We start from the raw sequence: 72,089 nt of genomic DNA, 5'->3' as shown, positions 1-72,089 counted from the left end.
ACCTAGCTACACTTAACCATAAGCATAGAGCAGTCAGGGAGGTCGGTCGGGTTTGGTGCCTCTCTCGATCTTCTGCGGGTGGTGTGTGGGTATCCGGTGGGCAGCCGTCCGCACCCCCGTGCCCAGCCGTCCGCGTGCGCAACTTCCACTGCATTTTGGAGCGCTGGCGGGTCCTCAGTGGTCCACAGCCACCATTTTGTATGGTGGCCCGTGCCTCCGCTTCACCTCGTTTCTGGTCTTTCCGACCTCCGATTTTGTTCGGGCTTTCGCCCGTGCGTCCCCTGGACCCTCCGGGTGCCGTTCCTTCGATTTGTTCATGGTCTCCTGCCGTTTTTCAGCCGTTTATAAGGATTGTGTAGTGGATCACCCGGGAGCTCTCGTTGACTCGCTCACGCTTGCATGACCACCAAGCCACACCCCTCCCCCAGTCAGACTTACTCCTCTTTCGAATGCCTTGTCTGTAGGCTCTCTCTCTCCCAGTCACTCTCTTACTGTTGCTACTCTCTACCGGCCCCCTGGTCAAATCATCTTCTTCCTCTCTGAATGGGCTGACCTTTCCACCTCCCTCCTGGCCTCACCCACTCAACTCCTCCTCCTTGGGGTCCTCAATATTCATCTTGATTCTCCCTGTTCCTCATCTGCGGTCTTTCACGACCTTTGCGACTCACTCTCCATCTCTATCCTCCCCTCCGATCCGACTCTCTCTGCTGGTCACACACTTGATGTCTTGATCTCCTGTGGCCTCCTCCTCTCTACTCCCCTCACCACTACTCTCTCCTGGAGTGATCACTGCCTTCTCTTCTCTCATCTTTCCATCTCATCCCCTCAAGCCAAGCCTACCCCAAGATTGCCACCCACCTTCTCGGACATCCAGCCCATGAAGCGTGTGTCAGTCGAGGCTTTCGCTGCCACCTTCTCCACCCATCCTCTACCCCTGGCTGATTCACAACCTGACACAGCCTTTTCTCTTCTCCACTCCTCTATTTCTGCTACTCTTGATGCTTTTGCCCACGTCATGAGGATCTGTTTGAAGTCCAAAGCCTACTGCAATTCTTGGTTTGACTCTAACCTAGCTACACTTAACCATAAGCATAGAGCACCTGAGAGGAAATGGAGGGCTTCTTGCTCATCGTCTGACAAACTAGCCTGCCGCCTGCTCCAAAGGCAATACCGACTTTCTGTCCGCACCAAGAAGAGAGTTCATATTCAAGCAGTGTCTCTGCGGTATCTAACAACTCGGCCGGACTCTGTAAGGAGCTGTCAGTCTAGAAAAATGGATACCTCTCATGATTGACGGCAAACGTATTTTGGTGGCCGAAGGCCAACCTTCTCATGTACAAAACGATAGAAATACAGGTTTCTGAGTTTACCAATGAACGGCCATTTTGATGTAACAATGATCGCCATTTTGTTTTCTGACAATTGCTCATTGCTTTCTGTTCAAATAGCTTTGCAGCACATTTTCTGCTTACACTGCTCGACTGTTAACATTGTTGTCTGAACCGACTGTTAACATTGTTGTCTGAACGTAAAAGGACAAGGCCGCAGGGACGCGAGGCTAATGAGAGTTTGTTGAAACACAACGTAGGCAGCTCCGGGGAGGAATGCCCGGCTCCCTCCCGAATGTAGCATTGAAGCAGAGCCGCAGGGCGTTTAATCATTTCACAGCTGCCAGCCAGTCTTGTTATATGGTAGAATATGTTAGAATAAAGCAGCTAAAGGCTTGAATTATGCTCTTCTTATGGCCCCCCTTTACCGAGCCCTGTAGAGCGTGTCGGCTCCCAGAACACGAATAGCACCTCATAGATAGCAAGGTCTGGAATGTGACTCTTCCCCCGTATGTAGCTTGCTTCCAAGAACAGAAGCACTGTGTCTGTTCAACATAGAAAAGATGTCTCTGCACTTGCAAAGCTGCATATTGTTACTAGAATAGATATTTGAAGGTGTCATATTCGTCGAAAGTGTCCATCGTCAAACCGAGTTCAAAGAAACCCAATAAAGGGAGACGTTAAACATGTCACAGCTGATTGTATGATATGCATTTTGTATATATGTAACTGATATACGTAATTCACTCTCTTGCGTCCCTCGAGGTCTAGAGATGCACGTCACGGGACGTGAGACAGAGTTGGCCAACTGAGACTATTTGCTTTGCAATAAACCCTAGCTTTGGGAATACAACCTCGTGTCTGGCGTATCTATCGTGTGTGGTGACTTGCCTTATTTCCATAGACGTGAGGGGCCCCTAGGGGCCCCTTTCAAGATGGCGCCCGGCCCCTCCCCCACTTGTTTCATCGTGTACGTTGTAATTGAATAAAGGCGGAGAACAACGAGGACGGGACGATCAAGCCGGGATCAAGAGGTGTTCGGGGCGCCCTGTAGAAGTGATGAGAGATTCCTTTTTCAGATCTGCACACACCTGATCCCTGATCGACGTATCTGGCTAGAGAACAAGGAGGCGAGGGTCCTGAAACGAGGCAGAAGCCAAGAAACGCAGACACGACGTCATTGGTTGCATCAGTATACAGACGAATTGCGTCCTGGAGGACAAATTGATTTATCAGGTGAGTCATTCCCCGATTCAAAGTAATCCTGATATTGGTTGAGAGTTAACTTTGCAAAATCAAATGCCCTAGGTAAGGTTGATTAACCAGGGGGAAGGTTGAAACATGCCTGGGGTATTGTCCATCCCAGCAGGGTTTTTCTGCTGTGATAGACAATCTTTGGAAGATGGCCAAATTGCACCACCTGGGGGAACGCCGGCGTATGAGATGTATGTGAAGTATGGTGTGGGAGCGATAATATTCTGTGAGACTTGGCATAGGCAAACCAGAAAGCAACAAGACCATCAGTGGCCGATAAATGGTAGTTTTGAGATAGCGAGAATAGATAATTTGGAAAGAGTGTTGATAAGAAAGAAAGCGCATCCCGCAGCATTTGATATTGTTAAGGACTGGAGAATGGAAGCAATGCTCCGATTTAGAAGTAGAGCGAAGCATGCGCGCAGGCATAAATCAAAAGGTGAAGTAGCGGAAGAAAAGGAGGAGGAGGAGTGGAATGAGAGTCTAAGAAGATCAGGTAGACATGACCAGTTAAATATAGATAAAATATACCCACAACGAGAATTGAACATAGCAGATGAAGTGATGGAAAACATATTGATCCATACAAAACAAGCCCAAGATCAGAAGCGAGGCCAAACACCTCAGTAACTATTGCTCAAGCCCCTCCCGTAGCTCAAACTCTCCCTCCCGCAGCTCAAGCCCTCCCACAGCCACAGACCGCGCACGTAACAATTCCTATTAGCCAACCAGGCCCACAGCAGATACTCCCCGTTCCCATTGTCCCATCCGCACCTCCCACCTTAGATACAGACTCGGTACCGTCCGTCCCTACGGGGGTTGAAGTTGAAACCGCGGGGGCGAGAGGCGGGACTGAACAAAGTGGATGCACGAGGGTAACTCGCAGTGCGATCAGCAAAGAAAGGAAGGTGGAATTGCAGCAACAGGCAGAAATGTATATAGACGGGAATGTTGGGACGGCAGCATTGGCTTCGATGTATGACTTCCGAAGAAGCAACGGAAGACAGGAAGTGTTGGAATGCATGGGTGAATATTTGGTGGAGAGATGGAAACAGTTAATTGGGAAATTACCACCGCAGCGATTGTTAGACTTAAATGCATTAGCACGTTGTAGAGAAAGAGATGAAGAAGTGAGGAAACATGTGTATGGACTTTTTTAACTTAAAGATGAATTGGATAATGAATATGCTGAAATGTTTACTGCACCTGGGTACAGGGGTAAGGATATCAGGAGAGATAGGAGGGAAGTGCTAGGATCACACAATCAACGGCAACAGTCACCATCGCCAGGGCGAAAGGCGATGGTGGACGAATTATTGTTATTAAAACAGGTGGGGGAAGACTTGAAAGAATGCATTTTGAAAACAAGGGTGTTACTGCAGCAAGTAACAGGACATAATAGAGGAAGAGGGAACACACAAGGGAGGAGTAATTTGTATATGCGTGGGGGGCCATTGGGACCAAATCAGTGTGCATACTGTAAGGAGGAAGGACACTGGCGAGCGCAATGTCCACATTTACAGAATAGAAATGGATCTGGTCAGAGAAGACAGCACAGAGGGCACCAAGGAGCGAATGGACCAAATAGGAATAGTATGCAGCAGCACCACAATAATGAAGGTAATCAAAACCAAGCCCAAAACCAAAGTGCTCCTAACCAGAGTCAGGGTCAGCAAAACCAACAGTATGGGAATCAGAGTGGGGGAAATAGAGGAAAGAGTGGGAACATTTTCAATACGCAGCCAAATACGTATTACAGTAATAGTAGTGACTATACATCGGACGATGTGTTGTTTCCCCAATAGGACAGCCCAGGGCAGGGGTTGGAACCAATGTCTATTCCCGTGAATCAGAGAGGACCCTACGTAGAAATGGGAGTCGGGAATAAGGAGCACCGCTTCCTTATAGATACAGGAGCGCAAAAGTGTTCAATAGACCACTTGGTTCCGGATATACCACTGTCAGGGCAAAAGAATGTTTCCGTAGGGTTCGCAGTCATAAACCCAGTGTCCCAACCAGTCCCAGTTACTATAGGACCATTCACTGAACATTGTCCCTTTCTCTTAACAGACAATTGTGGGGAGAATTTGTTGGGATTGAACTTGTTGAAAAAGCTAGGTGTGACTATGCATTGTACGTCAGATGGGGTGTTTCTAACGATTTGGCCACAAGATGCCCCTGTGTCAGAATTCATGTCTGAAACCTTGCCAGGAGAGTTAAGAGAAGTACCAACCTGTATATGGGCGATGCATGACAACGATGTAGGATGCTTGAAGATAGAGCCAGTGAGGATCATTTTGAAAGAAGGAGTTACACTGCCAAGAATTCCCCAGTATAAAATTTTGGCAAAAGGAGAGAAAGGATTGAAAAGTATTGTTCCAGATTTGGTAAAATTAGGGGTAATTGAACAAATTACAGGCAGTACATGTAACAGCCCGATTCTTCCAGTGTTTAAGAAAGGAGGCAATGAAGTACCATATCGTTTCATAATTGATTTGCGCGCGCTAAACAAAGTAGTAGATCCACAATTTCCTTTGCTCCCAGACGTCACTACAATATTGACAATGATACCCGCCTCAGCAGAATTCTTTAGCGTAATTGATCTAAAAAACGCTTTCTTTAGCATTCTGGTGGACAAAGACAGTAGATATTTGTTCGCGTTCACATTAGGGGGACGATCATTTACATTCACGCGCATTCCACAAGGATATACGGAAAGTCTGAGTATTTACAGTAGAGCGTTAAAAGAGCAGCTAGACATGCTAGAATTACCAGAGGGGTTTGTACTATTGCAATACATAGATGATCTATTGATAGCTGCTGATACAGAAGAGATTTGTAAAAAGATCACCGTATTACTACTGTCACACCTAGCGGCACATGGCCATAAAGCTAGTTTGAAGAAGTTTCAATATAAACGAAAGGCGGTAGCTTATTGTCATGATGCCTACCCCCGGGCATCCGGATCGATTCCCTCAGCCCTGGGAGCAGGCATCCAGGTACTCATTAAAACCCCAACAGCCCCGGCTGGGGGCTGTTTGGATTCAGTCCTGGCGCCTTAGGCGCCAGGCTCATCATAGAAATCAGTCCTGGCGCCATAGGCGCCAGGCTCATAGACTTTACTTACCTTATGCAGACCATGCTGCAAATGAGTCCAAGCCAACATGAGGCCTGGATGGGACTATTTTATTACAGGGACTATGTTTACTCGGGTGTGGTTCTGGGGAACTTCTTACCTGGGACTACTTTGCAGGCTATTTAAACCACGCCCGAACAGCAGCTCATGCTTTGTGTTATTCTGCATCCAGCAGCGTAACGCTCACCGTGTCTGCAAGTCAGCATCCAGTCTTCAGCCATGCCCGCCTCATATCCGGAGCTCCTAGACAAAAGGAAAAGAAAGAAGAGGTTAGATCACGGACATTATTTGATTCCTTACCTGATTCCAGACCCAGCACATCTCCGAGCCTGAAAAGGACATTATTTCAGCACGCTTCGCTTCGCCAGCAGCAGCGCCATGTTATACTCACCAGTCCACCGCATCTTTCAACTCGGTGCTGCCTCCATCATTTTCTTCATCGAAACCCAGCACCTGGGGGGAAAACAAAAGGAATAACAAGGTGAGCCGAGAAAACCGACAAAGACAATCTCTTTGCCATCATAGGCTTACCTGCTTTACTACCAGAGGTATTATCCTTTAAATCGCTGCATCTTTCTATGCCACACCTATAAAGGGAGAGAAAACAGCAAGTTAAACTCATGCAACTTTTACCGTACACCATCAGCTGCCTCCAGGCAATATTCTTTTGGACCCAGCTGCAACCTAACGAGGGAATGGAACAAGAGTGAACATCGGACATACTGAACTCTTTGAACTTTATAGACACTGTCGTCAATATTCCTCCGGAACTCCTCCAGTACCTTCAAACCAGTGAAGTAACTGGTATCTACGCGCCCCTGCATGCCATGCAGGATGGAGAGCTCATCATTTAAAAAAATAAGGTGAGGTTACCAAGAGGGGATATCGGAGGTGATTAGTTGGGAGAACGAGAACAGTTGGGGGGGCCATCACTAAAGTCCACGGGTGGCTAAATCCCTTTCTCCACTTGCAGGAGAATACTTCTACGAGTCCAGCAGACAAGATAAAGCGGGCCAGTCCAGACTGTCATCTCTTCACTACGCATCACGTTGGTGGAGACCGCAGCTGTCCGGGTCCGATCGACACCCCTGTGGGAACCAGGTGAGCGTAACACTTATTTGGGCTACCTACTTTCGAAAGAGTTGAGAAGGCTAACGCCAGAACGCATAGTAAGTATTTCTTGTTTGCCTATTCCAAAGACACAGAAAGGAGTCAGAGCCATAATAGGCATGGCTTCCTATTGCCGACAGTGGATCGGTAATTTTGCGTTAATTGTGAAGCCAATGGTGCTATTAACTAAGAAGGATGCGGTGATGCCTTTGCAATGGAATGAAGAATGTCAGAGAGCATTTGACCAATTGAAAACTGCATTATGTTCCGCTCCAGTTTTGGGCACGCCGAATTATGAAAAAGTTTTTAGATTATTTGTATGCGAGAATGAAGGATGTGCATTAGCTGTTTTGACACAGGAACAAGGTGGAAGAAATAGGCCATGCGGCTATTTTTCTTCTGCGCTGGACCCTGTAGCGCGCGCACTACCACGATGTTTGCGATCTGTCACGGCGGCTGTTGCATCGGTGAAACAAACGGAAGGGATGGTATTGGGGCATACTTTAATTCTGATGGTGCCACATGCCATAGATGTCCTATTAAATAGGACACAGACGCAACACCTCACCTCTGCTAGACTGACAAGATATGAGATTATCTTGTTTGCTCCCCATATCCAAATTATGAGGTGTAGCACTTTGAATCCTGCAGAATTAATGCCACTGCCCATAAAAGAAATTGGTCTCAACGAATCACCACCCCATGATTGCTTAATGGTCACTGAGGAAGAAACGAAGGGGAGAGTTGATTTAAGTGACATCCCACAAAAGGAGCCAGATGGAGAGTTATTTTGTGATGGCTCTTGTTTTAAACTACCTGATGGCACGGCAACTGCTGCTTACGCTATCACTACCCTAGAGTGCGTTGTAGAAAGCAAAAAGAATTCCCTCAACTCGGTACAAGCCGCAGAAATAATAGCATTGACCAGAGCCTGTGAGATTTATGAAAATTTGAACGTGAATATCTATACTGATAGTCAGTATGCTTTTGGGGTGGTTCATAACTTTGGTCGACTCTGGGCTGAGAGGGGTTTCTTGACATTGCATGGGGCCAGAATTCAACATGGCCCTTTGATTGTACGATTGATGTCTGCACTCACGTTTCCAAAGCGCCTAGCAATAGTGAAATGCGAGGCACATAAAAAGGTAACATGCAAAGTAGGAGAGGGAAATGCATTTGCAGACAGAATTGCGAAACAAACTGCCACTGATTTGAATAATAAAATGATGACAGTCCAGACTGAGGAAGTACCCTGTATGATAGAAGATAGAATTGCCACTGTCAAAGAGATGCAGGCCGAAGCCACGGCCGATGAGATACAAGGGTGGGCAGAGGGCTCTTCTGAGTTCGATTTAGAGGGTTGTTGGGTGGACAAGGGAACTAAAAACTGGATGTTGCCAAATTCTTATGTGACTTCGATGGTCACAATGGCTCACAGCCCTACCCACATCTGTGCAAAAAAATAATACATCATCTATCTACGGTATAGCAGAATGTAAACATAAAGAAGAATGCAGAGAGGTTGGTGCAGAACTGTATCACGTGTTTACAACACAATGTAGGAAAGGGGACAGTGACTCCAGTAGGTAGTTTTGGCCCGCCCTCTATGCCTTGTGAGGTAATCCATTTTGATGTCATAGAGATGGAGAGGTGCCAAAACTTGAAATATGTCTTAGTGGTGATCTGTGCATTCAGCAAGTGGGTGGAGGCATATCCCTTAAAAGACTGCACAGCAATGAGTACGGCAAAAGTAATGCTTAAAGAATACTTTTCCCGTTTTGGCTTTCCCCGTGTCATATGGTCAGATAATGGTCCACATTTTGTGGGCGCAGTGGTGTTACAGATATGTGCAAGTCTTCAGATTTATAAAAGATTTCATAGTTCAAGGCATCCGAGTTCGGCCGGTCTTGTTGAGAGGCACAACGGAATCCTCAAGTCAAAAATTAACAAGATATGTGCAGGGAGCAAGTTCAGTTGGGTGGATGTATTACCGATAGAGCTATTGTGCATGCGTACTTCTGTACAGGCTAGAACTGGGCTCTACCCGTATGAGATTGTGATGGGGAGGCCGGTGAATGTTTGGTGCGCACCTCAGCCAAAGCGACTGAGTGAACTGGAACACCCTGTACTTAGCACTTATTGTGGCCTTTTTTTTAAAAAAAATTTCACTTTATTGGTTTTGCGAGAAACAAAAAGAGGCAAACAATATTCAAACAAAATCGTACATCTTCCAGAGGTACAAGTCGAACAAACGGTGCGTAACAAAACAGTATACTGGAATCTCTTAGTAGTGCGACAGTCCCGATTATCTGGATGTGTCTCAATGACTGTTCGCCATAACCCACTCCCCTCCCTCCCCCCACTTGGGTTGGTGTACTTCACGAGTGCAATAGTTTGACAAAAGTATTAGTATCCTATGATTGACACAGTGTCACATCTGGTAGTACCATGGTCGCTGGAAATGAGAGTCTCATCCTTTGTAGTGTTCCTTAGATGTAGCATCATTCGGTCAGGTTTTTGGGGGTTCCTCTGGTTGGGAGTCGTAAGTAGGTGTGATATATGTATTCTTGAAGTCCATCCATAGAGTTTCACATTTCGCCGATTTATTGTGCAGGGAGGCAGTGATTGTTTCCATCACATAAATGCTTGTGGCCAATTTAATCCACTTGGTCTTACCTGGAACCAGAGGGGATTTCCATTTGGTCGCTATTAGGGCCCTCGCAGCCAGGAATAGCTGGGGGACCAGGCCTTTGACCCGAAACCAATCCTCCTCGACTCTTTCAAAGCCAAACAGAACAAGGTGTGGGTCAAGTTCTCTGTGGATGTCATCTACTTCTTTGATCCATCCCAGGACCTCAGTCCAAAACACTTTGATGTGTCGACAGCTCCACCACATGTGCCAGTAGTTGGCATTTTCTCCGCAGTTTCTCCAGCACTTTGGGCTCATGGACTGGGACATTTTGGAGAGTCGAAGCGGATCATATTGCCATCTGTGTAGGAGTTTTATTGCATGGAGCTTATATTGGTTAGATATGGAGGATTTAGGTGCAGCTCTGCACATTAAGTCCCATTGGTCGGGGAGTATCTCTTCGCCGAGGTCTTTTTCCCATCTGGCCCTAAGGGTTTCTGTAGTTCCACCGCCTGCTCGTAATAGCATTTGATACATTACAGATATAAGGCCTTTCATTTCTGTTCTGGAGTCTAGGAGTTTCTCAAAGGCGGTGAGGTCTCTTCTCAGTTTTTCTCTCCATTCGGGTCTCGTTAACACCCCTTTTAGCTGGATAAAGTGGAATGTCGATAAAGTGCCTATCCCCAGTGCCGTTGTCAGGTCAGGTAATGTGATAAACGAGTCCTTTCTCTGGAGTTGTCCCACCCTCTCCAGGCCTGCCTCGTACCATGACTGGAACCGCTCTAAGTTCGGGATTTGGTCGTTTATGCCAGGAGACCACAAGTGACTGAGCGGGGATGGCCAGGTGGTAACTTCTCGCATCTCTTTCCCAGTGCGCCATATAGCCCATATGGTGGTCAGTATGGGGTGGTGCTTAATTCTCTTCTGGACCCGTTGGTACGGTGACCACAGCCACTCTGCCACTGTGGCGGGGGACATGTAGTGGTTGTCCATCTGGACCCATTGCAGGTGTTTGTGGTCCCTGAAGTGTTGAATTAGGACACGCAACTGGGCAGCTTTATAGTATTTTCCCAGATCGGGAAGACCTAATCCTCCCCTATCCTTGGGGAGAATAAGCGTGTCGTAAGAGATCCTCGGTCTTTTCCCCTGCCAGATGAACCGCAACATGATCTTTTGGGCATCCACGAAGAATTTTTGGGGTATCTCTATCGGTAACATCTGAAAGGGGTAAAGGAAACGGGGGAGGCACACCATCTTGACGGCATTGATGCGCCCCAGCCAAGAGATCGTCAATTTGCTCCATTTCTCGAGGTCTCTCTCGAAGCATCGAAGTAGCAGGGGGGAAGTTAGCCTCGTAGAGGTCGTCTAGGGTTTTGGTGATCTGTATGCCCAAGTATCGTAATGTCGTGTGTTCTACTTTGAGCCCCAAAGGAAGGAACTTGGTGTCATTATCAACTGGGGTGCCTTGGAGTGGAAAGAGGATAGATTTTGACATGTTTACATTAAACCCAGAGAACCGGCCGTATTCTTCTATTAGAGTTAGGGCATGGGGGATGGAGGTCATAGGTTTAGTTAGGTGTAGAAGGATATCATCAGCGTACAACCCTGCCTTGTATTCCGTCCCTCCCAGCCGTATTCCCTCTATTCGGGGGTCGTTCCTTATTTTTTGGGCTAAGGGCTCGAGGGAAAGTGCAAACAGGATTGCGGAGAGAGGACATCCCTGTCTGGTCCCCCGTTGCAGTTCAAACCACCTGGAATATTCCCCGTTCACAAATATTGATGCTTTGGGAGAGGTGTATATTGCTCGTACCCCATCACGGAATTTGGAGCCTATCCCTACTTTCTGGAGGACTGCACCCAGGAAATCCCATTCCACCCTATCGAAGGCTTTTTCTGCATCAATCGATAGGAGGGCCGAATCGTCTGGTAGACTGTGCCCCACATGGACAAGATGTAGAGTTTTACGCATGGTGTCGGCGCCCTGCCTCCCAAGGATAAATCCCACCTGGTCAGGGTGGACTAGGTTGGGCATTAAAGTTTCCAGTCTGGCTGCCAATAATCGAGCGTAAATCTTCGCATCGAGATTGAGGAGGGAAATGGGGCGGTATGACCCGCATAATTTGGGGTCTCTACCCTCTTTAGGGATGACAGTTATGAGGGCTTTCTTGAAGGAATCTGGTGCGGTCCAAGAGCTCATTATCTCATTAAAGAGTTCCGTGAGAAAGGGTGACAATTGGTCGGTGAAGGTCTTATAGAAGCCGGCCGTGTAACCGTCCTCGCCCGGAGACTTCCCCAGTGTAAGCCATTTGATCGCCTCTCATGTCTCGTGTTCAGTTATTGGGCTATCGAGGAATTCGGTCTTTGTGTGTGTTATTGTAGGCATAGCAATTGTGGACAGGTAAGAGGATATGTCAGAATGAGCCGCAAGCAGCTCGGAGGTATACAGGTTTTCGTAAAAGTCGGCAAAGCTCTCGGGTATCGAGTGGGGTGGATGCAACGCAGGGTTGGTGGGCTCTTTTATCTCTTTCACCCTGCGTTCTTCCCTCCTTTCCCTGAGTCTAGCGGCTAAGAGTGCATCAGCCTTGTCCCCCTTCTCATAATATGTCTGTTTCAGGAATTGCAATTTCCGCACCACCTGGCCGTGTTCTAACAGCCGTAGTTCCTCTCTTTTACGTTGGGCCATGTCGAGTTTGGTGGAGTCCACCATCGTATTGTCTCTTATTTCCGCCTCCAGCCGGTGTATTTCTTTGCGGAGCTTGTTTTCTACAATTTTACGCTCTCTCTTTTTAGAGGAGCCCTCACGTATTAATATACCTCTCCAAGTGGCCTTCCCCGCTTCCCAGATCACTTGTTTGGAGACCTCCCCATTGTCGTTCGTCTTGAAATATTCTTCGATCTCAGTCTCCATTTCATTTCTGAACACCGCGTCAGTCCAGAGGGACTCATTGCATCGCCAGGATCCCCCAGCGGCAGATAGTTCGGCCCAGTTGACGTCTGCTAGGACCATGTCGTGGTCTGTCCATGTTGTCGGGACAATATTGGTATGACTTGTTGATCTTGCAAGGTCAGGTGCGAGGAATATATAGTCTATGCGTGAGAATGTGCGATGGGAGTTCGAGTAAAAGTTGAAGCCCCCTTCGTCAGGATGTTGTATTCTCCACACATCTCGTAGGTCGTGAAGCTCCATCATGACAGCGAATTCAGTACGGTCTCCTCTATGCTGGGCCCGCGTGTCGGGGTTGGCTGGCCTCCAGTCAACAGATGGGTCCATCCACTGATTAAAGTCGCCTCCTATAATGAGGTGGCCTGCAGTCTCTAGTACTATTTTGGGAATCATTCTCCGAAGGAATGCAGATTGTGCGCTATTAGGCAAGTATATTGTAGCAATCGTGACCTGAACTCTTGCGATTTTCCCCACTAGCAGGAGGGCCCGTCCACTCACATCCGACCAGGTCTTCTCTAGCTCAAAGCCAACTCCCTTCTTGATGAGAATTCCGACCCCTCCTTTCCTGAGCGGGCCAGAGCCCCTGAATTTCATACCTCGCCGATTCCCCAGGATCGTTCGCTCCTCTCCTCTGGCAAATTTCGTCTCTTGGAGGAGGAGAATGTCAATGTCAGATCTTCGGAATTCTCTGTGCACTAGCGATCTCTTGGTAGGGGAATTCAATCCCTTCACATTGATAGTCCCAATTCTGAGGAGACCCTTGCCCTTAGGTTTCTCATGTGATGCCATCAGCGGTTTGCAGTCTAGGTTCTCTCGCCATCAGCTGCCAGAAAGACAAGTGGGTACCCTGTGCCATCTTGACTGTGATACTTTGGAGCAAACGTATTGTTATCTGTACATATCCCAAGTGTCCGTTACCTCTCTCCCCTTTTCCCGTGTTCCACCATAATTGATGGTGCTCGCTTGAACTTGCGAACAGGGGATGCTGCATCGGCAGCTGTTGACGGCGTCTGGGACAGACTGGATGAAAGTATGCAGTCCGTCGACGGACCATCAGTAGGGACCGTTGGCCTACGGTCCCGATCAAATTTATCATCGTAACTTAAGGGTAAGCCCCCATCTCTTTCCCCCCTCCTCCAAACATTATGCAATTTCAACAGTAATAACAACAAACATGTGAAAGTTTCAACATTACGTGTGGCTTTCGGGTCTTTCCGCAGGAGTTCATGTCGTCTCCCATTTCTGGGGGGTGTCCCGTCTGTAGCAGCACCAAGGTGGCTGATTTCGCCATGTTGCATCCTCCGCGGGAGACAGTGCCTCGTGTTTTAGATATGACTGTAGCCAGCATGATTCCGACGCGGCTTCTCTTGCTTAATCATGATCGGGGGTGTTGTTGGGGTGTCTAAATTTTCTCGATCCCTTTACCCTCTTGTGTCTGGGGCCCTGGAGCTCCCATTGCGATCCCGGTCGTCCATCGTCGCCACCTTCCTTGCCCCGCGGGTCTGCACCGAGGAGATCGACGATGCAAACTTTGATTTCATCTTCAGAGCGTAGGACTATTTTCCTGCTGCTGTGCTCAAAGGTAAGCGAGAAAGGGTTTCCCCATCTGTACCTTATGCCCTGGTCCTTAAGCCATTTCGTCAGGGGGCTGCAAAGGTGTCTGAGGGCTAATGTTAGCGAGGATAAATCTTGAAAGATGGTGATTTGAGCGCCTCCCATTGTGAGCGGGCCTCCAGACCTGGCCTTCTCAAGAATTCTGGTTTTGTCTTGATATCGATGAAATTTGGCCAGAACAGACCGTGGACTGCCGGGTGGCCCACCAGCGCTATGTATGCGTTCGGTTTTAGGCTCATCGATGTCTTCATTGGCGGTCAATATTCTAATGATGTCGTGGATGGTGTCTTTCAGATCTTTTTCAGTTTCACCTTCACGTTCTGGAATGCCAAAAAAGCGGAGGTTATTCCTCCTCTCTCTGTTTTCTAAGTCATCCATCTTGAGCCTCGCCTTGGCTTCTCTTTTTTCGATGTTTCGGATCCGTACATTCATCTGAGCTTCAAGGGTATCAATCGACGCCTGGTTTTTTTCCACACTTTCCAATCGTTCTTAGAATCTGTCCATCCTTTGGGTGATTTTGTCGATTTTGCCGCCGAGGTTGGCTCCGATGTTTTTTATTTCGTTCAATAGTGTGGCGATGTCTCCTTTGGTGGCAGCGGCACCTGCTTCTGATGGGTCCATGGTCATTGCACCTGTGGATCCGCGAGGCGGGAGGTACGGTTCGAAGGCAAATCTGGCTAGTTTGTGGCGTAGGTCCATGCGACGAAATCTGGATTAGAGGAGGCACACGCCCCTGAGTAGGGGGCCCTACCCTCTATGAGGATGCTCGGGTTGCGGGATCAGTATTGTCTCCGGTCTCCAGCACTTCGTATAATGTGGGTCAACTCCTCGGTTCAGCTCCGCGGGGGGGTCATGGGTGTCCGCAACACGGGCCCCTAACGTGGGCTATGTGTGGTTCAGGAGAGTGCGTGGGCAGAGGGGCTAGACTGCAATTGGTGGGAGTCCAACAGACCACTCTTATTCCTCCGGCGTAGTGTGTTGTGCAGGGAGCATATGGCCTAGGTAGGCAGGGAGCGGAAAGCCAGTGTGGGCATCGGCGTTTCCTCAAAACCGCATTATGCAATGTGTCCTCTAATCCAAGTGGTATCCTATATCCTTCTCCCCTCACAGCATTCAGGGGGGTATGGTTCACCGCATGAGCTCCGCGGCAGGGTTGGGGGTCACGCGTATTACGCGGCACCATTAGGCGCGGGCTCTGGTACCACGGAGTTTCGCGTAGAAGTCTCTCACTCACCCCTGCAGCCGCCCGGTATCCTTGGGAGTCTTTGGGCTCGATGTCTCACGCGAGCGAGGGATCACCACCACAACCCTGGGGCACAGATGTACACCGCGGGTAACGCCTATCGCACGGGCCACACTACGCCAGGATTCGCGCTTTCCGTGGCGCAGCGGATAGGCACTTCTGGAACTGCCGAGTTCTCGGTCAAGACGGGCCCGATTTTTGTCGGGTTTTTTCTCAGCTGCGGGGGGGTCCGTTCCGGTCACACAATTTCGAACTTTCGTGGGGGGGGGGTCCATCTGCTGGGGCTCATACCGCTTATCGGGAACGCAGGGACGGAGCTCACACAGGAGGGATACTCATCCGTGCGCCCCCTGGTGGCCAGTCCTATTGTGGCCTTTTAATGCAGTAATTGCATTTGATTCATCAGCAGGTGCAGGAGCCTCTACCCGTAAGATATACTGGTCCAGAGCACGCACTGGAGCCAGGCGACTGTGTGCTGCTAAAGAATTTTGAGAGAAAATTGTCATTAGCACCCAGGTGGCGCGGCCCCTATCAAGTGCTTCTGGCAATGCAGACGGCAATACGGGTGGATGGGAGGAAGTCGTGGATCCATGCCAGCCATGCCAAAAAGATCCCATCTCCACTGAAAGACTTGCCCAATCCGGATGACCAGAAAGAGACAGCGGTCCCAGAAACGAAAGAAACTGCTGTCAGTCCACCGCCGCTAAATCTGTCAGAGCGGAAAGTGAAACTCGAAACAAAGCCTGAAAAAATTGCCAAAAAGAGGGGAGGGCAAAGAGTGCCCCAACATTGCCCAGCAGAACCTACATCACTGTTGGCCGACATGAAATCTGCATTGCAAATAACGTCAGATACAAAACGTGTACCCCTTTGGCGCCCACCAGCACTTGCCATTGCGCTAGAGCCAAAGGCCGAATCTGCATCACTGTCGCGGCGCACCCCAGCATCTGCCATTGCGCCGCAGGCTGACGCTGAGCCTGGATCTGGAAGTGCACCGGCACTGTTCACGGATCACACAATACCAGGAGTGAGGCGATATGATTTGCGGCCTCAAAAGACAGAGTGATCCACAGTTCTTTGGTGTTATGCTAACCTCTGGTTCCACTCATGGACGGAGAAGGAACTAGAGGTGTAGAGGAGAGAAGCGTGAGAATAGTGCAAAGCGGACAATTCAAGACTCGCGGCTCCTCGGTGCGATCATAAAAAGTACATGTGTTCTTAACCAGAGCGGACAAGCTGGGCGCACATGGTACTAAGGCAATAGAGAACTGTTCAGAATTCCTCTGAGCAGTATGAGAGAGGATATGTGATCTTGCCTAGAACGAATAAGCAAACCAGGCTGCAAAAGGCTGGCAGACTAAACTGTTGACAATTCCTTTGAACTTATTGACATCCGGACAGGTGCGACGAAGAGAGATATCCACGACGAACTTTATCAGGAAGAAGAAGGACAGTGAGAAAAATGGTGGGACTGGTTTCAGCCTCCTCCTGCACCACGGCTGAGAATGAGTTAGTTATAAAGACTGTAAACTTAGGGAAAACGCATGGTAAAAAAAATAGTATGCTGGCTTTGACGATAATAATGTGCTTCATGAGTGTGGTAGCACCAATAACGACAGCGTTGGTGTTATGGTATGTGGAATCTATACACCCATTGGGAATGTTTTTACCAATAGTTAATATATCCACTACTGGAAGCCCGGTTCAGGTGATTACTTATACCTTCTCCCCAATGGAAGAGAGACACAGAGAAGGGTATGGGAACAATACGCTGTTACTTATCATGAATATGACACATGCAATTCTAAAGAAAAATAATTGTTGGGTATGCGCCCATTTACCGCAGAATGCGGGGAAAGGAATAGGGTGGTATGTACAACCATTGCCATTGAGTTCTGCATGCAGTGCATCTTTAAGTGCAATGTTCTATGGAAAGTGGAATAAGAGTGGTACGGGTCAATTAGACAGAACAAACATGAATGAGTTTGAGGAAATAATTATGAGGCCTGTGGGTTGTTCCATATTCCATAAAGCACAAGAACCTACGCCAAAAAGTATGCGAAAAATAACACGACAAAATGGACAAGATAGATTGTCCCCACCAGTTAAAACATCTGTGATGAAGTTTCGTGTAAGAACAAACGGGAACAAAGATGCAATTCCCCCTTCTTACACAGTGAATTACAACCCAAGAACTGTCCCTTTTTGTCTAAAAAAGAAACGCTTCTATTCAGTAGGAACATTTACTGGATGCATGAATACAGCGGTATTAAAATGGGAAATAGAACCAGTATATGTGGGAGATCCAGTCTATTTTATATGTGGAGAGAAAGCAAATCCTTGGTTGCCCAGAAACTGGGGAGGTACATGTTACCTGGTCTACTGTTCCCGGGAGTGTTCCTCTTAGAAACAGCAGACATGGACAGGCTATCCAGATCTAGAACCAAAAGAAGTAGCAAAGGCGTTTTGATAGCGACGGACGTAGGAAAATCATTCATTCCATTCTTGTCCCAGAAAGTGAACTCCTACAACATAAGGCAGCTGTCCAGAATACTAAAAGATACCATAAACACAACGACAGATATACTATTTAACATGACGTTGGAAGAAAAAGGAATTAGGTTAATGACGCTGCAAAATAGAATGGCTCTCGATGTAATCATGGTTGATCGTGCAGGAATTTGCAAGATTGTGGGATCAGCGTGCTGCGTATTCGTAGATGACTATTCCCCTACAATTTTTGAAGCAATAAAGAAAATGCATGTTCTAAGCTCCGAACTCCCTACTGGAGGAGGGGGCTGGGGAATAGAGTCATGGTTTTGGGGAATACTGCGTTCTTGGGGATGGAAGTTGATCTTGATGTTAGTAGTGGTGTTTGGAATATTTATACACTGCCTACCGTTAGTTTGCACTGAGGTAACTGAGGGATGTACTAAGGGATGTATGCATATGATAACAAAAAGAAAACAAATTTATGGCCAGGATGACAGAGAAACACATGAAATGAAAACAGTGAAAGAATTAATGGCTATAGATATTAATGAAGATGATGATGCTTATAATAGCATGCAAAATTCAGACATAAGTGCTTCAGACTTATCGTCATCAGAGGAGGATACAATAAATGAATGAGACCTTTGGCATACGGCAAAGGAGGGTTTGTCAGTGTAGAAAAATGGATACCTCTCATGATTGACGGCAAACGTATTTTGGTGGCTGAAGGCCAACCGTCTCATGTACGAAACGATAGAAATACAGGTTTCCGAGTTTACCAATGAACGGCCATTTTGATGTAACAAGGGTCGCCATTTTGTTTTCTAACAATTGGTCATTGCTTTCTGTTCAAATTGCTTCGCAGCACATTTTCTGCTTACACTGCTCGACTGTTATCATTGTTGTCTGAACGTAAAAGGACAAGGCCGCAGGGCCACGAGGCTAATGAGAGTTCGTTGAAACACTACGTAGGCAGCTCCGGGGAGGAATGCCCAGCTCCCTCCCAAATGTAGCCGTGAAGCAGAGCCGCAGAGCATTTATTCATTTCACAGCTGCCAGCCAGTCTCGTTATATGGTAGAATATGTTAGAATAAAGCAGCTAAAGGATTGAATTATGCTCTTCTTATGCCCCCCCTTTACCAAGCCCTGTAGAGCGAGTCGGCTCCCAGGACACGAATAGCACCTCATAGATAGCAAGGTCTGGAATGTGACTCTTCCCCCGTATGTTGCTTGCTTCCAAGAACAGAAGCACTGTGTTCTGTTCAACAAAGAAAAGATGTCTCCGCACTTGCAAAGTTGCATATTGTTACTAGAATAGATATTTGAAGGTGTCATATTCGTCGAAAGTGCCCATCATCAAACCGAGTTCAAAGAAACCCAAAAAAGGGGGGCGTTAAACATGTCACAGCTGATTGTATGATATGCATTTTGTATCTATGTAACTGATGTACGTAATTCGGTCCCTTGCGTCCCTCGAGGTCTAGAGATACACGTCGCGGTGCGTGAGACCGAGTTGGACAACTGAGACTATTTGCTTTGCAATAAACCCTAGCTTTGGGAATACAACCTTGTGTCTGGCGTATCTATCGTGTGTGGTGACTTGCCTTGTTTCCATAGATGTGAGGGACCCCTAGGGGCCCCGTTCAGAGCTGGCAACCATGCTGTAGCCTCCACCCCCCTTTTTGCAATGCCCTTGCCTCTCACTTTATCTCCAAAACCCAGGATATCCTTTCCACCCTCTCCTCCGCTCTCCCTCCCCTCCACTCACCCTCTCTGATTGATGACCCTCTTTCAGCTACCCCCCTCCCTCTTTCTCCTCCTTTCCCTTTTTCTCCCCTGATGAGGTCGCTAGAAAAGTCTGATCTATGAATGCCTCATCAAAACAGGTCCATCCCTGTTCCTCTAAAATCATTAAGGACCACGTTGATACCTTCGCTCTGGCACTTGCTGATTTCTGCAACCTCTCCTTTGCCTCTGGATCTTTCCCTTCCCCTCTGAAGCACTCCATTGTGCATCCTCTGCTCAAGAAACCCACAGCCGATCCTTCTTGTCCGGCTAACTATCGCCCAATTTCCATTACTCCCTTTTTGGGTAAGCTCCTGGAAAAGCTGGCCATCTCTCAGCTTAACCTTCATTCTGATTCTGTTGGCTCTATCAATGCCCACCAATCTGGCTTCAGAGATGCCAAAAGCACTGAAACTGCTCTCCTGAACATCCGTGAAGACCTGCTCTCTAACCTTGACTCTAACATTCCCTCTGTCATCCTACTTGATCTCTCCTCTGCTTTCGACACGGTCAACCATACCAGCCTGCTCAATCGCCTCTGTGACAACCTGGGTATCACCGATCAGGCTCTGATGGTGTTCCCCAGGGTTCTAACCTCTCGCCCTGGCTTTTCAACCAATACCTGGCAACTCCCTCCCACTGCATTTCCATTTTCTGCTAACTTTTCCAGTGCTATGCTGATGCCACCCAACTCATTTTCAGGTTTCCTTCAGCCACCTTGTTAGGGAGAATTCCTAACCTAGTGAGTCCCCCAGCAGCTTTGCTGGATTTCTGGAGTTTGTTTTTTTCCTCCTGCCAAGAGTGAGACTCTTTTTCTCCCACTCTTGGACATGATTTATGGTATTCCTTTGATTGGTAATGTGTTTTATGGGCTATGTGGTCCTTTACTCCATAGGGTCTCATGTGATTTTCCTATGTGTGTTACACAGCACCCTCCGTGCAGTAACACAGGGGTGTCATAGTGACACCACACCATAGACTCCATACCCTGGGACTGACTACTGTCTCCCAGGGCATGTAAAGTCACCATTGGCTTTACTAGTCCCAAATTATTAACAGAAACCAGTACAAACCATCATATTGTGGATGTACTGGTCAGGGCAATTCGATTGCCCCGGGGTCTGTTAGTCGAGGAGGCATGTCTCCGTACCCCTGATCGAGTTTTGGCTGGTGGCAGTGGAAACTACTTTTTATATTCGACCGCAAATATTTCCCTATGGGATTTTCCCATTGTTCGAGGCTACCAACTTTAATTATTTAATTCTTATAGCCTCGAACATACCGCCTGTTTATTTAATTAATATTAATTCTCCGGTTGGTATTTTTTGCCAAGACTCGATTCTAAAATGGCGTTTGTGTTCTCTTCTGTGACTCCAACCCAAGTCAAGCCCTTTGTTCCACTTTTTGGCGGGCTTCTCCACAGAAGCCTCCAAAAGTGGTGCCACTCTGTCTGGGTACCACAGGGGGTGTGGGAGGGGGTTTAGGCACCCTGGACTGATTTACCTTGATAACTCAAGTCGCACTCTTGTGTGATTGGCCCAAGTGGTGAGCCGGCCGGCTCACCACTTAGCATGTTTGAGTGACAGCTAGGCTGAGTGAATGGGGGTTTTCTGCAGAAAAGCAGGGCTTTGGGGACTGGAACTTCAGAAGTCGCCACAGGACCTGAGAATCCGACGAGGGAGAAGCTGAGCCAACCCACCACGACGACACCACCGGTGGAGCCCTGCGGAACTGACTCACCACTTCCCGATGACAGAGAAGATCTCCTGGCTGGAGAGGCTTCTTCCCCTGACTGGTGGGCACAACCAGTTTACCTTTCTTTCTTCGCACCCCAGCCCGGTTTGTGGTCGAACTGCCTGTGCCAAGCACCCCGGCAGCCTGATAGCCACTCACCACTGAACCGCGAATCACCGGACCGCTCCTTGTACCTGAGAAACTCAGCGGCTGGTTTCTTCCCTGGCAGTGCAACGGACTCCTGTCTTCCTCCACGACGAGATCCTCTCTTCCCCCGGACGAAGCACAGACTTGCATCCGCTGCCAGGAACAACTGCCCCCGCTGGAGCGTTCTCACAACTTTAAGGTACCGTGTCCGCCAGCCCTCCCTTTCTAAAGATTGCAATCATTACAAGACTTTTGTGCACTGCAACCGTGTGACCTTGGACACATTTTGTTTCGATCCCCTTAAAGTGGATCCGGCCTACTGACTCTGAATTCACGGTTTTACTTTGCCTTCCTCTCTTGTTATGTTCTTGTAAAAGTGTTGGGATCTGTTTCTCTGCTTTTCTCTCCCTTTTTAAAACAAACTATTATAGTGCCATCTACATTAAGCGCTCACCGCTGTCTGAAAATAAGTGGAGCTTTACTTAAGACTTGTCTAATATTCTTTTAAGGGAGTGTATATCTTTTAGTGACTGTGTTTTTTAATTGCTTACTATTAGTGCCTGTGTGTTTTTCTAGGTGTGGTTTTAAATAAATAATTATATCTCTTTTACACCAAGCCCTGGTCAGTGTTTACTTGTTCTGTTGTGTGCTCTTGACCTATTGTGAATACTCTGTATACTGCCTAACTCTTCTTGAGGGAAGTCTGACTGCTCAGCCACAGCTACCAAGTGAATCTGTGCGGTACAGACTGCTACCAAGTGGGTTTACTGCCAAACACCTGTAGTCCTAAATCTTTTGCAGTGGTCCCAGAGGGAACTGCACAGGTTTCTGCCTAACACACATCCTCCTCCTTCCCTCATCTCTGATTGCCTAATCGCCATTCAAAATTGGTGTGCCACCAACAATCTTTGTCTAAATGCCAACAAGACTGAGATCCTCCTCACTGGCGCACCTTCACCATCCTTTCCCCTCACTCTCTGGCCGGCCTCCCTTGGCCCTCCTCCTGCCCCTACTTGCGAGGCTAAAAACCTCAGGGTCGTCTTTGATTCCACTCTATCCTTCCCCGCACACATCTCTGACGTCTCTAAAAAGTCAAACTTCTTACTGAATCTTCTTAGAGGTACTTCCAGTTCCTCTCCGCCCCTCAGAAGCTCACTGTCTCTCAAGCTCTGGTTCACTTTAGGCTGGACTACTGTAACAGCCTCTTTCTAAATCTACCTGCCGTCACTCCCCACCATTTACAACTAATCCAGAACAGAACTGCGAGACCTGTCCTTGGCCACAAGCCCTGGGATCGTATCTCTCAAGCTCTAAAATCCCTCCATTGGCTCCCAGTGGATGCAAGGATTGCATTTAAAACCCTCTGCATTGTCCACAAGGCTTTCTGAGGCCAAAATACCTTCAACTATCCTTCTGTAAATACCTCCCCTCTCAAGCCCTTTGCTCCTCTACCTCTAACTCCCTCAGTGTCAGTCGTTTTTTAAAGAAACAAGCTGGGGGTAGATCTCTGTCTTCGGCTGGATACTCCCTTTGCAACAGCCTCCCTGCCATCTTGAAACTTGAGGAGAACCGTCTCCGGTTCCGGAAGCAGCTCAAGACCTTCCTCTTCACTTCTGCCTTTGCCCCTCTTCTCCCCTGCTGATCTGCTTTGATCTATTGGCACTGTGCACCTGGCCACCCTCTGTCCTTCAGGCCCAGGTACCTGCTCATCTTGCCTCCCTCCTGCACTGCCTCTGGGCCACCCCTTGCACTGGGGTCTGTATCCATACGAATACAGTCCCCCACCCACGTTTCTTCTGCACTTATGAGATACACCCTATATGACTAACCTAGCAATTTTCCACTTGCTGGCTGCACTACCACTGTTTATCGCCTTAATTTATTTAATATTGTGCTTATTATTATTTATTTTTCTCTCTCCTCTGTTCTGCACTTTCCACTTTTCCCTTTCCCATGCACTTGTGCGCTCTTAATGTCACTGGGCCTGGTAAAATGGGCCTAGTAAGATTGTTGTTTTTGTTTTCTCCCCTGTTCCCCTCCCTTTGCCTGGTCACGCTTTGAAACACTTGTGTACGAGCGCGATATAAATAAAATATCATATCATATCATAACACGAGTTGGCTGTCAATCTGGACAAAACCCAGATCATGTTAATAAGAAAAAGGCAAGCAAGGTGAACATGGTGACAGATCTGGAAACTGTCAACTACATGCCAATTTATGATAATTTAGGAGTAGAATTGGGTCCTCCGGGCTATGACAAGCTCATTGAAAATTAAATCATAAGGGCCAATTTACTGACTGCTCAAAAAACATAGATTGCAAGGGGCCAGGCCGGGTTCTTATTTGCCAGTATCATTCAATTATACAAACAGTGTTATTGCCCGGTGGTTCTCTATGGGCTCGAGGCTCTGGCAATGCACGATTTAGCCTGGTTGGACCGACTGGAGGGCGCTTTGGGGCGTAAGTTACTAGGGCTGCAGCCTTCATGCCCGGTCAAATTTGTATGCCTAGAATTGGGTCTGACCTCTGTGCGGGGTATGGTACTGAGAAGTAGGGACCTATTCTCTAAAAACATTCAAATTTATCTTATATGTGGGCTACTGAAGTCTATAGGAGATAATGATGTCAAAGAAACACTTTCCATTGGGAAATCTTACACTTATCTGATTACTAAGATCCTTTTGCACAGATCGAGTGGTCCCCTAACTTTGAGAAGGCATGGTCCTATGGCAAGACGAAAGAAGTCTTTGAGAAAAAACTCAATAGATGGGACTGGCATAACAACTACTTGCAATTAACTAGTTAAAAATGTTATGTAGCCCACAAATACAGGAAAATGCAGCCCTCCCTATTGCTATGCCCTGCTCCAGGGGTCAGACGTTTCTCACTACTGTTGCGCATAAACGAACTGCCACTGTAAGCGGTCCGTGTTGCCCAACTTTGCCTGGACGCCAAGTACCGACATTGCCGCATCTGTGGGATGCGACATAAGCCTGAGAAACAATTGCTTACCGAGTGTGCAAGCTGGGCTCCATGTACATATGCAATTTGGGCAGTTTGGTTCACTGGGATGAGTTTATTAAGACCAAGACCTTTTGGGAGTACTGGCTGTGTGTTAAAGAACTGTTGGAGGATGGGGCACAGGCCATGTCTGGACCGACTCTATGAGTAGTGACTGGGGTTGCCGCAATGGCTGTCACTTGCACTTCAGTGACACATTGGAATTACGCACACTACTCGCACCTGTACTAGCAATTTCACACCACACTCTGTACCTAGATGTGATGTTAATGAGTCTCTGATTTTAGTTTATACGTTTACTGTTTCTGTTAATTGACCATTTGGGCACACATTATTTATCTGCTTATTTTGTAAAACATTATTTGTATAATGTATATTTGTTTGTATTTGTCTTCTCTGTTTCTTTGTATAAAGCTCCCCTGTGGCTAGAACACATACACTGCAGAGCATGTGTATGAAGGCAATCTGGGCACTGTCTAATTTGTAATCTATATGTCTTGGAGAGAAAGGCGCAAACAGGGTTGTTTATCAGTCACTGAGGTCCCAAAAGTGTCTGAGCCTCTTGACAGTACCTTCATCTCTTCTTGGTGGTATAACAGTATCAAACTAGGTTTCCCCATGATGTGATTTTGTGCCGACTCAGGTTCAGATGCAGCGAGTCCGGATGGACCAGGTGGCAAGTCAGGTTTCATGAGAAGCTCTGTGCAGATCGATACAACATCAGGATTGCGTCATTTGAAGAGTCCACAAGGTTAGGTTCAACTGTCAAGCAGGTTTGAGACGATGGGTACATACTTGCCAACCCTACTGCTTTTTAAGCAGTCCTACAGCCTACCGATTTAGTGGCAACAAATACCGATCTTAAAAAAGACTTTCTTTTTTCTTTTTTTTTGGCCTGGATTTAGCAGCCTGTTCAGCCATGGTTGCAGGGTGAGCAAGTACACAGAATCCGAGGAGCATTCTTCAGTGGGGATGTGTCCAAGCTGCTGCTTTTATAATGGTGTGTTCTTAATGGCAGCAGTTAGCAGACCAGTGCGCCAGTGCAACCTCCCCAGACTGTCAGAGGCGCCCGTGAGATCCGCTCCAGCACTTCTGGATATCAACAGCCACATGGTTCACCGTACCTCATCTACATGGTGGGGCGAGCCGCTGAAGCAATGGCGAGCCACTCCTCCTAATGAGTTCTGGCAGGTTTGAGCTTGCGCCAGGAGTTAGGGAGAAACCGCACATTTCAGCCCCGCCCTGTGCGAGTCTCGCCACTTCCACCCGTCTGCAAGTGCAATATGCTATTTCTTCAGCATAGCTGCACAACGCAGCGCCCCTCTCCCTGGCACCTGCTACATACTTGCCAACCCTACCGATTTAGGCGTTAGGATACCACTTTTTAAGCAGTCCTAGCGCCTACCGATTTAGTGGCAACAAATACCGATTTTTTTCTATATTTTTGAAACTTTAAGATTCCTACAGATTTGTGGTCACAGAATGTTGGCATGTATGTGGGTATTGCTGAATCGAGTCAAATGCAAAACAATTCTTCCAGTGGTTCGAGCTCAGGTCTTGTTTGGTTCAACATGAAGACCTGCAGATGCAGTTGGAAGATAAGGAGGTTCAAAGACTTCTGCAGTAATTAGCTTTTTGTTCACACATGGGTGGAGGATAAAACTAGCTTGTCACTTGCTTTTCTACTAACATGCTGTCTGTCCCCCAAGAAGGACTATGCTGGGGATTCCAAGATGGCCGCTACAGCTTGAGGACGTGTCTCTCCTCCACTTCTGCTATCGGGAGTGGCCGATAACCTTCACACAGCAGGACATATTTATACATATCTCGGCTCCGGAATGCCGAATTGAAGAAAAGAACATATGGGCAAGGCGCAGAGGTCGGCATATAAACGGATTGGGAACCATATCTAACTGTAGCAGCACATGCCTTCCGCGCACCACCTTGCTCGCATAGGGCGTGGGCCTGCTCACTCGCGTCGCACCTAGGGGGGTGGGATAGACTCATTTCCATCCCAACAATATGTATGTCTTTCTCTGGGTATCTCACATATTACAGGATATCCATGTTTGACCAGTTTCTACGACTTCTTTGTTGTCACATTTGTCAGGACATTTTTACACCATACCTCAATAGAAACTGGGTTCAAATGCAGATGATTCTACGGAGTCACCAGTCTAGACTAATATCTAGATTTCCCTAAAATCATTCTTCCCAATTACCTCAAACATTTGTTTGGAAGACCTAATCAAACTGAATTCCATGTGTACCCATAGCAAATTCTAAAATCATTTTGCTGAGCTTATCCAGATGCATGTATGCCTTAGTTCACAGGGCCCTAAGTTCAGCTCTCATCAACCTTTTCTTATCTCTAATACAAGAGGCAATTTTTACGAAATCTACAATTAGATAACAATTGTTTGAAAGCTTGACTCTGCTGCACTAGTTGGTCTGTCCAGGGATATAGGGCCTCATTACGAGGCTGGCGGTACCATTGTGAATTCTAAAAATGGTTACAAATTAAATACTAACTGTTAACCAAGAACTGTATATAACTGACAGTTGTGTATATTGCATTTCTTTTGAACTGTGGAAAATCTTTCTGAAGAAGTGACAATTCATCGTGGTTTGGATTACCATTGTGCATTTCTTTTGAAATGTGGAAAGTATTCTTGAAGAAGTGACAATTCATTGTGGTTGGGAATACCATTGGTGCTATTTGATGGAAATTGAAAGTGTATATTTCACCAAGGAGAAGAGATTTGATATCAGTGGAACTTTGGTTAACCATGCTAACTTTGGCTTTGAAATATCAAGAACTGTTTTGAGACATTTCTTTCTTTGGTTGAACATTAACAGAGTTGACCTTGAATCCTGTTGAACGGAATACACCCTCTGGCCTTGAAATTGTTTGGCATGGTGGAGTAGTGGGTTTGGAGCAGAGGGGGTGTAGGGGTTGGGCGTTTGACAGCTGTGATCTGGGATGGGGATGGCGGTGCGTAAAACACAGTCAGTATGAAAGATGCCCAGGGCCTAGAATGCACATTCAAAATATGAATATTGCTGGAACCCACCCAGAGTTAAGAGTTGCACAGGACCTAAAATGTTATGTTATCTGCACTTGTAGTGCGCAGGTAGCCCGCAGGCATCAGGGTGCAGAAGAAAGAAAAGGAGATCTGATGAAGAGATAAGAAAGAAACGGCACCAGGCAGGGATTCAACCGAACACAGCAGTGTTAACTCCATTTCGAACCTTCAGTTCTGTTTCGGCATGAAGAGACAATGGCAGTTTGTTCCACAAAGGGTCAACCTGTGAGGTAAAGGACCTACCCAGCCCCCTATCTCTCTTACTCCTGGGGGCTGAGATACGGATTCCTTAGCAAGATCTAGTAGACCTGGTTGTTCACAATTTCTTTGAGGTAGCTAGGGGCTTGACCATTTATGCATTTATGCACTGGTGTCCAAGCCTTAAACTGGATACGGGCCACCACAGGGTGCCAATCAAGACTTCTCCTGTTGAGAGAAATAGGCTCATGTCTCGGAACATTCTTCATGATGTGTAACGCATCATTCTGAAGGACTTGAAAACGTCTGAGGTTGTTGGTGATAGAGCCCAGCATAAGGACGATACAATAGTCCAGCCGGGGCATCACGAGAGCATGTACCAAAGTGGCACAATGTACAGCTGAGACATATGGTTTGACCAACCATAAACGCTGCAGTGTATCCTGTGCCTTGTTCACTACACTCTCAGTGTTGGCATTGATATTCAAAGATGATTCAAAAATTATTCCCAGTGTCTAAACTTTTTCCATGATGGGGATATCGTAACCCTGCACACGAAAGGCTATGTATTGTGAATCCAGCTTGGATCTCGCCTGAGATGAGCCAAAGAGCATCATCTCTGTTTTGTTTGCATTTAAGCACATGACATTTTCAGTCATCCACTGTTGGATAGCTGTGTAAACTATGTTCACAGTATTCAAGTCCTCTGTGTACTTGCCGCTCGGTTCAAACACGAGCTGGGTTTGAAAATATGGAAGCAGTTCAAATAGCAACAGTTTTGAAAAACACCAAAATTCAAAGATGCACAGGGCCTAAAATGGGGAAGCACAGAAGATAGCAACTATTTTGAAAAAGCACCTAGATTCAAACATATGCACAAGGCCTGAAATGCAGAATCAGTCAAGACAGCAATTGTTTTGAAAAACACCTAGATTCAAAAAGTGCACAGGGCCTGAGATTCTGAGACAGTCAAATTAGTAACAGTTATGATAAAACACCTAGATTTCAAGGTGCACAGGGCCTAAAATGCAGGAGCAGAGAAGGTAGCAACACTTTTGAAAAAACACCTAGGATCAAAAGGTGCACAAGACCTAAAAAAGCGGAAGTAGTCAAGAAAGCAACAATTGTGAAAATCACCTAGATTCAAAAGGTGCGCAGGGCCTGGAATGCACAGAGAAGCAGAATATGAACGGAGCTTGAGAAATGCACAGAGTCAGGAGGTGAAAAGGGCCAAAAATGCAAAATAAGTCAAGATAGTAACAGTTTTGAAAAACACCTAGATTCAGAAGGTCCACAGCTCCTAAATGTGGTTGCAGTCGAATTAGCAATAGTTTTGAAAACACACATACATTCAAAAGGTGCACAAGCCCAAAAACGCAGAAGCCACCAAATTTGCAACAGTTTGAACATACCTGGATCCAAAAGGTGAATAGTGCCTTGAATACACAAACAACTGAAATATGAAACATTGCTTGAAAACTAAACAGAGCCAATAGGTGCACAAGGGCTAAAATGCTGAAGCTGTCAAAATAGCAACACTTTTGAAAAACACCTAGATTCAGAAGGTGCACATGGCTAAGTCTAAGCGCAATAAGGAGCAAAGTTCAAAACATTGGGCCTCATTAGGAGGCAGGTGGCCATGGAATGAACGGTGCCGGTAAGGGACCGGCACCGTTCATTCCGGGTCCCCACATTGCGAGGTCTGCAGCGGGTCCCGCTCTGAACTCCTGGCCAGACCAGACATGCAGAGCGGGACCCCCTAGCAGACGAGGATGCTAACAACGGGCCCGTCATTAACGGGCCCGTTGTTAGCATCCTCGCCATTCCCATTGAGCCCTCTGAGGGCTCAAATGGGAATAGGGATGTACCGGGTCCGGGTCTCGCGAAAGGAAATTACCGGGCCCTCCAAGGTTGGAATGGCCCGGTAAATCCCCTTTTGCGGGACCCGGAACTGAGTTTGGAGGTAGCCATGCCGCTAAAAACGGCATGGCTGCCTCCAAACTCGTAATGAGGCCCACTGTCTATATTAGAAACACAGCAGGAGCAGAGTTTAACACAATGGCTAATTCTAAGCACAGCAAGGTGCAAAGTTCAACACAAAGGCTAACTTTAAGCGCAATAAGGAGAAAAGTTCAACACATTGTCTATTTGAAACACAGAAGGAGCAAAGTTTAAAACAATGGCTAACTAAGCGCAGCAAGCTGCAAAGTTGAACCCAATGGCTATCTCTAGGCGCAGCAAGCTGCAAAGTTGAACCCAATGGCTATACCTTGGCGCAGCAAGCTGCAAAGTTCAACACAATGGCTATACCTTGGCGCAGCAAGCTGCCAAGTTCAACACAATGGCTAACTCTATGCGCAGCAAGGTGCAAAGTTCAACACAATGGCTATACCTTGGCGCAGCAAGCTGCAAAGTTCAACACAATGGCTATACCTTGGCGCAGCAAGCTGCAAAGATCAACACAATGGCTATACCTTGGCGCAGCAAGCTGCAAAGTTCAACACAATGGCTATCTCTAGGCACAGCAAGCTGCAAAGTTCAACACAATGGCTATACCTTGGCGCAGCAAGCTGCAAAGTTCAACACAATGGCCATACCTTGGCGCAGCAAGCTGCAAAGTTCAACAAAATGGCTAACTCTTGGCGCAGCAAGGTGCAAAGTTCAACACACTGGCTTACTCTAAGTACAGAAAGGTGCAAAGGCCAACACACTGGCTAACTCTAAGCACAGGAAGGTGCAAAGTTCAACACACTGGCTAACTCTAAGCACAGGAAGGTGCAATGTTCAACACAATGGCTATCTCTAGGCGCAGCAAGGTGCAGAGTTCAACACAATGGCTAACTCTAAGCGCAGCAAGGTGCAAAGTTCAACACACTGGCTAACTCTAAGCACATCAACAAGCAAAGTTGAACACACTGGTTTACTTCAAGTACAGCAAGGTGCAAAGTTCAACACAATGGCTAACTCTAGGCACAGCAAGGTGCAAAGTTCAACAAAATGGCTAACTCTATGCACAGCAAGGTGCAGAGTACACCACAATGGCTAACTCTAGGCGCAGTAAGGTGCAGAGTTCAACACAATGGCTAACTCTAGGCGCAGCAAGGTGCAAATTTCAATACAATGGCTAACTCTAGGCACAGCAAGGTGCAAAGTTCAACAAAATGGCTAACTCTATGCACAGCAAGGTGCAGAGTACAACACAATGGCTTACTCTAAGTACAGAAAGGTGCAAAGTTCAACACACTGGCTAACTCTAAGCACAGGAAGGTGGAAAGTTCAACACACTGGCTACCTCTAAGCACAGCAAGGTGCAAAGTTCAACACACTGGCTTACTCTAAGTACAGCAAGGTGCAAAGGCCAACACACTGGCTTACTCGAAGTACAGCAAGGTGCAAAGGCCAACACACTGGCTAACTCTAAGCACAGGAAGGTGCAAAGTTCAACACAATGGCTATCTCTAGGTGCAGCAAGGTGCAGAGTTCAACACAATGGCTAACTCTAAGTGCAGTAAGGTGCAAAGTTCAACACACTGGCTAACTCTAAGCACATCAAAAAGCAAAGTTGAACACACTGGCTTACTTCAAGTACAGCAAGGTGCAATGTTCAACACAATGGCTAACTCTAGGCACAGCAAGGTGCAGAGTTCAACAAAATGGCTAACTCTATGCACAGCAAGGTGCAGAGTACAACACAATGGCTAACTCTAGGCGCAGCAAGGTGCAGAGTTCAACACAATGGCTAACTCTAGGCGCAGCAAGGTGCAAATTTCAATACACTGGCTTACTCTAAGTACAGCAAGGTGCAAAGGCCAACACACTGGCTTACTCGAAGTACAGCAAGGTGCAAAGGCCAACACACTGGCTAACTCTAAGCACAGGAAGGTGCAAAGTTCAACACAATGGCTATCTCTAGGTGCAGCAAGGTGCAGAGTTCAACACAATGGCTAACTCTAAGTGCAGTAAGGTGCAAAGTTCAACACACTGGCTAACTCTAAGCACATCAACAAGCAAAGTTGAACACACTGGCTTACTTCAAGTACAGCAAGGTGCAAAGTTCAACACAATGGCTAACTCTAGGCACAGCAAGGTGCAAAGTTCAACAAAATGGCTAACTCTATGCACAGCAAGGTGCAGAGTACAACACAATGGCTAACTCTAGGCGCAGCAAGGTGCAGAGTTCAACACAATGGCTAACTCTAGGCGCAGCAAGGTGCAAATTTCAATACACTGGCTTACTCTAAGTACAGGAAGGTGCAAAGTTCAACACACTGGCTAACTCTAAGCACAGGAAGGTGCAAAGTTCAACACACTGGCTACCTCTAAGCACAGCAAGGTGCAAAGTTCAACACACTGGCTTACTCTAAGTACAGCAAGGTGCAAAGGCCAACACACTGGCTTACTCTAAGTACAGCAAGGTGCAAAGGCCAACACACTGGCTAACTCGAAGCACAGGAAGGTGCAAAGTTCAACACACTTGCTAACTCGTAGCACAGGAAGGTGCAAAGTTCAACACACTGGCTTACTCTAAGTACAGCAAGGTGCAAAGGCCAACACACAGGCTAACTCTAAGCACAGTAAGGTGCAACGTTCAACACACTGGCTTACTCTAAGTACAGCAAGGTGCAAAGGCCAACACACTGGCTAACTCTAAGCAGAGGAAGGTGCAAAGTTCAACACTCTGGCTTACTCTAAGCACAACAAGGTGCAAAGTTCAACACACTGGCTAACTATAAGCACAGGAAGGTGCAAAGTTCAACACACTGGCTAACTCTAAGCACAGCAAGGTGCAAAGTTCATTACATTATTCATATTAGAAAGACGGCAGGAGGAAGGTTCAACACAATGGCTAACTCTATGCTCAGCGAGGTGCAGAGTTCAACACAGTGTCTATATTAGAAATACAGCAGAAGTAAAGCTCAACCCAATGGATTACTCTGGGCCTGGTAAGAGCAGTGCCCTAGCCCTAATCCAGCTTTAGAGGAAATAGATGTGGTGGGGCTTTTTGCTGGAGTACAATAATGGCTGTTCTCCCCACCCAGACCACCTTTCCTGTCCGTTGCTGTAGGGTGACTCTCTGGGCCTCCTTTGGCAAAACGGGGCAAAGAAAGAGCTGGCAGTTGCCCTTTTCTTCAGCCCTTCTCTGATGAGTGTGGTTTCCAGTCACAGGGCTGGATGGAGTCAAATCAGGAGGCCATGGGGCGGGTCAGGCTAACAAGGAACAGGTGCGAGAAGCCCCGGGAATGAAATAAATGAAAACAAAACGAATCAAGTGAAAAAAGGAATTCCAATGGGCAGATTGTGTCGACACCCAAATCATAAAAGAAGCTGGGAATAGCACGGCAATCAGTAGGATGACACAAATTAACCCCACTGTACAAGGGAGACATCGGGTGGGGTTTTTGTTTTATTTCTTGTGTATTGCGTCTTACATACAAATTGTACTTTTAACACAAAAAAAACTAAAACTTAAACAACAATCGTAACAATTCATCACAATTCAACATCATATGAAATAAAAATAGCATAATTATTAAGCAATCTATCAACCTCAATATCATGAACTTAAAATCCACTGCACAGGCTTTTAAAAACTCTAGAATACGAATAGATAAACACAATTCATTACAATTTAAAATCCTCCTCCACAATTCTTGATCTGTAGGGATAAAATTCATGGATAAGGTTTGAGTCCGCAAAGTCCATTGGCTGGGGCACTGTACACACAAATGCTTTACAGTCTCTATATGCTTGTGGCAATGGCGACAAAGCCTCTGCTCCCGTGGGATATTCTTTCACTGGCCCAGAATTTCTTGTGTTAGAACTAGATTTAGCCTAAGTCTTAAGATTTGAAACCTAAAGTGTCTTGATGGATGCTTTTTCAAATATGGAGAGACATTATTAAAATGTTTAATTATCCAGACAAAATGATCGCCAAAACATTGATATTGCAATAAAGATTTTCTTAACTTAGCCCACACATTTCTGGATAATTTTACCTTAGCTAATTTAGGAGTAGTGCCCAGTTCTTCCAGGGATACACCTATTGATTGTAATGTTTTTAGGCAATCAGAAGCCCAGTCTATAAACCGTACATGAACCTTTATTGCATAAGGCATTCAAACACTCATAAATTGACGCAGCCGGTGGGGACAGAATACTTTCAAACAACTGCAGCTTCCCCCAGTCAGTCATAGTCTGAATGGGGAGCTGACCTAGTTCATAGAGTATCCCCACTAGTGTGACTGACTGGGGTAACCGCAGCAGCCCTCGCCAGATTAGACCTTCCGATTTAGGCCAATCTGTTAGTATACACCTTGTTTGGGCTCCGTATATCAATTTCGGAACCATTTGCTGTTTATACAGTTTTACGACTGGGAGAATCGAAAATCTCCGAAATTTAGGGTGGGATTTATAAAAGACTGGGGGCACCTAATTTTGAACTGCAGGGTAAGGAGTGATTCCCAGGCATCATTTCTTGGCAGGCTGGCAACAAACTAGCTATGCTGGATTATGTTTTATTAAACGTGACCTCACAAATTATGTGTGGGACATGTGCATAGAATTAAAAAAAATAGTGATCATGCAACAGAGATTTTGCCGTTGGATCTGGAAAGGGAAGATCCCCTGCCAAGAATTGTGATTTTGAAAAAAATTCTGCAAGTAAATTGGACTAGCAAAAACCTGTCTGCCATGAATGCATTGATGAAAGGTAATGCACTTGAAGAGTTATGTAAAACCCTGATGTATAGGTGGATGATATAATAAGATGGTTAATAAGATGGTATACCCATATGACTTCTAAGATCACCATTTCACTATTTAAGAGAAAGAGCAAGACATATTGGGGCGATAAGAGGCCAAGTGCCTCCTTAGGGAGGATATTAGCTCAATATAGAGACTGGCCCTTGTGGGGAAATCTATGGTTGTATCATCAAAAGGGCTAAGAACAAATATTACGATTGGGTAAAAAACGCTGGCGACTATCTGCTAAAAACACACAGTGGCAGTATATGCTGAGAATAATTCGGACGGGAGACTCAATGAGTATGTAGAGGGCTCTTAAGGAAACTCGGGAGGTTACGTTGGGAATCATTACTAACCCCATTGAGGAGCCAGTTTGAGTTAGTTACATAACAAAGACGTAAGGCGACTGTGACAGCCAGTTAATTGTTGGGGCTGATATGCCCCTGATACCTTTTCACCTGAAGCTCGACAGAATGGAAGAGGAACTCATGGTACAAAGGTTGAAAAAGTCTAGAGCTCTGGGGCCAGATGGCATGGCCAGTGTGGTCCTACTTAACCCAAAGACCTGAGGGTCTGTCCTGATGTAATTGTTTGCAAAGGTATGGATTCCAGCCTCCTGCGAATGAGCCATCCTTATTTCCATATATAAAATAAAGCTACGCTCTGAGCCCACAAACTACAGATTCTTATCCTTATTGGACGTGCCAGGAAATATATTTGCCTCACTTGTACTAAAAGAGTTACAAAGCTGGGTTATAGATCGTGCAATTATGAGCCCATTCCAAACTGGTTTTAGGGCCATTTGTGCCACAACGGATAATATATTATTAATAATCACGCTGGCCAGCACTGCTCTAACACATGGAAATCCTCCTATATATTTGTTATTTGTTGATTTCAAGGATGCGTTTGACACAATGGTTCTACAGCGGCTTTGGGATAAACTAGAACGATGTGGGATCCCCTGGACCTACTAAGAATATTGAAACAATTTCTTGAAGACCAGTGAGTACGGGTTAGGTTGGACGGTATGGGGGCTTGCACGAGGGAGATATCTATAGTGAAATGGCTGAAACAAGACTGTGTGCTCGCCCCAGGCTATTGAAACTTTATCTGGCTGATTTGCAGATCAAGTGAGGAAGGTAAGAGGTTTTTCCCTTGCGGATTGGTGCACACCATATTCTCTGGCTGTCATAGGCTGATGATGTGGTCTTTTTGGACCACACTTTGGTAGGGTTGCTAAGATCTGCAAAAGCTCTTATCAGTTATGTCACAGCACTGAAACTGCCATGCTTGATTTAAAATCTAATCTTGGATCCATTATCGATCGTGGCCATCTGGCCCTTTTGATGCTGTTAGATCTCTCTGCAGCGTTCGACTTGGTCCACAATGCGCTTCTGGCAACCAGGCTACAATCCCTTGTCGGCTGTTCGAATCTCACCACACAATGGCTAGTCTCTTTTCTTGGTCCACGGAACGCACACATGATTATCCAAAATGCTTCCTCCATACCCTCTCTGCTCACACGTGGTGTCCCCCAGGGATCCTCCCTATCTCCCACCCTGCTTAATATTTATATTCTCCCCTTGCTCCTCATGCTTGATGACCTGGGAGTTCTGTACACCAACTACGCTGCTGACACCCAGGTCGTCCTTGAGCTGTCTGGCTCCAATCCCACAGACTCCAAGGCCATCTCTGCCATCTATTCCATCATCCACTCCTGGATGAGCCAGAATTGCATGACTCTGAATGCGGATAAAACCGAGATCCTCATTGCAGGATCAGGTCACATGTTAAAAAACCTCCCTAAGGAATATGACTCATTTACCATTGCCAATGTGTCTATTCCAGTTGCCCAAAGCGTTAAGACTCTTGGCGTCACTATTGACACTGAGCTCTCAATGCGCTTGCATGTCACTAAAACCAGGGCAACTTGCAGCCGGATCAACAGGCAACTATGCGCAATGCGCCCCTTTCTATCTGTCAGCAACATGTCCCTTCTTGCATCTTAACCTTGTTAGACTACTGCAATAGTCTCCTTGCATGCACATCGGCAGTTAATATTGCTGCGCTCCAGATGACCCAGAATGGTGCAGTCCGCGCAGTGCTTGGTGTACCTAGGCATTCTTCTTTTACTGAAGCAAGGAAAAAACTGCACTGGCTGCCCATCCAGCACATTGTATCCTTCAAGATAATCACTCTTACATTCAACTGCTTGATTGACTCCGCACCCATCTACCTGACCCAGTCCATTCATCGCTATGTCCCTGGTCGATTACTCAGGTGCACCGAGCAAGCTAGGCTCAGTCAGCCTCACTTTCGCTCAGTCAAATTCGGAAAAACCATCTTCAGTGTTGCTACTCCAGCTCTTTGGAACTCTCTACCTCTTCACCTTAAGAGTTTCACCTCACTGATCAATAAAAAAAAAAATCCCAAATCCCATCTCTTCAATACTCCTTAATCCTCACTAAATGCTCTCTTTTCAGATTTCCGCTTCTCGCCTCTCTTTCTATGTCACTGTCTTGTTTTTTTCTTGTAGGAGTATTTTGTGTTTCCCCTTGTACACCCTTGTCGTGGGACATTTTGAAATGCATTGTGTGTGGGCGCTGTGTAAATAAACTGTCATATGATATCACTATGCTTACTCACTACTCTGCACCATCACACAATTAGAGTGCAGCTACACCCCTCGATTAATTTGGCCTAGCTTCTCATATACAAACATTACTCCATGAACACCTCATCATTCTAATAAAACTCAGCTATATCCCGTGACAAACCGGCCTAGCTGCACACATAAGCGTCCCACAGGCCTAACACAGCCAGTACCCAGTCTTGGTGTCCATCTGCCAAACTGCACACATTGAACCAATATCAATACCACCACACCTAATGCTAGGATGCAGCTAACATCAGGCAACTACATCAGCTGCACACCTAACTGGACTACCGTCCCAGAGGACGTTCAACCTACCAGCACTTTGAGGTCATACCAATGATATATAGAGCGCTATATAAATGCCAAATAACATAACATAAAATGCAAATGAGAAGAAACTAAGGTGGCAATACGGGTCAATTGCTTTCCACTCTTGAGGGCCAAATTGAACTGGTGTCAATATACAAATATGTGGGCCTGTACATAAGCCATAAATCCACACTGCATGATATGGTAACAAACAAGCAGAACAATGCTCTTGCCTTGTAGCTGCAGTAAAATAAATTGCAGAGAAAACTGCAGGAGACGGCCTAAAGGGAGTCCTTTTATTATACCAACAACAGAGTATCCCAGCGGTTATATATCGGCTAGATGCAATGTATATCACAAATACCACATAGCTGAAACTGATTGAGGGTAAAATATGGAGACAGATCTTGGGACTCCGGCAGTGTGAGCCGATAGAAGTGCTAAGACTAGAGCTGGTGCTGACCTCTCTAGCAGGATGACTATATCTGAGATGCAATATCCTGTACATAAAAGTGCTAAATGATCCCAAATGTCCATTACTTTCTCTGCTAGGTGCCAACACGAAGGACCCCATGGGACACACTCTTAAATATTTTCGAAAATTAAATCAGGGCCCTTATTGCTTGGGTGCAGAAGTGGGAGGAGAAATCCTATTCACTAATAAAAGAATTGACAAATACATTAAAAGGATAGGACTGGAGCTGTACCCATGACCACCTCGCCAAGTTATAAGGTTATGAAAATTGTCAGGGGTGCCAAACGACATACCTACGCCAACAAAAATACTTGTTCCTCTGCCCTGCCCCAGCATTGACAAGGAACATTTTACTGATGCAACTGAATCAGTTACCCACATTCGTGGTGACAGCACCGAAAATCGGGATCCGTCGAGAGTAGAGAGGGTGTAGGTTATGTAAGAGCTGGTACGTACTGGAATCTGATGAAGAAGTGTAGTAAGCTAGGGACAGATACATGATAGACCTGGGAGAGTTCGCTCATGACCCTGAATATATTAAAACATCAGGATTCTGGAGAACATGCCTAATGGCAAATAATTCCCATATGAACATGGCCTTGTTTAGATTGTGGCAAAGTATGACAAGATTACTTGATAGTGTTGATGAATCTGAAAGGATGTGGATGGGAGTGATCGTGCCACGTGAATGGTATGATTTAAGATGATTAATTTATGGAATGATGTAGATAATATTTGTCTTTCTAATTTAAACAAATTGTACTAAATATATGAACTAAACTCATAAAAAAAATGTAAAAAAGCCCAAATTGTTGGCATTGCCAAAGCTTGTTTACTTTATATATTAGCCTTTCATGATAAAATAGTAAATATGAAACAAACAAGATTAAAACACTCTCTTGTGCTCTCTTTCAACCAGGAGCGGTCAAGGGAGACACCCTAATTCACTTTGGAGAAAGCAGCTATGCAGCGGTGCTGTTCCCCGCCTGTGGATACTTCAAAGATATCATTGTCATTGATTATCTTGACACTAAAATTCAGTCGGCCAGAAAATGGATTAATAAGGAACCAGGAGCGTTTGACTGGAGTAAGGCTTCAAAGCTTGTCTGTGAGCTGGAAGGAAACAGGTAGGAATGCCATAAGTTGCCAGGAGTGCATAGCCTGCTAATATTACCTTCCCATTTCACGTGCATGCAAGTTTTCCTCTTATCTGAATACATCATTGCAGCAGATCCTTCTCGGGCTGAATCAACGAAGATCAAGGATGCACTTGGTGAAGCTGAGCTGGACCTTTTTCCAGATGCAGCCCTCTAGTTTGTCCCAGGGAAACTCTATAGTCATTGGATCAATTTCGAGACCATATAAGATCTTGGGGATAACGTTTCCAACCTAATACTTTAGTAGTGGTATTATGGAGAACTTACAATATTTCAAGTGAATTTTCTTCATTTGAAAAATCATTTGGTCGCTCTTGGCTTCAAGTCGCTTCATAACGTTGTCCTTGCTTGATTTAGATGAGAAATAAAAGCCCAGGTAAACTATCTCATCAAGTACTTCAATCTCAATCTCATCCACTGACCATTTAAACATAACTCTTTTGTTATTGGGTTTTGCAAATCTGATAACTTGACATTTCTTTTGGTTTATAACCAAATTATTCGATTATGCATACTTGCTCAGGGTTAGTAACAGTCATTGGAGACCGATTGGGGTTTTGTCAAGCAGGGTGACATCATTTATCCACAAGGAACACCTTGAAATTAAAGCGCAAGACCCCTTAAACATGAACAAATGTGAATCCCTAATCATACGACTATCAACAAATCCGAGAATAAACCTGAAATTCATACTGATATACAGACCACCAATGTACGATGTGTAAGAAGTGCTCTCTGGCTATTTTCATGTCTACTAAGGTCGTCATTCTGGAATTTGAGTTCTTTCCTGACTTACAGATGTTTATATTATATTTTTGCAAAACAGACCTTTTCCTTAGAGCGTTCCTTTGAGGAGTGCTTTACAGCGTAACACAGCGTGGTGATCCGACCGGATATATGTATCTGGTCAGCTGGCACGCTGTATTAATCTGCACAAATGGTAGATCTAACCCAAACTTCCCGCTCGAGCCCCCAATTTGTAAGAGGATTCAATTCAACACTACAGCTAAGTCAATGCCTAGTCTGGGATACTGAATGGAAACCCTTATTAATATATCTTTATGTCCAGTTCATGCTTTCTGGATGACTACCCCTATATAACACCCCTATCTTGGAATCCCCCTGGCCCCACTGAGCCAAGAAGTAGTTCTGTTTTGCAAGTTTAAAGGTTTATTTGATAATTTAAACAATATATATATATCACGCTTTATAATAAATTAATAATTGAATATCACACTGAATCTGAGCAGTAATCAATAATGGATACTCTGGCACTAGCACACTTGTGAATAGGAACAGAAGAATAAGGTGGTAGAGAATGCTTTCTATAAGTTCAGATGGATGTAATGTTGAATGAAAATGCAATACAGAAAATACTCAATATGATTTCAACAAAACAATGTAATCACTTTTCTCTGGCAAGCCCCTCCCCCCTTTATGCAATGCAAGGAAATGGAAGGAAAGCACACAATTCTCAGAAATGCAATCAAATGTAATTCAGTTCACCCCAGCAAGCTTAGACTACAGAAGTTGGAAACACAGGCCCAAAATGCTTTTATATGTGCTGGCAATGAAGTGAAAAATATGCTAAAATGCTTTTAATTCCCTCTAGAGGTTCAGGGTGAGTGGTATCAAGTTAATATTAGTCCAGGCTCACTCTAGCAATGATTCAGGGATGGTTCTTAAGAGGCAAACGAATTTTTAGCAAGGAAACTGCTGTTTTCACACGTGGAGAAATTTGCAAATCGCGGCAAATTCGCGAGTGCGTTTTTCACGATTGCGGCAAAAGTATCGGGGGTAGGAATGCGGTTCTAGGTTCCTAGGAAAGCTAAGATTCTAAGCTTTCAGAGGAGAGTTACTGCAAGTCTCTAAGACAAACGGTCACGGAGATATGAGCGATATGGTAAAGATCGTTTTTCAGATTTGAAATTTTAAAGTTCAAAAAGACAAGTGACAGCTAGCAACTAGAAAATGACAGGTGACAGCTTTACAAATGACAGGTGACAGTTAGGAGGCAGTTCTACTTAGATTAAAATAGATTTAATTATATTATTTTAACTAAGAGATTGGTTCTGCACAGTTCTGCTAGGTACTCACACTATATTCTTGAATTAGAATGGGCCTCGCCACAGATCTGGTCAGGTTTTAGACTGGACTCTGGTCTGGTCTCGGCACTTCACAGTGATCTGGGTCAGCTCTCTGGTTCTGCTAACAGTGGTCTGGGTCAGCTCTGCTCTCTCTCTGGGTACAGCACTGCTTCTGGATCTTTCTGCACAGCTTTCTCTGGACCCAGCGCTGATCTGCACGCTGTTAGGTTTGCTGGATGCTGAGGCCCACTGAGAAGAGTTCTCAGTTTGTGGGTTTAGGCCCTTGCTTTGAGTTCTGAATCAAGTTCTTTGGAGTTTTAAAGTCTAAGTGTTGAATCTAGTATCTTCTGGATGTTGTGTGATCCGGCAGAGCGCGTTGCAGCAAATGGAATTGAATGTCCCTATCTGTCCTGACTGTCTGGTTTTATGTGTTTTGAAAATGGGTGGAAAGGCTAGCTTCCTAGGCCCTACCCCTCTCCACTTGTCATTGGCCACTTCCTCCTCTTCCCCTTGATTGGGGGAATGAAATGAAGTGTCATCATGATGAGGTCTGTTTATGGTACAGAGAACCCACCCCTGTCAAATTACACACAATCTATATTTTGACCCAAAAGACATATTTGCACAGGTACACATTTGTTTAAAATTACATGCACCCATCACATATCACAGGAGGTATACCCTGTCCAAATCTGCTCTTCCTGGGAGCTTGCATTCAGAAATGGCAACATATTTCACTTTTTGGTCAGGTTACCAATATCAAATTCTTACTCAAATTTACCCAAATGTGTGCAAGGCATGCAGGCATTAATTGATGAAGTATCAGACTTTTCACATGCATACATTTTAATTAATACCCTCTTAACTGCTAGTTTGCCCCCAGATCATGCCACCGGTTCTAAAAACCTCTTAAAATGTGGGCAGAAAAATCACAAGAATTATGGTATCATTTAAATAATTATAACAAGTCTGTACTATGAGTTATTCATCTTTTTCTAAAACCATATTCTGGCTACAGGGGCGTGTCTTTTCAGGTCACATGGTACAGAAACCAGTCTTTCCACTTTCTTCAAGCTCAGCCTCTGTCTCCAGTTTCTCCCCCCCCCCAGTTTCTGCCAAGAGGAAGCCATTTTTATTACCCCTGCAATAAACCATCTGCCTGGGCCCTGGAAGGCCCATTGTTCAAGAGGAAGCCATTTATGGCCACTTCCATAAACCCTCTGCCTGGGTCCTATGTTTAGTCTCTAGCAGTCCCTTGATAATCCAATCAGAGAAGTGTCAGATCCCTTTTGGTGGGAGCCGCAAAAAGGCAGCTAGGCCTGGGAACACAGCAGTTGTGCAAGTCTCAACTCCTGTCGGGGGTAGCTGGTGGGCAGAATTCAGTTCCTTAAGCCAGGCCCCAGCTAATGTCACTTTTAGTTACCCAGTTTTCTGCATTCAAATAAAACTACCAATTTTTACATATGCAGCTAAAATGCTGATTCTAAGTTTAAACTATGACATTTAAACAATTGCAACCTATGTGACACTCAAAAGTAGGTCACTCATTTCTTTTAAACATTTAGATTTTTAGTGTCTTTCAGTCCAAATTTACTTAAACTGCTGAAATCCACAGCTCAGCCAGTCTTGTTATAAACCTTCAAGTCACTTCAGAATATAACTTTACATTGGATCCACCATTGGAACCCAAAGCAAGTATTGGGTTCATTTATTCAGTTTTACACCAAAAAACAAATCTGGTGGTTTTAAAACGCCGGCTTTCTGATAGTGGTGAGTACTGGTAATGCACCCATTTTTGGGATTGAAGAAAATGAATTCCCCACAATTCTAGGTTGCTTTTGGCAATCAGCTTTGCCATTCCCAATGGTTTCAGGCTACTGTGTGGGTAGTCCAATGGTGGTTTTAGGCAGTGCCCTTCTGTGCCCATAACATCGGCAAAATGGGTGGCAGCCTATTCTTCATGCAATTCCCTGGGCATTTTCTGGGAAGCTCTGGCCGTCATGATGTTTTCAATGCCAGTACTGCACAGTTTTTGAGGTAGGGCTCGGATGCATGGGTAAGAACATCCCACAAGCCCCCCTCTTGCGATGGCCATTCTGTTTCACTGATGGGACTCGCAAGACCTGGGATGTTTCCTCATCTTCTTCCAATAGATGGCACAGTTCAGCATCTTCTCCTCCATCCGGTCGGATCGATCGGTTCTCCTCGCCGGTCCTGATGGGAGTATTGGGCGGTACACTGGGCCCCTTGCGTCTCTGCTCCCGGTCTCCGGATCGTCCTCCTTGGCCCGTCTCCAAGTTTTCTTTCTCCTAGGACGACAAAGGAAGAGCGGCAATACCTATTCATGGACATTTCTCCCCCACCATTGGTATAGTGGGGTGGCATACAAATTTATAGTCAAAACATATGAACATGCACATTTCTTTTTGCATTCAAAAACGACAACACCCACATTGAGAAACTCAGAATTTGATAGGCGATATGTAGGATATTTTAAGTTAGAACTGAATTAATCTGAGACAGTACCCTCTAGGATTCCAGAGGATTCCTCCAGTTGTTGCAGAGTCTGCCTGGGATGGCAACACTTCAACTGGTTAATGTGGACCCACTTGTCTTCCCCCTCTGCCAAACCGCCTTTGGGGATGCGGATCTTGTAGGCCACAGGGGAGATTTGTCTATAATCTCAAAGGGTCCCTTCCATGTAGGCAAAAATTTTCGCTGTTTGGCCTGGTTCCTTTGGAAATTGTATAGATAGACCCGGTCCCCCACCTGATATTCCTTCCTGGAAGTCTTCAGGTCATAGTGGGTCTTCATGCTATCAGCTGATCTTTCTAGATTCCGCTGAGCATAAGCAAAAGCATGTTGAAGGTGTTTCCTTAAATTCTCCACATACTCATGAGTTGTGGAGGCATTTATCAGTGTCTGCTCTTGGGTCCTGTAGAGCAAATGCTGAGGAAGCACCATCTTGCGCCCAGTCATCAACTCAAATGGTGACATTTTGGTTGCAGATGAAGGGGTAGATCTGATGGCCATTAGGACCAGAGGTAATCGGATATCCCAACTTGGCCCTGAATCTGCCACAAACTTTTTTAATATGCTCACAATGGTTCGGTTATATCTCTCTACTGCCCCAGAAGAAGCTGGCTGGGAAGCAATACGCAACTTCCTTTTGACCCCCAGTATCTCCCACATCTTTGTCATCACTTCACTGGTGAAGTGGCTACCTCTGTCCGACTCAATCCTTTGAGGTAGACCAAAACGGGAAAAGATGTGGTTAATCATCAAGGCAGCTGCTGTTTCTGCCTTGCAATTTGGGGCTGGGAGACATTCCACCCACTTGGTAAACAAGCATGTCACAGTAAACATGTACTTATTCCCCCTAGCAGAGCGAATCACGGGGCCTACAAAGTCGATTTGTAAATCTGACCATGGCAGTGTCATCCCCCTCTTTTGGAGAGGCGCCCGGTGTGTGAGGGATGTTGGCTGAAATTGTGCACACACAAGACACCCCTTCAAGTATTGGTCGAGGTCCTGCCCCATGTGTGGCCAGTATGCAACCTCTCTTAAGATTTCCAATGTTGTGTGAAACCCCCTATGACCGGTGGTGGCCGCATCATGGGCGTGACTTAACATCAGGCTTCGGAATGAGGTAGGAACCACCCACTGATCGTGGCCAGCTTTAGATTTCCTTACCAGCAAACCGTCTTGGATTCGGAACATTTTTGGACATTCCATCAACACTCTTAGGTCCTCTTTCCCAATATAATCGGTATCCGTCAGGGGAAAGTTCTCAGGGTCCTCAAGGTGCTGGTAAAATTTACCAATTATTGGATCCCCCTTCTGAGCTGTAATCGAATCAGCATCAGGGGTCTCCTTACTCCATTGTGCAATTGAAAGGTCATTGTCAGCATTTGTCTGGGACCTAGTGATAGCAGTGACCTGGATTTCCCCCAACAGGGACTCTGTTTCGATTAGATCCCCTTGGATGGCCCCGGTTTTGGCCAGCTGATCAGCTAAGTCATTTCCAGTTTTGTCTGGTCCCTCTACTTTGGAATGACCCTTGATCTTTTTCCAATAGATGGTCATCTCATTCGAGGTGACCAGATCATCAATGTTTTGGATCAACTTCCCATGTTTCAAGGGTTTGTTGTTAGCACATAACATGCCTCTGGTTTTCCAATTAACCAGGTGCTCCACGAACCCGTTCCGTACATAATCCGAATCTGTGATTATGACCAGTTCGCGGAGTTGATGTTGGACAGCAGTGAGGATGGCCTGATGCACAGCCATCAATTCTGCCACCTGACTACTTCGGGGACCAATTTTGTATCCAGCGGAGGGTTCTGGGAACTCATTCACCCATGCATTCCCTACGCCGGCCACCAGTTCTTTCTCCCCGTGGTTGTCAACATGGTACGAGCATCCATCCACATAGACAGTGGGCATTCCCTCACACTTGTCTTCTTCAAAGACTTTGTGTGGGGAATTAAGGTATGCCTCCGTGTTGTCCTTGATTTTTAGACTTTCGTCCTCGAGACTGTTTTCTCTGGCACAATCATGCAAGTCAGCCAGACCTTGCGCGAGGGGACTCTTCTTGTTTTGGCCATATCGGACCTCCACAGAAAACCCTTGCATTGACAGAATCCAGGAAGTAATTCGGGAATTACTCACATTCCCGGCTCGGATTCTGTCACTTTGGAGATATTGCAGAGGCTGGTGTGGAGTCTCCACTATGATGTGTTCCCCCTGGATAAACGGGCGGTAATTCTTCAATGCCCACACCGTTGCCAGGAGTGCCTTCTCACAATCGTTGAATTTTTCCTCCACAGAGGATAAAGTTTTGCTCGCATAGGAGATTACTTTATTGACCTTGTCATGCTTTTGGTATAATACTGCTGTCAAGCACGTATTAGAGAACCCCGTCTCCAGGAAGAACTCCTTGTTTCTGACAGGGTAAGCTAGGCAAGGCGCTTGTGAGAGGCTTCTTTTGAGTTGTTTTACCACCTCGGATTGTTCTGGACCCCATTCCCACTTGACCCCCCCCTTCAGGAGATGAATCAGGGGTCTGGTGATCTCTGCGTAGCCCTCAATGAACTTTCTGCTGTAATTAGTCAGTCCAAGGAGGCTCCTTAGTTCCCGCAGAGTTGTGGGGTCTTTCAGTTTTTGAAGTGCTTCCACTTTCTTTTCCTGGGGACAGAGACCCTGAGGAGTAATCTCATGCCCCAAGAAATTAACACGGGTTCTACACCACTGTGCTTTCGGAAAGGAAAGTTTTGCTCCGGCGGCCCTCAACTGTGTCAGAACATAACGGATCTCCGCTATGTGTTCCTCCACAGATCACACACATCATCTACATAAGCCAGGTTACCCCTCGCACCCAGGTCGGGCATGGCCTTATGTAGGAAAATGTTAAAATCATTACCGGAGTTGAGGTATCCGAAGGGAGTCCGGGTCCATGTGTATTGCTGGCCCCCAAAGGTAAAAGCCAGCTTGTATTGGTCCTCCCTACTGACAGGCACAGTCCAGTATCCATTGGTCAGGTCTATTGCAGTGAATACCTGTGACCCCTGGATCTGGGCCAGCCCTTGGTCAATGTAGGGCAGAGGCCATCGGGAAGTATGGACCTGTTTGTTGAGCTCCCTGAGGTCGGCGCAGAGTCTCCACTGGCCGTTTGTCTTCAATATTCCCAGCACCGGATTATTGAAGGTGCTGTGGACTGGACAGATTATTCCCCGGGACTCAAGGTTCTTAATTATTTCAGTAAGGGACTCCATTGATGCGAGAGGCAAGCGATATTGCTTCACAAACACTGGAGTCATGCCAGGGTCCGTGGGGATTGTTGTTGTGTGGATGTCAGTGCGGCCACAGTCATTTGAGTCTACCGCAAAGAGATCTTGGAAATCCAAGAAAACTTGTTTCAACATTTGCTTTCGTTCCAGAGTCACACAGGCATCAGCTAGGTTGACTCTCTCTTCCACCATCTGCCTGAAGCCTGGAAAGACTTCTGGTTTGGCTATTTCAGCGGCCTCCTCCAGCTGGGTGGAGAAGTCCCTGGTCAGAGTGCTGATTTGGACTGGAGGCTTCAGGTGGGAAAGGCAGCCCTCATGGACCTGGAAAATCACCTCATCCCTCCTGAAGTCACAGGTCACATCTTCCTTACCATAAGGGCAAGAAGTATACACCAGGAAGTTCCCCCCATGCCGGGTAAAATTCCTGTCTGGTGTTGTATTGTCATCACTGTCACTGTCAAAGCAGTCCTTGGGGATTGGCCCTAGCAGTTCATTACCTAAATCTATGGAAAAATGTCGGTCATCAACCGCCATTCCAATAATGGTGCCTGCGGCTAGAGTAATACTCTTTAGGTCGCTGTTATCCACCTCTATTGGAATGGTGTCATGTTCTATGTTGAGTAATGGAGTTGGGTTTACCCCCAACCCTTGCTGTTGGAGAGAAGCGTTTAGATGTATGTAAGCATCAGGGTTTTGCAAATATTGTCCTCTTTTAACTTTCACTTCCAGGGAGAATTGTCGGGTCCTTTCTGGGATGGTGACTTCCTCTTTGATCTGAATTTCAACTGCATAAGGTAGCAATTGAGCTGACCTAAATGCTTTTTCTGGATCATCAAAGCCCATGGGATTATCCGCTAATCGGGACCAAGCTTTGAAGTTTATTAGGTCCAAACTAATGGCAAAGCGATTGAGAATGTCACTGCCTAAGTAAAAAGCGGCAGTGACGTCTCGCACGACCCAACAATTGTGGACTATGCTCTTATTGCCAATGGAGATTTTCAGCATACACCTGCTTGGCAGGAGATGTTTGGAATTAGGTGCTTCCAGGTCCATTTCCCATTTGTCTATCAGTTTGAATGTGGGAATGGCTGGATCTTTTGGGAGTTGGCGGACCATGGCTTCGCTGATGAAGCTCTTACCGTTGTTCACACACACTCGAGCGAGAACAGAGTCCTTCCCATCATTTAATTGGACAGGGATGAACAACTGCTCTCCAATTTGCTGAATATCAGCCAGGCTCTGAGCTGATTTCGCATCTTTCTGGACTATAGGAGTGGGAGTTTCTGATTGTGGATTAGTATAGAATCTCAGAGTGTTTCCTTCCAGCATGGAGTACCACTTTAGACTGGAAGGAAGGTTGATTTTCAGAAATAGAGAGGACCCTCCATCACCAGTCTGTTGTCCTACTGCTATTACTGTCACGTCTGGAATTTGGTTATTCTGGAAGTGGAATTCTACTTGGTCAGATTTTTGTTCAACCATGTGGCATGTGCCGTTTAAACTAACATGGTTGACACTGTTTTAATTTTATTGGTCGGCTAGTCTGGGTCCAGAGGACCTTGTTTACGCAATTTATTAGGGGTGACAACCTTCTCAGGAGGTCATTCCCTAGTAAACAAGGGGTGCCCTCTGGAGTCACAACTATGACTGGGTGTTTCAACTTGTGTCGCCCAATTTTAATGTCCAAGTCTGCCGTCCCCTCGACGGGAATTTCCTTCCCGTCAAAGTTCTGGAGTTGTCCAGGAAGTGAGGTGAGAGGAATTTGGTAATTCCCTCCCCTTCCTGCATTCAGTTCATCAAAGGCCCTTCTGGACAGAAGGGTTGCTTGAGATCCAGTGTCCACCAGTGCCAAAATTGTACCCTGCCCCTGTACTTGTACCGGGGCATAGTATCTTCCCTCCTTCTCCTCAAGGGGGCACAGATAATGCACATTTTTGGACAACTGGTGGGCTAAATTTCTGGTTTTGGACATCGCTAGCGAAGAGATTTGGGCAGAATTCTGTGGAGATCCTTGGGAATCTGAAAGAAAAAGTTGGCAACTGGAGATCAGAGCCATTGTGGGTTCCCCGGGTTCTGGCTCTGGGCCGCCCCCCCCCCTTTTTGGAGGCGGTCATCAGGATGGGTTTGAACCAGGGGATTTTGGTGTTGTGGGTTCTGGGATGAGATGACGGGCGGCGGTAGCTCAGTCTCCACATCTCTCCAGTCTGGATTTGCATCCCTAGGGACCCATTTTTCTTTGGGAGGAGTTCCCCCCTCTCTGAAGGAGAAGATCCTTTTCCCAGGATCCTCTGAGGATCCCTCTCCCTCAAATTGGAAGATCTGTACCTCCTCCTCAAACTGAGTCTGTTTGGGTCTTTTGTTTCTCCTACCCCCCCTCTGCTCCTTAGGAGGCAGACTTTCAGGGGCAAGAGATTTTGTTTCCGGTTCCTGGGTTTCCAGGGGCTGTTTACAAGTGAGGAAGGAAGCTTCCTCCAAGGCTTTACACCCCCCTTCCTTTTGTGCCTCCTCCCTGGGAACCGGTGAGTTATCGGGGTACTGCCCCCGTCATTGTTCTGGAGCACCAAGTCCAGAGTTGGGTGCGTTCTGCGCCGGCATGCCGATCTGAGGGTTCTGCTGAGCCCTCAGTATGTGACCCAGATCCCGCGCCATGTTTTGGACCTGGCGCTCTAACTGGGAAGCCCGCTCAGGCTGATACGGGGCCCTGTTTTCTCCCCTGGGCTGATCCCGGGAAGGGTAGCTATCCCTTCCTTGGTAGTACCCCTGGTTGGGAAGATTTGGATACCCCTCCACCCTTGGCCTCCCCTCTCCTGGATTCGGTTGTCTGGGCTCAGGGAATTGGGGAAAGAAGGGTGGAGGATTTTGGGGCTGGAAATTGGGTGGATACCTGGGGAAGAAGTTCTGCCCAGGGTTTGGTGAGTTTCTGCCCTCCTGTGAGAAGTTGGGAGGGAAGTTCTCTGGGTTAGGTGCTTGGCTGGATCCCCCCCTTGGGCTGGAGGAGTCCACACATAACCCAGGATGGGTCTGTTTCCCTTGTACCGGGGGGTTACATAATCAGGAGAGCGAGGGACCCCATTTGTGGGGCTGCCTCCCTGGCTCCCTGTCTGTGACTGGCCCGAGGACCTTCTGGGCCTAGCATTATTAGGTGCAGGTAGGTTTTTAGCCCCCCCCATCTCCAACTCTAAAACGGGGGTGACCTTTACCTCTGCCACCTTGGCAGCAGCAGGGGTGCTGTTAGTTTTGGGGTTTTTGGGCTGGTTTTTGTTTTCCACCGGTTTCTGCACCTCGTAGATGCGGGTGGCTTGTTCAATCACCCAGTCTAAAGATCTTTTCTCATGAAAATCCCTCACGAGCTGGGTCATTATGTATTTGGGCAAGGCAAGGAAAAACGTATTAATAAATTCTCTGCTGTCTGTGCGCACCCTTCTGGTGGTCTGCGCAAAGGCACGTTTCAGTTCTTGCACAAACTCTTGTGGGGCCTGATCCTCCCCACACTGCAAATTGTAGGCTGCCTTGCGAGCCTCTTGGGGATTTCTGTGAACAGAAAAATGTTTTAATATGGCCGCCCTATAGGTGGACCACCTGGAATGATTTTGGTCCTCCAGCCCTGCAAAGAAACTGGAGTACTCTGGGGAGAATGTCCACTTTACATATTGGACACAGCTTTGGCTGTCCTTCAAATGAAAAGTCTCCATCATTTGCTCATAGAGCTCCAAGTGTTCCCAAACAGAGTACTTGGCGTTCTTATGATAAGGCGTGATGACACTCCTGATTGCCTTAATCTGTTTCAATGGGTCCTTAATCAAGGCCCTTTTTGCCTTATTTGCCTTTTTGGTTCGGGTACCCCTTGTCCATTCGTCCTCTGACTCAGAGGCACTGCTCCCAGAGGTTCCTGTCTGATCTTCCAGGTTTTCCCGGATTCTGCGAGCCTGGGAATGGCTGGCAGAATGTGGGGACCTGGTCTCCTGTGTCCTGTACCGTTCAGAGGAGTCTTCAGATTCCTCTTTGCTGCCAGGATTTGATGGGTACCCCCCCCACTGACCTAACTGGGCAGAGGTTTTCAGGATGCCCTTAATGGGCCTACTCTCCTGGGGTTCCCCACTAAATTGCACTGTGCTTGGGTGCCCATACCCGGATGCCCGCCCCTCCATTCCTGGGTGGTACTGGCCTATGAGCCCCATGCTTCTGGCTGGATAGTAATCTGCCATCCCTGTGGCCCTGTGCTCATGTGCGCCAGGGGACATGGGGGTGGCAGAGTCCAGGGACTGAGAGAAATAAAGGCCTCTGGTACTAGGGCTCCTGGGGTTATTCTCAGGAGTTTCTCTTTCCCAGCGAACCTCATCTCTATCGGCCCCTGCTCCCTGTTGCAATGCAAGAGCCTGCGCCTTCAGTTCCTCAGTTAAGGCCTTACTAGACTCTATCAGTCTCTCCTGCATCGCTACCTGTTGTTGGAGCCTATCATTGTGCTGGCAGAGAGCCTCATTCTCTCTCTGCGTTTCCTGATTGGTCCTGGAGCACTGGGCCAGTCTTTGCTGCAGGAGGGTTACCTCCTGAGCTGTGTCCCTATTGGCCTGCTCCTTTCTTGCCAGAGCATCCTCCACCTTCCTGGTGTGCTCTAACAAGTTATGGTGTTCTTTTTGGAGGTCACCCAGTCCCTCGAGGGCCAGGTGATTTTCTTCTGTTTTTCTTTTTAAGTGGCAGGCTTCCTGGCCTAAGGTATCCCTTTCCTGACTAAGAGCCTGCATTTGTGCCGCCAGGTCGTCCCTTTGCCTTTGGAAGGCACCAGCTTTCTGGCGCTCCTGGTCAAACTCTGCCTCGGTATCCAGGTCTTTCAAAATCAGTTTATTGCTCTCTGCCTTCTCCCTATCTAGGTGGCTTTGCAGGATGACTACCTGCTCAGCACATGCCCTATTGAAGTCTAACTGTTGCTCCAGCTTTTTCTGGCTCTGCAGTAGGGAGTCCAAACCTTCTTGGTACTCCTTCTGCAAGGCCAGAAATCTGGTATCCTGGTCAGCCTTTTCCTGTTGCAGGATGTCCATATCCCTCTTTATTTTAATGATGTGCTGTCTACTCTCATTTTCTGACTCCTGGCTCCCCTGCAGCCTCTGCTCAGAAGAGACCAGGTCAGATTGGACCTTCTCTAACGCCATCTGTCGCTTATTCGCCAGATCTTGGCTTTCAGTACATTTATCCTGCATGTCTCCCATATATAGGTACAGGTATGCCGCTATCCTAACCATCTTGTCTTGTTCATCCTTAGCTTTAGGAGCCATGTATAGTTCACTCAGGGCCACATGTAAGGGACCCTGATCTCTCCATATATCTGACCCTTTTCCGTGACCTGTTGCGTGATGGCCTGCAACCAGACCATGCGGTCCTGGTGAGTCCACTCACCTCTCACAAATAACTTATATAAGAAGTGCTCTCTGGCTATTTTCATGTCTACTAAGGTCGTCATTCTGGAATTTGAGTTCTTTCCTGACTTACAGAAGTTTATATTATATTTTTGCAAAGCAGACCTTTTCCTTAGAGCGTTCCTTTGAGGAGTGCTTTACAGCGTAACACAGCGTGGTGATCCGACCGGATATGTGTATCTGGTCAGCTGGCACGCTGTATTAATCTGCACAAATGGTAGATCTAACCCAAACGTCCCGCTCGAGCCCCCAATTTTTAAGAGGATTCAATTCAACACTACAGCTAAGTCAATGCCTAGTCTGGGATACTGAATGGAAACCCTTATTAATATATCTTTATGTCCGGTTCATCCGTTCTGGATGACTACCCCTATATAACACCCCTCTCTTGGAATCCCCCCGGCCCCACTGAGCCAAGAAGTAGTTCTGTTTTGCAAGTTTAAAGGTTTATTTGATAATTTAAACAATATATATATATATCACGCTTTATAATAAATTAATAATTGAATATCACACTGAATCTGAGCAGTAATCAATAATGGATAGTCTGGCACTAGCACACTTGTGAATAGGAACACAAGAATAAGGTGGTAGAGAATGCTTTATATAAGTTCAGATGGATGTAATGTTGAATGAAAATGCAATACAGAAAATACTCAATATGATTTCAACAAAACAATGTAATCACTTTTCTCTGGCAATCCCGTCCCCCCTTTATGCAATGCAAGGAAATGGAAGGAAAGCACACAGTTCTCAGAAATGCAATCAAATGTAATTCAGTTCACCCCAGCAAGCTTAGACTGCAGAAGTTGGAAACACAGGCCCAAAATGCTTTTATATGTGCTGGCAATGAAGTGAAAAATATGCTAAAATGCTTTTAATTCCCTCTAGAGGTTCAGGGTGAGTGGTATCAAGTTAATATTAGTCCAGGCTCACTCTAGCAATGATTCAGGGATGGTTCTTAAGAGGCAAACGAATTTTTAGCAAGGAATCTGCTGTTTTCACACGTGGAGAAATTTGCAAATCGCGGTAAATTCGCGAGTGGGTTTTTTGCAATTGCGGCAAAAGTATCGGGGGTAGGAATGCGGTTATAGGTTCGTAGGAAAGCTAAGATTCTAAGCTTTCAGAGGATAGTTACTGCAAGTCTCTAAGACAAACGGTCACGGAGATATGAGTGATATGGTAAAGGTCATTTTTCAGATTTGAAATTTTAAAATTCAAAAAGACAAGTGACAGCTAGCAACTAGAAAATGACAGGTGACAGCTTTACAAATGACAGGTGACAGTTAGGAGGCAGTTCTACTTAGATTAAAATAGATTGAATTATATTATTTTAACTAAGAGATTGGTTCTGCACAGTTCTGCTAGGTACTCACACTATGTTCTTGAATTAGAATGGGCCTCGCCACGGATCTGGTCAGGTTTAAGACTGGACTCTGGTCTGGTCTCGGCACTTCACAGTGATCTGGGTCAGCTCTCTGGTTCTGCTAACAGTGGTCTGGGTCAGCTCTGCTCTCTCTCTGGGTACAGCACTGCTTCTGGATCTTTCTGCACAGCTTTCTCTGGACCCAGCGCTGATCTGCACGCTGTTAGGTTTGCTGGATGCTGAGGCCCACTGAGAAGAGTTCTCAGTTTGTGGGTTTAGGCCCTTGCTTTGAGTTCTGAATCAAGTTCTTTGGAGTTTTAAAGTCTAAGTGTTGAATCTAGTATCTTCTGGATGTTGTGTGGTCCGGCAGAGCGCGTTGCAGCAAATGGAATTGAATGTCCCTATCTGTCCTGACTGTCTGCTTTTATGTGTTTTGAAAATGGGTGGAAAGGCTAGCTTCCTAGGCCCTACCCCTTTCCACTTGTCATTGGCCACTTCCTCCTCTTCCCCTTGATTGGGGGAATGAAATGAAGTGTCATCATGATGAGGTCTGTTTATGGTACAGAGAACCCACCCCTGTCAAATTACACACAATCTATATTTTGACCCAAAAGACATATTTGCACAGGTACACATTTGTTTAAAATTACATGCACCCATCACATATCACAGGAGGTATACCCTGTCCAAATCTGCTCTTCCTGGGAGCTTGCATTCAGAAATGGCAACATATTTCACTTTTTGGTCAGGTTACCAATATCAAATTCTTACTCAAATTTACCCAAATGTGTGCAAGGCATGCAGGCATTAATTGATTAAGTATCAGACTTTTCACATGCATACATTTTAAGTAATACCCTCTTAACTGCTAGTTTGCCCCCAGATCATGCCACCGGTTCTACAAACCTCTTAAAATGTGGGCAGAAAAATCACAAGAATTATGGTATCATTTAAATAATTATGACAAGTCCGTACTATGAGTTATTCATCTTTTTCTAAAACCATATTCTGGCTACAGGGGCGTGTCTTTTCAGGTCACATTTTACAGAAACCAGTCTTTCCACTTTCTTCAAGCTCAGCCTCTGTCTCCAGTTTCTCCCCCCCCAGTTTCTGCCAAGAGGAAGTCATTTTTATTACCCCTGCAATAAACCATCTGCCTGGGCCCTGGAAGGCCCATTGTTCAAGAGGAAGCCATTTATGGCCACTTCCATAAACCCTCTGCCTGGGTCCTATGTTTAGTCTCTAGCAGTCCCTTGATAATCCAATCAGAGAAGTGTCAGATCCCTTTTGGTGGGAGCCGCAAAAAGGCAGCTAGGCCTGGGAACACAGCAGTTGTGCAAGTCTCAACTCCTGTCGGGGGTAGCTGGTGGGCAGAATTCAGTTCCTTAAGCCAGGCCCCAGCTAATGTCACTTTTAGTTACCCAGTTTTCTGCATTCAAATAAAACTACCAATCTTTACATATGCAGCTAAAATGCTGATTCTAAGTTTAAACTATGACATTTAAACAATTGCAACCTATGTGACACTCAAAAGTAGGTCACTCATTTCTTTTAAACATTTAGATTTTTAGTGTCTTTCAGTCCAAATTTACTTAAACTGCTGAAATCCACAGCTCAGCCAGTCTTGTTATAAACCTTCAAGTCACTTCAGAATATAACTTTACATTGGATCCACCTCTCAGTAAGTCTTTCTTTGGCATGCTTTGGGTTCATTTATTCAGTTTTACACCAAAAAATAAAAATCTGGTGGTTTTAAAACGGCGGCTTTCTGATAGTGGTGAGTACTGGTAATGCACCCATTTTTGGGATTTAAGAAAATGAATTGCCCACAATTCTAGGTTGCTTTTGGCAATCAGCATTGCCATTCCCAATGGTTTCAGGCTACTGTGTGGGTAGTCCAATGGTGGTTTTAGGCAGTGCCCTTCTGTGCCCATAACATCCGCAAAATGGGTGGCAGCCTATTCTTCATGCACTTCCCTGGGCATTTTCTGGGAAGCTCTGGCCGTCATGATGTTTTCAATGCCAGTACTGCACAGTTTTTGAGGTAGGGCTCGGATGCATGGGTAAGAACATCCCACAGATGCAGCCTTCATAGACAACTTCATAGAAGCAATCACCAACCTAGCTATCGGGCATAACCGACTGAATATCCTCGGAGACTTCAAAATCTGGTTCGATGAAGAAACCACAACCTCACACAAATATCTCACCAGCCAACTAACAACAATGGAACTACATCAACTGGTCAAAGGAGCAACCCACACAGCAGGACATACACTAGACGCAATCTTTGCCAACAGAAAACTAATTACCACAGCACCACTGGTTCAAATCCTCGGGAGCGACCACCTCATCTTCCCATTCATAATCACATTGCCCTCCCCAATTACCAAGAAACAAGAAAAACTACCAACCATCATGAAAAAAAACTGGAGAACCATAAAAAACTCCAACTTAATGGAATGACTGGAGGTTACCAAACCGCATACAACAACCATGGGCGAAGCTTACCTAAACGCTTAAATAGATATACTTCACAACTGGATAATCACACCAATCGATGAGATCACAAAATAAAAACCTTTCATTCCATCCCGCAAAAGAGCAACAGCAAAATGGTTCACCCCACTACCAGGCGACAAGAAAAGGAAAAAACGAAAACTAGAACTAGAATGGAGGACCAATAAAGACTTTGGAAAAAAATATAAACTTCAACATCATACCCGTTCACACAAAAAGGAAATACAAAAAATCAAAAAGGAAATGCTACGAAAACAGAATCCTCAAAGCACCAAACACCCAAAAAGAACTGTTTAAAATCATAAACTAAATTTTAAAAAAACAACTAACTGCAACAACGCTCCAATACCATCAAAGAAATTATGCAGTGATCTTGCAGACCACTTCAAAAATAAAATCACAACCATCCAATAGACCATACAAAACAGGCCATGCTACCACTACACTGAAGGCACTGACTGATGCAAGGAACAGAAGAACAAACACTGAAACTTCCCACACATATCAGTGGAGACTTTTATCAAACTCGTAAATCAAAGCAACAATACGGGCTCCCCCGCAGATCCCTGACCCCCTGACATCTACAAATCAATCCTCGCACAAGGAACATCAATGGAATACTACAGGAACATCCTCAACCAATCAATCTCAACAGGAAGAGTGCCTCAAGCGTTCAAATCAGCATACATCAAGCTGCTCCTCAAGGATACAGCAGGAAACGTAGATGACCTCTCAAACTATAGACCCATCTCCAACATCCCCTACCCAGCAAACTCCTGGAAACACACATATATAGAACTACCCAAGAATTCATAGAAGAACACCACCTATTAAACCAGGCACAAGTAGGCTTCAGACCGATGAGAGGAAGAGAAACAGCACGTATTTCAATCTGGGATGATCTAAAGGTGAACACAGACTCAAACAACAGCACCGCTCTGATACTTTTAGACCTCTCTGTGGCATTCAACACAGTTAACCAAGACATCATCATCACGAGACTGGATAATAATAATAATAATAATTAGGCATTTATATAGCGCTACGAACCCTCAGGTATCTGAGCGCTGCTTATTATTACCCACGGTGTGTGGTGCTCATTTATCGACCTCGGAAGGATGAAAGGCTGAGTTTGGCCCCGCCGGGATTCAAACCTGCGTTAACAGGCTCTGCACGGATGTCAAAGCGAGCGCTTTACTCACTGTGCCACTTGACCGGCTGGGTGAATTTGGAATCACGGACAACGCCTTAATTGGGTCAGATCCTTCCTAACAAACAGAACAGAAAAAGTATGGCTGAAACCTTACAAATCAAGCCCACGAGAATCATCATGCAGAGTTCCACAAGGATCATCCTTCTCGCCACTACTATTCAACATCTACCTGTCACAGCTAATTAAAATCATCGAAAGACATGGCCTCACCTGTTGCAACTACGATGATGACACACAAATAATCTGCAATATACAAGACTCACAAGAAGACAATTCAACACTAGAGAAATGCCTTTGTGAAATATACAACTGGATGAACTTAAACTACCTTAAACTCAACCCAGGCAAAACAGAAATAATGATCATCACAAAACACGGAGAAGACAACCTCCACATCCCATGGCCAACTGAACTTGGTGAAACCCCAGCCCCATCATCGACTGTAAAAAACCTGGGAGTCCTGATGGGCAACAAACTCACTCTAGAGCCACAAGTAAACGCCCTAATCAAGAAATGCTCCTTTCTCCCACGATCGGTTAAAAGGATCCTACCATTCCACTCATTCACCAACAAAACAACTGCCGTCATCGCCCTCATCATGTCCAGATTAGACTACGCCAACAGCCTATATCTAGGCATGCCTGAACAACTCCTAAATAAACTCCAACGCATACAAAATGCGGCGGCTAGACTGCGCCTTAAACGACCTCGAAGAGAACACAACACACCAGCGCTAAAAACGCTACACTGGCTACCCATCAAACAGCGTATCAAGTTCAAATCCATGTGCATAACCCACAGAGCAATCCACGACCAAGGTGCAGAGTTCCTCAGAAGAAAACTAAACGTACCTCACACTAAAAGTCACTCAGATTCAGCAGCGACATCCGTTTGGAACCCAAATCATACAACAAGAGAAAACTTGGCTATTCACCCCATTACCAGAAAGAATGCCCATTAGAACATATACTGAGGTACTAAGCCGAAAGAAGCACCTACCCTGATTCCTAAGTCATCAACCCTTATAAAATAAGGATATACAGATCTGTAACATATCCACTTATCAATTAATAGACAAACCACATTGAATCATACCAAGAATACCCTCAGATCAATTGGAAGGGAGAGCAAGGTATGACCCAGCGGTAGCACCTGGCCACCTTGAGGACACGGGCAGCAATTGACCACGACAGTAAATAGATAGGAAAGAGCGGGAATGATAATAAAACTCCAATACCAAGTAGGGATCATGCCGGTCCCCTTGGTGAGCTAAGCTCAGTAACTTAGCTGGAGGCCAGCCTCACCACTACCTCTGAAACTAGGCTCATGAAAGGGAAGAGAAATATACCACTAGTAGACTACCGACAGTAAATAGATATAATGGAGCTGGTAAATGATAATATGCCACCACTACTATACTAGAGGAAACATTTGTAGAACCTGAGATACAAAGGCCTTTTATCTGCTGGAAACCAGCCATGGTATCGCTTCAGAAACTAGACAATTAATAAACCAAGATAAAATATACCTACCCAGTATGACAACCTAATACATTACTAAACTACAAGGATTATGAGACATAAAACCCACTAACCAAAACCTCTCATTTTTGCATACTTAATTCACACAAAAACGCACACAACCACCTCTCTCGCAGCAAGCTGCACAGACTTCACTACACCGCAACACCACATAATCAACACATAGATTGCAACAACAGCATGCAAGGACTCGCTTCGCTCCTATATGCACTCCCAAGCTCAGCGCACAATGAAAACCAAACTGAAGCTGCCAACAGTACACCACCTCTCACTTTCCTATGCCCTCTTCGGCCACTAACCCACCTCCACCTTTTGTTTACAGATCGGCCTGAGCGCCTGGAGACCAACTCTGTTGGTGTCCGCATGCTATATAAATACCTTTAACATTAACATTTATTGACAACCAGTCAATTGGTAGGCAAATGCTTACCAATTGACTGGTTGTGCACCAATTTTTGGGGAGCCCAATCCTACATTATTCAAGGCATCATCCAAGTCAGCCGAGTTCACATATGGTCACTGTCAAAGAGAACCCTGAGATTGGGTGCCAAGAGTGGAGAAACAAGGTGGTCAGTAGGGAAGGAGATGAGAGATGTGGGAGTGGGGTTTGCAACAGAGGAAAGGAGAACAGCTGAACCTCTGGGGATACCCACTAGGGCTGGTTTGGGGGGCGGAGGACTGAGAGTTCCAAGAGATGGAGAAGTGGTAAGGAAGATAGGAAGCTGCACATTTGCCTACAATATGGTCAGAACGTTGAAGTAGTGGGTGAGAGTGGTTTCAGTGAAGGCTGTACTCTACAATCCTGACTGGAGGGAGTTTATAGAATCATTGGGCTCATTGCAAGTTTGGTGGTATCCAGGCGGTAAATCCATTATACAGTTACCGGCGCCTGATCTGTCGGTAATACCAGCAGATTACAGGTGCCAGCAACAGCAGGTAAATCCCCATTCCATGGGGGGATTGCCTCTATTACGGGCACCAGTAATACTGGTGCCGGTAAAACCGTCGGTTTTTAGCTAGTGGGATGCCTGACTTACCTCCAGCTCTTGGACAGAGGTAAATCAGGCCACTCCACCGGAATACCTGTAGTTTGCCAGTCCGGAAAAATTTGGGTAAACATTTACCTTACCGCTACCTTTGCAAAACTATTTTTCAAGGAACCTGGGATTGGTAACCCTAGGTCTCCTGGGGGCAATCAGACGTGGTCTCCCTCTCACTGTCCTTAGAGAGGCATCAGCTTCACCTCACTGATGATCCCCCACAAGGGTGAAACACGTGTATAGGGTTGCTGGTGGTACTCTCGTTTAGGTTGGAATTGCCATTGCATTTCGGTGCTGTACTGCCCCTGGGCAGGACAAAGACTGATATGCAAATGGATATTTCCCATCTGTGAAAGGCACAGTGAGTAAAAGCAGTGGCTGCAAACTCTCAAGTGGTTAATAACCACTGAACAGGTTATCAAGTCTGTTCTTTCGAGAGAGGGGCGCCCGCTACCTTTGCAAAACATTATTACCAGCACTTAATTTGCAGACCGGAGAACACATAATGAGCTCCATTGTTCCTCAGTGTGGTCACTGATACTTTTAAAGAAAGCCCACGCCTTTTGGAGTGATGGGGAAGGAGGAAGAGTAGTCTATAGAATGATGGATTGTTGGGGTCTGCAGTGGGTTTCTTTAGGATGAATAAAGCCATGGCTGATCTGTTACAGGGTGGGGGAATGCCTGAAGAGTGAGAGCTGGGTGATGGAGGAGATGTGGCAGGTGATAATAACAGGCTTAACTGTTTCTAGAGAAAAGGGGGTCAATAAGAGCACAAGGTGGATTGGGTGAGTGAAGGATGAGTTAGTTAGGTGAGGATGGAAGGCAAACACTTCTCCCTCATATTACATGTTTACACATCAACGCTATGTGTGTATGTAAATCCAGCACTCTCCCCACCCCAGGGCACTGGCAAGCAGAGTGTGGCTGTCTATGAAGAACACACCTCCATCATGGAACTGAAGCAGAAAGGCATTATGGATGTAGAGGCGGTCAGGAGCATGATCTGTCTGTGTGGGAGCCTGCTTGCCTTGCACACATTGTACCTAATGACCCAGCCATATTGCATGCCATCTGTCACTGCCTCTCCTCGCACACCTGGGCAATTTGCAGCGTTGAATTATAGCATACTACCATCATCCAGCAGCTTAATATGTGGCTCTCTCAGCCCCTTGTCCCATCACTCATCCCCTTCCTTTGGGAATCTCTCGCACAGTACCATGGGCAGCACCCAATAATGAGGCAGGGATTTGGAGACTGTGTGTGAGTGATGTGGCACTGGCATGAGTCAGTGACTACAGTGTGTCCAAGCTCCCAGCCACATGCACTACACACAGGCAGATTCATTCCTGAAGTGACGTGTGACCCTGACAGCAAGTAGCACAGATGGCAAAGCCAACTCTTATGCTGCATGCACACATTTCTGTAGCCCTGGGGTGCACACATGCTTAAACATTGCCCCACCGGCTCTGATCTTTTTACCCATGTAACAAAATGATCACTGAAAGTAGCCAATGTGCAGCTGGACCTCTTTGTGAAACCTTGATGCCCAGTGCACCTGTGCATAGACAGTTTGATTAATTTGCTACATCATGATTATAAGGTGGAAGAAAGGTCTCTGCACAATAGAGTGCAGGCAGCTGACGCTGCATAAAGCAGAGCTCACAATGAACTTCGATGGAGGAGGCTGCAATCTACTTTGGAACGTTCACACTTGACTCCTCGCATGACAGCACCACATACCATCCTTGCTCAGGGGGATCTGTGACACATGTGCAAGCATTCATGTGGGTCAATATTCTCAATATGCTCATGTCATATAGGCTCCTATGCCACTGAGTGTCCATCTGAGGGCATGTGTGCCCTTAATCACAGACCCCTTAGTGCACCAAGCTCCCTTGCACAACAAACACAACTCTTGGACTGGCTCATCAACTATAGGGACATGACAACGCAACAGATATGTCTCGTCAATGTGACAAGCACATGGAAGCCTCCTACAAGCACACGTGACAGTGGTAGGATGTTTAAATGACTGGACTTGTGGGCTGGGGCATGTCACATGTACAGGGCATTTGCTAGAACGTGAATACATGCTAAAGGTTGTCTTGGCAAATTCTTTGTGGTAAATGGCAAAAGGCATCTACCGTGGCTTTAATAGACACACGTGTGAAAAGGGTCAAATACTTTTCATTTAAAACAGAAATGGGCTTAATCTAGCCAGAAAAAAACATGCACTAGAAAATTAAGGATATAAGGTAGGCATGGAAAGGTAACAGGTAATTCAAGGAGGAGCTCTGGAAAGTCCTAGGTGCTCCAGCGGCATTTAACTGGAGTCTGAGAACACACATCATAAATTGTAAACACAAATACAAGGCCATCTTGGCAGGGACATGGCTGTGAGCAGGATACTAAAGGGGTACAGAAACAAAACAATCCGTACAGAAACAAAACAATCAATCCAGCAGGTCCTCATTGGCAAGCTGCTTCCTCTCTGCAAGGCGAACCATTGCTGTGGCGGTGTGAAGAAGGAGGAGATATCAGAGTGTAGTGTGTGTACATTCCCAGCAGGGACATGGCCTTCGAGGATGGTGATTCCAGATCCGGTGTGAGTGGGAGAATCTGTCTGTGGCATCAAGCAATGTTGTTGAATGGCACGGGAAGCCTCCCTCCCCTCATGCACATCACCACTCATCACTACAAGACAACCCCTCATACACCATCCATCCTCCCAGTACCATAGGCTGTCTGCCTCACTGCCTGTGCTGCCTGTCCCAAACACCTTTGTTGCTGCCTGTCCTGCTTCCCACACTGTGTCAGCATGCCTCTTCCCTACTCCCCTGATCTTCGTTGTCACTTCCTGCATGGCAACTCTAGTGGCCACACAGTCAGCACACTTAAACCCAAGCAGCTGATGCAGAATGTTGTTGTATAATCTTGTACAGATGACATGAGGCGTGATGACTGGCAGGATGGCTTTATTCAACAATTAACAAACTGCCATCAACATATAAGTATTGTAAGGCCTGGGGCTAAGCAGTGTTGCCTAATAGCAGTTCCTGGTCAGGGAGACAGGAGTGTCCAACGTTTGTACAGGCCCCCAGGCCCAGATCTCGGAGGAGCCGGCAGGACGCGTCTTGCCGCGTCCTCTGGTGCTCCCGTAATGCGCGCGAAGCGCGCGGGGGCGGTCCTAGCCGCCTACGCGAGATCTCGCGAGAGTATGGTACTCTCGTGATATCTCTACACACCTCCCTTTGATAAAGAAAGAAGAGGTTCATTGCATAACATAGTCAGTATATCTCACCGGTCTTCTGTGCTCTCTTCTCGGGCGGTCACCCTTCCCAGTGCGATCTTCCTGCTGCTCCTGTTCGGGTTCCGGCAAGGGTGATCCCGGTTCCATCTCTGTTTCTTCCCTTTCTTTGTCGTTTCTCTCGGGCTCCCGTGGTTCCCTTCGCTCGTTGTCTATTCCTTCTTCGGCAGATGTTCTCTCCGGGGTTCTTGCTCTTTCTTGTCTCTTCTGATATAAGGCTACTCTTTCCAGATTCCATGTGCGCCCGTCCTCTGTGCGGACATGATTGGTTCCCCTGTGGACCACTTTGGTGGGTCTGCTGAACCGAGAGCCCGTGATTTGGTCCTTTTTTGGTAGTCTTATTTTAACCCAATCTCCCCCTCCAATGTCTGACACTTGCTGGGTTCTTCTTCTTTGGTCACTCCATGTTTTCATGCTTGCCTTGCTGTTTTCAATTCTCCACACCACTTCCGACATGTCCACGGCTTCATCTTCTCTCACTTTGGATAACCACGGTGGTATGAGCATGGAGGCTGCACTCCTCCCTCTCAACATCCGAAACGGAGATATTTGCGTTATTCCGTTGGGGGTGAGTCTGTGGGCCGCTATGGCCTCCTTGGTAGTTTTTAGGGGGTCCATCCCCGAAGCCGTGGCTAGTTGTATGGCTCCCTTAATGAACCTGTTGGCCCTCTCAACAAGCCCATTTGCTTGGGGGTGGTACAAGGCCGCCTTCCTTTGGCATATATTGTTCTTTCTTAGGAATTGTTCCATGTCCCGTGAGATCAGTTGCACCCCATCGTCAGTTACCACTTCCTTGGGGAGGCCTTCTCTTTGAAAAATTTCTGTGAGGACTTCAATTACCGTCGCTATGGTAATGTTCGGGATGAACTCTGCCTCGACCCACTTGGATAGGTAATCAACCAGCACTATGCCGTACCGATGTTCTGGTGCCATCGCTTCCAGTGGTCCTATAAAGTCTATGCCCACTTTTGACCATACCGCCTCTGGTATTTCTGTGGGAATTAGGGGTGCCTGTCTGAGTTTCAGTCTTTTGTCACTATTGAGGCACTCATGACAACGCTCTATCATGGTGCGAATCTCTTGGTCCATGGACGGCCACCAGTAGGCCTCCCGGACTCTGCGCCGGGTCATCGTGTTTCCCAGGTGACCAGCGTGGGCTCTGCATAGGATGGTGCTCCTCATGCCAATTGGTGGGATTATCTGGTCCGTCTTCATTATAATTCCGTCTGTTTCCGATATCTCTTCGGCTACCTTCCAATAGGGTCTCATACCTTCCGGCACCATTTTTTCCCCTGGCCACCCTTCCTTGATCCACTGACGGATTTTCGCCATGGCCGGGTCTTTCTTGTCCTCTTCCAGCCAATGTTTCTCGCTGAGTTCCATATACTCAGGTGCTTTTATGTCAGTGATCGATGCTACTATGCATTCTCCTCTTAGAAACGTGGTGGCCTTGTCTTTACCTTCGGGCAATCTAGACATGCAGTCAGCCTGCAAATTCTTCCACCCCGATATGTGCTGCACTTCGAACGTGTACTCCTGCAGTTTTGCTGCAATGCGTGCCAATCTGGGTGTGGACACTTTGGTACCTCCTGGGCTGAGCATGTGGATGAGGGGTTTGTGGTCCGTCACCAACTTGAATTTCGTGCCCCACACATATGTTCTAAAATGTTCTACTGCCCATGCACACGCCAACATTTCCTTTTCTATGGTGGAGTAATTTTGTTCTGCCGAGGACAAAGCCTTCGAGGCAAAGGCTACCACATGTTCCGTGTCCCCCTTCTTCTGCGTAAGAACTGCTCCTAGTCCGTATGCACTGGCATCCGTGGTGATGACCGTATCCCACTCCGGGTTAAATGGCTGTAAACATGGCGCTTCCATGATGTGCCGTTTTATACTTTCAACCGCCTTCCTCTGGGGTTCTTGCCACGAGAATACCGAACCCTTTTTGAGTATGTCACGGAGTGGTGCTAAGGTTTTAGAGAACAAGGGAATAAATTTAGCGTAATACTCTGCCAGTCCCAAAAATGATATTACTTCATCTGATATCTCTACAAATGTCCTCACCAGCAGGTGTTGTGTGGCAACCCCCGGAGAGGTGTAGGTGTTGCTGGGGTAAGAAGGATTGCTAGCTCAGTTTCAGGAGGCAATGACAGATGATGCCATGGTGTCTTTTGCAGGCCCCGCTCCTGCATAGATGGTATCCTCCAATGAAAGTGCTCCCTGAAGTGTTCAGTGCTGGCCTGATGTCCTCTTGGACTCGCAGGTGAAGCTGCTGGAGAAGCATGGACATAGGGTAAGATGTCTTCCCCCAGGAGGCTAGTCCTCAGGCACAAAGGAAGGGACTGGAAGGAGGTGCAGAAGTAGGTCTGTGTGCAACCGCTGCCTCAGATGATGTCATGGGCATTCGCAACCTCACCTTCATTAGCTGCTTCTGCTTATCCTCCAGGGGAGGAAGGATAGCTCAGGGGAAGCAAGGTTTGAATCCCAATCCCGCGCTTAAAAACCACTCGCTGCTCATTATGAAAGAACAATTATAATAATAATAATAATAATAATAATAATAATAATAATAATAATAATAATAATAATAACTCACCCAACACCATTACCCCATCCCTCTCCCAGTCAGGCTCCTGCCTGGCGGATGTTATAGCTCACCTGTCCTCCTGTTGCCTCGTGGCCTGGAACTTTGGCTACTGTTTCACTTGGACAATGCGTTGCAAGTGACCAAACAGACACATCCACCAATGCATCCACTGATATAGACTCACCACGTCCATATGGGCAAACAACACTTGTAAGACCTATAGAAACACCCCGACAGATGTGCAATTGCTGTGTGTCTCATGGTGCAATGCATTTGATGTCATATCTCAATGACGCATGGTGACAGGGTACCAGCAAGCACATTCCCCATAATGGGTTGTGTGGCACAGCGTGCCTTTGTTTGTTGTTGTCATGAATGTGCATTCATGAAGCCTTGGGCCAAATGTTAGCACCGCCATTGATGTTCTGCTATGTGTTCCCCACCAACGTTCACCCGTGGACCAGCTTCCATTCCTCCATCACGTGATTGCTATATCCATAGCTGCTCCACCCACTTCCTCGCGTTGCAACCCTCTTCATTCTCCTGTAGTTACTGATGCTAGTTTCAATCCCCCGTTCCTTCTTTCCTACCTGCCTGCTTTGCCTTCCTGGAATTCCTGCCTACCTTTCTGCCTTCTGCTGTTTTCCTTTTGCTCCTCGCTACACTGCCTGCTGCCTTTCCTTGCGCTCCCCTCTGCTCTCTGCCTGGTCTCCATTCACCTCTGGGCTCAGGCTCGGCTCCAGAAGGGGGGTTAAGGGGGCCATGCCCCCCAAGAACACCTCTTGACCCCCCCTAGAAAGGAGACCTTGAATGTGGGATCCAAGGGATTGGGGGCATTGTGGTATGGGGGGTCATTTCGCACTAAACGTGCAGCAGGAACCTCAGAGAGATTTGAATTCTTAGAGGCTGCACTTCAATAGGCAGAGCCAGGATTTATTAGCTTGCTCTGGACAATGATCTATGCCCCACAGCCATGAAAGCACAACTGACCAGAGAGATGCACCCTAAATCAAGCACACGTACTTAAGCAGGCCTACAACTATTTTCTCAAATCTTAAACCACTAAGTTGGTGTCTGTAATTTAAAGTATGTTAATTTTTGGTGGGAATATAGCATTTTTTCACAACATGCTTAATAGAATGCTATATCAATCAATAAATGACACATGATGTTGCTTGCACGCAGATATCTGCAGAAGGTGCATCAATTGACTGGGGCCTGTAAGGGTGTCGAAGAAGGAAGCTGACACAAAGGTGGCATGGTGGTAGTTATAGACTTTTATTTCTACATAAAAAGGCCCTCAATATTCCTATTTTCTAAGAGATGTTTCCCTCAATCAAAGGGTTCATCAGAATGTCCGTCAAATAACACTCCATCCTCCTGTGTCACAACCTACTTTTATCCCTCACACTACAACTAAAGGATAATTGAACAGAAAGTTCTTCTCCTGGAAAGTTTCTCCCTTCGTCTGATACTCGGATAGCGTTTTAAAAGAATGTTCTCTTGCAACAAGAATGCTTGGGGGAATGACGCCCTTCCCCTGGCTTCCCGGGTTTCACACAGCCTTTATATAATTTCCACGTCCAGGAGAATGGCTCCCTTCTACTAGTATAGGTCTATACAGTTTCCAATAAAGCCAGGGGAATGACTCCCTTCCCCTGGCATCTTTAGAGTTTGTACCAAGAGCTTTAGCCTCTTCCCCAGGGGAGTGACTCCCTTCTCCTGATGTCAAAAAAGTTCATTCTCACAATCTTCAGCTTGATCTACACTTTGCCACTCTGTTTTGGTGTTAGCAATGTCCCAAATCGGAGGAGTGCGGTGAGTGTGAATGTGTCTGTACCCTAGAGGAGCTGCAGTGACAGATTATCTTTTTACTTTCTATTTCGTGTGGAGGAGGAGCTTTGACAACAAATACCGCATCCACATGTTGAGCGTCACGGAGTGTGGCTAGTGTGTTGACTGTGTCTGTATCCTAGAGGAGCTGCAGTGACAGAGTATCTTTTCACTTTTTATTTCATGTGGAAGAGGAGCTTTCACAACAAATACCGCATCCACACGCAGAGCGTCGCAGAGTGCGGCGAGTGTGTTGACTGTGTCTGTACCCTAGAGGAGCTGCAGGGACATAGTATCTTTTAACTTTCTATTTCGTGTGGAGGAGGAGCTTTCACAACAAATACTGCATCCACACGCGGAGTGTCGCGGAGTGCGGCGAGTGTGTTCACTGTATTGCTTGGGGAGCGCCGGTGTGTGCGGCGCGGTGCGGGCCACCTTGTCCCCCTTGACACACGCTTCTCCCAGCAATGTCCGGCACACGGCAGGTAATGAGAAGTCGCCTTTTTCCATAAGTTTGTCTATAAGTAAGCGGGCATTGATGATTTGCACACAGACAACACCATAAAGATAAGATTAACAAATGAAGGCAAATTAACTCAAGCAGTCAGAACATTTAGGGGACTGAGACAGGGCTGTACGCTCGCATCAGCGTTATTTAGCTTTTTCATTTCATATGTGGGAGAGGCTTTTAAGAACATCTGCACAGATCTGCCGAAATTACTAAACAACGGCATCCCATTCCTAATGTATGCGGATGATTTAGTCATCATGTCAAAAACCCCAATGGGCCTACAGAAGGCATTGGATGTGGTGGTAACTTATACCAACACTAATTATTTAAGCATAAATCTTGACAAAACGAAAATGATGATGTTCAATGTGACCCAAAAGTTATTAAAAAATCGCATGCATTGAATCTTATGGGCCAGAACCTTCAAGTGGTTCAACATTATACATATTTAGGAGTTCAAATTTTGACACAAAATCAAAATCTTGCTTTTAAACAACAGCAACAGGACAGGGTAATAACATTCATCCATCAAACTAAGATCATACAAAGGAAATATGGGAAGTTTACCTTAGTCGCAACGTTATCATTTTATTACCAAAAATGATCAACTGCTTTGTTGTACTCCTCAGAAACAAGACCCATTATAAATTAGATGTTTTTGGATAATCTTGAGGGGAAGTATTGGCGGCGAGTCCTTCATCTACCAATATCAACCCCATTACCCATCATTCGATATGAGCTGGGGTTGATCTCCCTTAATATGAGATACACATGGTTAATAATAGCAATGTTTAGAAAATGTTTATTAGCCTGGAACTCCCACACAGTATTAGGAACCTTAGCCGCTTACATTTTGAATCTTAAGTTCACTGACCACCAGAGACGGGTCAGAGACACAAAAGATTGTAAAATAGGCATCCAAGGACAGCTTCCTTGATGCAGTGGTGACAATAAGCCCACTAACCACCAGAAATGGGTCAGAAACCCCGGCTATTGGAAGAAGAATCCGAGGATAGGTTCCTTGTCACAGTGGCAGTATTAAGTCCACTGATCAACAGAGAACTGTCTGGGACTCCAAAAAAGGGAACTGAGCAAGCAAGGAGGACCTCCTGATTGCAGTGGTGACACTAAGCCCAGTGATCAACAAAGACGGATTTGGGACTTTGCTAACACCAGAACAGAGTGGCAAAGTGTACATCAAGCAGAAGATTGTGAGTATGCACATTTCTGCCACCAGGGGAAGGGAGTCATTCCCCTGGGGAAGAGGCTAAAGCTCTTGGGACAATTTCTAAAGAAGCCAGGGGAAGGGAGTCATTCTACTGGCTTTATTGAAAATTGTATAGACATATACCAGTAGAAGGGAGCCATTCTCCTGGACATGGAAATGATATAAAGGCTGTGTGAAACTGGAAGCCAGGGGAAGGGAGACATTCCCCCAAGCATTCTTGTTGCAAGAGAACATTCTTTTAAAACGCTATCTGAGTATCAGACAAAGGGAGAAACTTTCCTGGAGAAGGAACTTTCTGTTCGATTATCTTTTAGTTGTAGTGTAAGAGATAGAAATAGGTTGTGACACAGGAGGATGGAGTTTGATTTGTCAGACATTCTGATGGACCCTTTGTACTGGAGGACGAGCAATTTCTGAACGGGCCCATGAGATTCAGAGCTCGCCCTCCGGCACCTTAAAACAAGATAGCTGCACCTTGAGGTGGATGGGGTGCTGGATTCACATACTCCAACACCAATAAATAGAGACAACTCAAGAATTTGGCAAAGAGACTGCTAAGTTCATCAAGTTTTATTTCATGCCATTGCAGACACAGAGCACACCCAGCGTTGTGGTCAAATACACAGACTCAACCACCCCAGACTCAAAACAGAGCTCCTTCTTATAGCTCTCAGAGGGAGCATTCCGCCCCCACTCTCCTACACAAGTCTAGGCAAACTCATTGTTAAGCATTAGCTCACTGGACAATTATTTTTTAATGAACTAAACCTTCAAAATGAAATACAATCTGTGCACAATCTTGCTTTGTCCCCCGGTGCTCTGCCCAATTATGGTTGATGCAGCTTGAACCTTCAGATAAGTTTCCAGACAAGGCCAATTAAATGTCTGGTTTCTGCCCATTCGTCACATTTCTGAAAACATGCTATCCTTGACTGTTTCAACTTTGGAACTATCTCATTCTACACACTCTGCATTACTTAATTTCTCTCATTTTAGCAACATTTTCAGTTACATGCATTTTCACTAAAAGGCATTGTCAGAGCCCTTTTATGTCTGTGTACAGAAAATCTTAATTATCCATTCTGTGCCTTGCCACCTTACCACATCATTATAATTACAATTTCGACTTTATAAACACAACGCCCTTTTGAATAATAGTATATACTTACATTATGAATACCATTTTCACATAATTACAACACCAAATAAGTCCATACAAATTTCTCTGCTTAGATTTAAATGGGGGGGCTGCCTCCTACTGCATTCAGTTGGTGGTACCCTATTTTCATCTCAGCTCCTCCATTACATTCCCCCGTATTAAAAGTTCTTTGTTTGTAAAAACAATAACTATTAACCACATCCATGTCTACTCTCCTTTATACTTATCTAAAAACATCTTAACACAATCTTACAACTTGGCACATACTAACGTATTGTTATCCTTAAAACAAACATGTGGGCGTCATCTTCTTCCATTTAAACCCCACTTCCTGTAATCATTTGCTTTAAACTAACTGTATGCTTTAGAACATTTCACAGCCATTGTGAGACTCAAGAGGTTTGGTCAAGCTTTGAGGTAACCCATTAGCCCATTGTCTCTTCGTATGCCATACCTTGTCTGCAACTCCCACTCCAACAATATACACTCTCTCCTTGATCTTATTTTCTGCCCATGCAATAAATATTGTTCTCGCTGTGAGTCTCCCTCTTTTCCACACTCTTCCTTCTTCCATATCTTCCGTTTTACTTGTCTTGAGTTTGGCGTTAGTGGACCGTCTGTGTCCTGTCGCCTTTGTCCTTTGAGCTGTTTTCACAGTCGGTCTCCCAGGTTCCTTTGATGCATAGACCATGAGTCCATTGTTTTTTCCTTTTCACAAGAGGTTCAATTTCACTAGAGTGTCTCTCTTTCAAAAAGGATTCATTGTCCAATGAGTCTAAAAGAAAAGAGGGGACGTTTCAGCATAGAGTTGGGGGAGTCTTTTTGCAGACACAATTCAGCACCGGGCTTTCACTGGGTTTCTCTATGACCTCCCTCTTTCCTCATGCGGTTCGACATTAATTTCCTAAGGCATACAGGTCCCTCGACGCATACCTGTAATATAAAACGGAATGAGTTTATTTTGTAAATTAAACATGTCTCTTCTATTTTAACACATTTCCTACCAACCCATTAACTTAACCTCTCTTTTTCGCATTGGCTCATATACCTTATTCGCTAGGAATTACGAGACATTTTCTCTTATTTGACACCCCTGCCTCCTAGACAAGCTACACAATATTATCATTTAAATATTGCCTTTTGTGGGACATTTTCACATTACAACCAAAATACCCCCATTCCTAGCACTGTGTCAGCCGGCTACAACCAGAATTTGTTTTCAATAATATTTGCATGCTGTCCTTCATGGGACACATTTTTTCCCTTCAGGGTGCCACATGCAACCCTAAGGAGACAAAAACACTTAAAGAAAGACGTCTTCTTCTTTTCTGGTCTTCTAGGCATGTCTGTAGTAGATGATGGAAATGTCCTTGGGGATCCCTGACATCTGTAGAAAGTCAAAATAGAGACAAAAGTCATTCGGGCACTG

The sequence above is a fragment of the Ambystoma mexicanum genome, chromosome 7q (assembly GCF_040938575.1).
Source record: "Ambystoma mexicanum isolate Mex_15411 chromosome 7q, UKY_AmexF1_1, whole genome shotgun sequence".
Lineage (NCBI taxonomy): Eukaryota > Metazoa > Chordata > Amphibia > Caudata > Ambystomatidae > Ambystoma > Ambystoma mexicanum.
Note: the sequence above shows the minus strand (reverse complement) of the source record.